We start from the raw sequence: 60948 nt of genomic DNA, 5'->3' as shown, positions 1-60948 counted from the left end.
GTCAAACCATTTTCTGTTCACAAAATAAGTCAAAAAAATTATGATATTGTTATGATATATTGCAATGAAATAACTTCTGTTATGAATCGGCGCTATATAAATAAAACTGAATTGAATTGAATTGAACTGATCTACTGTACAGTCTACCAAAAATATATGATACCATGTTAAAATTATGACTTCATCAAAGTTGTGATAGTCAAAAGTATATTCAAATATTCTGCTTAATAAGTCGTAATTTTGAGATAGTAAGTTAAAACTATGGGATAACAAGTCATAATGATGACTTGGTAGATAATTCTGTTGACTTTTATCTCATATTTTTTACTTTTGTGCCTTTTATACCCTAAAAATCGAGGTCTCACTCCTGACACACATTGAGCAGACAGACAAACCAAAAGTCAGACTGACAGATAAATGAAGAGAGAGAGAAATTATAGATGTTTCCAGTATCTTTGGCTGTCTCTCGGCCGGTTTCTCCGCACAGAGTTTCAGTGTTTCAAGCGAACAATGAAACCGTCTGTAGTCGTCCGCGTGAGGAGTGTATTTACCATCAAACAAAGACGCAGTTTATCATGTAATAAACGGCTCTGTTCTCCAACTGAAAATACAAAGAGTGGAGGGAGGTCAGAGGTCACAGAAGGCGCTGGACGAAGTCATCTGGGGAATTCAGCACATTGTGGAGGTTATTGATATCATATTCACAAGATATACCTGCTCTGTCATAATGTTAAGGTCTGAAGTCTAAAAACGACACATTAAGATGCATTCAACAAATGATTTATGCAACTGTTACTGTAAGGTTAAGCAACTATACTCTCCACTCTTTGTTATATCTCACATTACAATTTTTGTTTTTGATAAATCTTCAGAGCCACAAAGTGCACAAGACTAGTATTAAAAATGTCCAATTTATTTTGAAAATCAGTTCCTGCCTTGCTTGCAGTCTTACATACATACAGGGGAGTGTTTTCAGGGAACTCTATCCAGAATGCTTTCATGCTACAATGCAGTAAATTCTGTAATGTAAGTGTTTGACCCACTTTCACTGTACCAAAAACAGACCAAACACTAGACAAGTTTACATTTAAATTTAGTACAAATCTTAACAAAATATTTAGAAATTCAGCAAAAGAAAATGCGAATCTCCATCCACTGCTGACATCTGAAAATCAGGAGTTCGTTCATGTGAGATAAACAGTTGGTGCCATTAAATTATAGCAGAAGAAGAGGAGTGCAACAAGGTGATGTAATCAAACAAGCGAGAGTCAAATCTCAAACGTTTTTTGTGATGGTTCGAATTTCCAGCGTTCCATTCAGGTTTTTTTATGTGCAAACTGAAAATGCGCACAAAACAGGTGGATGAAAGCTAGTATTTATGCTAAAATGTTTCTTTTTAAATCAAAGCTTTTACGTGCTTATGAGTTTTTGTTCCCTTCATTTTATAGCCGCTAGTAAAAAAAGGTTATATAATGTCATGTTCAAAAATGTTCTTTAGTTTTCTTTATGTTTATCAAATGTAACAGAGAGCTGTGTTCAGGTTTTGTATTTAAATGGTCAATGTACATTGCAAATGAAGGTCACTTGTTGCACACGTTTTAATGTTTAAAAGTTTTAAATCCAAAATCATGCTTTGAGTTTGCTGCCAAAATGAATATTTCTACCATTTTAATAACACCTCGTCTTGAAAAATGATCAAAAAGTCAAATTTTTCTTTCTTTATTTCTTTCTGTGCTATTCTTTCTGTCTTTAAGAACATTTTTTAGAAACCTTGTACCGAATACTTTATTTCCTGCTGCTACGTTTTTACTAAGAAATAGCCAGTAAAAGTGTTTGGAAGGATATAGTAGAAGGATCCTGCATATTCTGGGAATACTAAATGATAATCCTGACTGAACTTTACGTCAGTTTTTCCCCAAAAAAGTTTGTTTACAGCATTTTGGACTAAAAACCTGGCAGCGGGACATCTCAAATCCTGCCTGTTTGGCCGTAGCAGATGTAGTGTTTGTGAGCTCTCTTTAGGCTGCGGAGGGCACACGTCTGGCCAACTTCAACAGTGAAAAGGACGTCTTCATTAACATGCACGGCCATCCGCTTCCTCTGAAACGGGCCTTTGTCGCCCAGCAGATGCCCCAACACAACGAAGAGAAGCAGATCCGGATCAAAGGGAGAACACAGATAGATGGTATACGATCCACACAGATACAGAAGAAGGCGTTTGGCACTTTGTTTGTTCATCTAGCTTCATCTTAATTAGTTCACAAGTGCTTGGCAAGGTTTTGTAAATATCTCTGAGCCTGTAATTTATCCAACATGTCAAGTTACATTAATAAGCAGTTTGCTTATTGTGTGTCATTTTACACGTTCTGATGCATTATGTCACTGTTGTCCTTTGTGTTATGTTTGAAGGACAACTCATGTTGATTGACAGACAGATCTTCCAACACAATCAATGAATGAATCCACTGATGTGTGCTCAGTTTGGCATTTTGGTCGTCGGCATCTTCCTTTTTTGGAGCCAGAAGTTTTTTTGTACGAGAGGATGGAGCTGTACACAGTGCCATGGATTCACATCGCAATGCTTCCATCCTGACTGACAGGTCGCTGTCACCTAAAGCACACTCTGCTTTATTTATCTATTTGACTCTAAATGGGACCATAATTTACAAAATGAACATGATGCTGTATTGAAGAAGAGTTGAAACTAGCGACTGAGACCATAAAGTCATTATGAAAATGTTTACTGAGGTAATAAATCAAGTGAGAATTTGGTTCATTTTCTCATCGACTTCTATACAATCGGACTTCTTTCTGCAACCAGTGGAGTCGCCCCTGCTGGCCATCAGAGAGAATGCAGGTTTAAGGCGCTTCGCATTGGCTTCACTTTTCAGGCCTGGAGGCTACATCCACTTCTTTTATGCAGTCTATGGGTTTGACGTTATTTCAGTGTGTCCTCTTCTTCTGCAATGGCACAACAGCACCCGACAGGAGCATTAGCACCACCTTCTGCTTATTTCGGTAAACCAACTGCGCTACATGGAACCTTGGCTTATGTTCCTACGAGAAAGAAGATGATGTGAAACTAAGAAATAAACTTCAAAACAAGAGACACAGACATGTTGATCCTTCTTGGTTCCAAGGGTCATTGTTGGAGGCCACAGAACTTGTGTGCAGCTCTATAAAGGTCTATGAGCGTTGCAGTCAATCAGGAAATATCCTGGAACAATGAGAACTTTCTTAGAGAGGGCTGGAAGCATCTCTTGGTGTGACAATTAAGCTCATCCAACCAAGTCTACCTCCTACCAAAAAATGGGCAGACAAAAGGTGGACTCTTAGCTACTGGTGTTGGTGGCGTCTTCAGGTCGAAGAAGAGGAGTCACAGGTGACGCTTGAGCAAGTACTCGTGTTCTGTTCTGGTCTTGTTCAAATCCTACAAAAGCTGCAGGATTTGGTTTTACGATGGATACAATCACAAAAAAAGCGTACTTTCTCACTTACCTGTAGCTGCATCCAGATTGTTATATTTGTCCAGTTTTTTGGGTGTCCTTCCAGTGGAGTTTGGTATAGTTAGTTATAGTAGTTCGGTTACAAAATTTCAATAATGTCTAAAAGTTACCACAACTTTAATCAAAGTAATGGGAAATATGCTGTTACAAACAGTTATTACATTATTACACTGACATTAAATACAATGTGCAATTCCTGGCCACATGCTCCGAACAAATAGGGGGCAGCACTGTGCAAGAATTGCATGATTTACTAACTGCAGCGGTTCAAGATTGTGTACAGTTAGACACACGTAATAAACTTTGCCATGTGTATAGCAAACTTTCCAAACTTTCCAATCTTGCCTCACCTCATAACAGTAATGCCAAGTGGTAACAATTTGGTGAATTTGGTCGGTCTACTACTGGGTCCATACAATCTCAATTTACAGTCAACAGTTATTTTTTAAAAAGCCAACTACTAACTAACAGCAGGGCAAGAATACGCAAAATTCTTATAATCTTCACATGTGGCGTCGGCTTATCGTTTACGTTATTGCTGCTTAGCTCAGTTTTAGCAAGAGACCACAGTAGCAAGAAAACAGCCACATCAACACCATATATCGACGCCATTTGGAATGTTTTTCATTACGATTCGTGTTGTCATTAGTTGCACTAAAGATACGTTTCGCTAAATAGCCAGCGTTAGATGTTACCAGTCTAAAAGAAACGTTGTGAGTTCAGCATCAGACCACATCTCTTTACTCGCCAAGAGCTGTCTCCAGGGGTGGAAAGCCACGCCAATATTTACTCCTGTTTTGCTTCTTTATATATCTTTTCTTTTCTTTGGCATCTTTGTGTTTCTGTGACACTAACCGGGGGCTGTACCCTCAACTCGACAAGCCCTCGGGGCAGCTTCACTTTTTCGTCCTCTCATGTTGGACTGAGGGCAGACTGGACGCTACAGTGACTCACTATCGCCTCTCGAGGCACAAGTGGTATTACAACACAGGACGGGCCGGGGCTAGCAGGTTAGCATGCTCATTTCGGTTGATATCTCTGCAACACAGTACATAGACATCTTACTTCTTCACATTCTGTTGATAATGTTAGTTCATTTCTTGAATGTTATTAAACAAAACTTCTGTCCAAATCTTACACATTGTACCTTTAAGAGTCAGGCATGCCCATCAGTGCTGGTTAGCGCAGGGTTGCAGTGGAGTGAGGGGAGGTGGACAGACGGGATTGGTCGGCAGTTTGAATGACAGGATGGATGACCTCAGCACTGCACCCACCACACTGCTGCAGTATAAAATCTGCTCTCCATCCTCAGCCTCCACTCTCTGGACTCGCAGTAGAAAACTCCTGCCTGAACTGACACCGAGGTAAGGTCATCAGTCATTCCTTCATCCTGACTTTTTGTGCCGATAGATGAAACTAAATGCAGAAAAGACTAAAATATGAAAAGAATAGTTTAAAAACTTTGAAATTCCAGCATCCAACAATGTAAATAATAAATAATGTCAACTACAGTTTGTGTTCTGTACCTCAAGTTTAATACTGCATATCAAGTATTTTTAATCATATAATGTATCTTAAAAGGTATTTTAGTTAGAGTTTTAGGTTAATGCAGCACTTTTTTTTTGCACTGTCATGCTGGTAAAATGTACATGTAGGGAGTGGTATAGATGGAAAAATAAAGATATTACATAAATTATTTTCATTTCATAAACATAACTTGTATTCAGTGCTGTGTGATGTACAGTAGATCACTTTTAATCACTTAGGGTTTGTAGATTTTTTATAGCAAACAATCAATCAATTGAAATACTAATAACTATGTAATTGTAAGTATCTATGCAAATATTAAAAACCACTAATATTTTGAATTGGATGCCATCTCTGAATCAATGCTTTGTCAAATCATCTTTAAAGAAAGTACATTTCATCATGTGAAATAATAATAATAAAAATATCTAACAAAAAATATATATTTTTCTGATTATGATACAATCAGACAATAGTGAGCTGATTAAACGAATAAATAAATAAATACAGAGCGAAAATGTGAAAACTTGACTAAACTCTTTCTGCATCCTTAAAATAATCTTTAGATCAATACTGATGAATTTTTTTTACCACAAGGTCATTTAACTGTGAGTAAATCCTGAACGCTACTGTGTCTGATTTCCATTTATTCATTTATTCTTTTCACTGAAAAGGTGAAAAGACAGATGACAATGACCGACCTGGAGACCTCGATGGCGACCATCATTGCAGTGTTTCAGAAGTATTCAGAAAGAGAAGGAGACAAACACAAACTGAAAAAGAGCGAGCTGAAGGATCTGCTTAACGACGAGCTGCCAGATCTGATGGCGGTGAGACACAAAACACGAAGCACAGAGAGATTTGAAACTCTGGAGAGACGCTGGAGGAAGCAGAGTTCAACCGAACAGAGAGAGAAATGGCCACCGGTGGAAGAAGTATTCAAATCCTTTAGATTAGTTAAAACACGGTGGAAATAATACTTCACTACAAGTAAAAGTACATTCATTGTGGAGTAGAGTTTAGTTAAACAGTTTGCTGTTCTAGGGATGTCGATGTTACAAGATCAGTTGATAAAGGAAGGAGAGAACTCTAGTACTGCACTTAAATACAGTTTTGAGGTTCTTTACTTAACTATTTCCTTTCCACTCCACTACAGTTCATGAGCAAATATTGCACTGCACTACATTTATTTGACTCCTGCTTTGAAGATGAGGATTTTTCTTTCAAAACAAATGACCAGCTTATAAAACATGATGCATTGTTCTAAATCAAACTAGCCAACAGAATATAAAGTAGGTGAAATTAGATCCACCACAACCAGATAAAACATTAAAATGCAGCTTACACCTTAATGGATTAGTAGTAATAATCAAATAATATAATACAACACTTAACATTTTCTTTTAATGCTTTTTCGGACTTATATTGAACATATGAATTAAGGACTTTTACTTGTAACGGAGTATTTCTATACTGGTATTGCTAATTGCTAAGTAAAAGATCTCAATACTTCTTCCACCGCTGCACCAAAGTGTCAAAGAAAGGAAATACTTTACTCGCTATAAGTACACCAGTGAATGTTTTAAGTTACTTCAGACCTCTGGAACTAACAGCCTAAATATTGTGATTCAGTAGTTTGATTTAAATCCAGGTCTATCTTCATCCAAACATACTCACTTTATTGTCTTGGGTTGTGTATGACCTGATGTGACCTTTCTGTCCTCCCCTGCAGCATGTGAAAGACCAGGCAACACTTGACAGCTTGATGGAGAGCCTGGACACCGATGGCGACGCCGAGTGTGACTTCCAGGAGTTCATGACATTCATCTCCTTGGTTACCGTCTGTTGCCACGAGTTCTTCGAGCACGAGGACGAGTAAGGAGGAGGCGAGCACGGAGACGAAGGGGGAGCTACAGTAAATTATAAAGAAGAAGAAGATGCCTAGCAACGCACAACCTGTTGGTGCCTTCAGAGCAGAGCAGGGTGGGAAAACACAACTCCAGCCAGCAGCCAAAACATTACTGGTGAGGTTTGGCTGCTGGCTGGCAAACAGTCCAGTGTAGTAGTTACTTTAGCTAAAATCAGCTAAAATGTTTCAAAAGATCCTCTTTTTCTATTTGACTCTAAATATCTAGATGGCTTGTAATGTCTTCAAAATGGCTTTGGGATCTTGATGTGGCTACAAAGTTTGTTACAAAACTATTAAGTTAATCTACACATGATAATAAGTTGGAGGTACTTTTTATTAGATTGTGGCTGATGAGGCACCTGTGTTTGACAAATCTTGTTGACTAGCAAATATTAAAAGTGCCTTTTAAGTTGGTCGTCATTTAAAAAACATTTGATTGGCTAGTAAAGGTTTCAAAATGGCTGAGATTTTGGTGTGACAACAAAGTTTGTTACAAAACTAGCCACTGATTTCTTAAAGTCGACCAGTAAACTAATGTAGTCAGAAATATTTTTAGAGGCCCTAGTTGGCTGCAGAAATTCGCCATATTTATGTCTTTTTAATAGCCACTTTAGCATAATTTCCAATCCCATTCTATAAATCAAGCTGTTTAAAAAAAAATTTGCTAGATTTTGGGTATGGCTACCAACTTTGGCTACCAAGTTCAGCAAATAAGTAATCAATAATTTAAGGTTCTTCTCTTGAATGTCTAAAGGGCCAGTAAAGTTGTAAAAATGACTGGTAAGTTCATCTACACATAATAATCATTTGGAGGTACCTTGCCTCAAATATTGAAAGTGACTTGTAAGTTGGTCGTCATTTAAAAAACTATTTAATTGGCTAGTAAAAGTTTTCAAATGGCTTGTGAGTTTTACATAATCTAGAAGCCACTTTGGAAGCCACAGTTTAGGAGAAATATAGTTAAAATTGAAAGTGACTAGTAACTTAGTCTTGAAGTTAAACATGTTTAATTGGCTAGCAAATTTTAAAAATGGCTTTTGAAGGGGTTATTTTTTTAGAGAAAAACCAACCATAATTTTGAATTATATTGTAAAATAAAAATCTGGCTGATAGATTGTGGATGTCGCTAGTAAGTTTGCATTCATTTGATGTTTTACAAAAAACACTGGGCTTGTCAAAGCGGCTGATACGTTGTTTAGCTCTTGTTTGTTTCTTGTTTAGAAGCTGTTACTTATATATGTTTACTTCATATTTAGGTAGTTGGTAAACAAGTAATCTACACTTATTTGAGTCATAATACATTCCAAATGTCCAGCTGGCTGCTAAAATAATCACGAAATGTTAGGATTTAGTAGCCGCTATTGCCTGTAGCCGAGTTTAGTTAAACCAACAATCTGATAGAATGAAAATCTAGTTTCACAATGTGTAAATGTCTTCATGCAAAGAAAACAAATGATAGGTTTAAATCAGTTGGAACAGAAGAGTTTGTCTGATGATGTGTGTTTTGAAATGTTGAGCACTGGTTTGTTTGGATGTCGATGAAATTAATTAAATTATCAATGTGTGACTCTGAGTTCGAGAACGCGTTTGTGGGATTGAGCTAATGATTGATTGAAAAGGAGGAAAAACTACACACATGTTCTTAAAATGTATTCATCAAACAAAATGACACATGAAAACATGACTGCTGATTATCTTCAGTGGACTTTTTAAAAGAAAGCAGGTTACATATAAGAGGAGAACAAATTTTTTTACAGCATGAATCCTCTTGATTTTACTGAGGCTACATGATGAACTTGTTTCTTGTTTGTTTTTCACCAAACATGCCATTTCTGAAATGAACTCGGCCAATTTATTCTTGGCAAAATATTCATTGAAACATATAAACTGACATTTTAATAGTGGTTCTACAGAGCTCCTCAACCACAAAGCACCTGTTGTTTATTGTTTTTCTCAGTGTGACGCTGCCTTGAGTGGTTTTTGGTGGGGTTAGTGACTTGAAAGATACTAGATTTTAATTTTCTGCAGACTTTGGATCAGTGTTTTCACTCCTAACACAAAAACTCAAATATAAATCACAAACTAAACATTTAAACAGAAAGCTTTGATAACAAAACGACTTCAGTGATTTTTTTTTTGCACATTTTCTCTCTTTTTCTTTAATTTGTGTTTTTGTGTTGTGGGAAGCAGTCGTTCGTAGGGCGAGTCTGAGGCATTTTGCCACAGTATTAAGGCCAGTTATGGTGAGAACAATGCCAAATGAACTCAGTGTTAGTCACTGAAATTAACTTTGTGATTTTCCCTGTGATTTTCATTGCAGTGCTGTCCGTCCATACAGCTCTCTGTCCACACATGTAACTGCGTATTTACAGCAATATTACAGTCAATGTGAATCATCATTTTCTAATCTTTTATTTAGTCCTGTGTGCAGCAACCATCAGGTGTGAGGTAAGTGAAGGTAATTCTTCTCCCCACTGACCTCATTAACCTCAACATAAATAACTAGATGATTAGAGTCACCTGTTTGAATATTCCACCTGAAGGAAAAGGTTTGCTGTATGTTTCTGCTTCCTGCAGATTACATTAAACAAGACAACATGAAATCATGTCCTGAATATATCCAGGAGTTTTGGTATCAGTCTGTTGTAATCAAGGACGTGTTTCAAGGACTTTTCATTTCGGCTTTCAGTCCTTCATAGCGTACCTCCTTCCATCGCAAAACAGCCACATATTAAAACAATTAATATTCCCTGGTTGTGTGGTGGCATTCTGGGAAACGTAGGGAACCACCAGCACAGGCAGAAAGTCCTGCAGCATGCTAAACATGCCAGAGTGAAGGTCTACATTAAAGTGGCTTGAGGTGAGATTATTAAACACAGCATGTGTACACACACATATACACACACACACACACACAATCATTACTGTGTGTTGCAATTAGGTTAAGGTTAGGGTAAGGGGCTAGGGAAAGCATTATGTCAATGACTGTCCCCCACGGGGATAGTGAAACAAACTGGTGTGTGTTAAGAGATGATGTAAGAGGCGTTGTCAGCTGCACAGTTTCAGACATCTGCAGGCTGTTTAGCATCAGAGAGGTGGAGTCAGCCTCGCGATTGGCCGGAGGGGGAACAGATCCCGACCCTGGGGACTGACACCACACCCATCTGTGAGTGTGTGTGTGTGTGTGTGTGTGAGAGAGTTGTGTGTGTTGTCCAGCACATTGTGTTTCTTCTTCTTCTTGTTCTTAGTAACTGAAGAGCTGCTTGCAGATTCTCAGAACTGGTGAGTTTCTCTGGGGGGGCGTTAAGTCTTGTTTAGTTTGATTTTTTAAATGTTTTGTGATATTTTACTTTATGTATTGTGCCTGTGTTTTGAAGACCAAACTTCTGTCCAAACTGTTACAGCTGCTGCACCTTTGTTTATACTCTGTAATTTAGTAATCAATCAATAATCTCTAAAACGGTTCTGGTAAAGTGCATGCATCCTCACCAAACATATATGTTATGCTGCTACAGTCTTAAATAAATAAAAACTTGATGAGACCAGAAAGGGAGCAGTGTTGAAGTTTTGGGTGGAAGAGAATAAAATCAGATTAAAATGGCCGTGATGCTCTGCAGCTCAGAGATACTTTTGTGAAGCGTGACTCTTGTTATACAGACATGACACTGTGGATCCATTTTGGAGTCATTCCCTCGAGTTCATAATTCATGAATGTGACAAACTGTCACATACTTCCTTTAAAAGACTCCATTACTTCTTAACTTTAATGATTCACAGAGAAGTTGAATGAACAGAATCCTGGATTTGAATGTTTAAGACGATGATGCCAATGGTGATGTATGTTTTTGCTCCATTTACTTCAAATCCGACAAACTTTACATCCCTTAAAGCCACTTTTTAGGTTCATACCTTCAAAGCAAGTGCTAGTTAATTTCTATGAAAAACATCTTGCAGACACTTGCTACAGAAGTTAATCCAGTTAACAGAGGATGCTGCAAAAGGTGAGCTTTTTGAGGAGGGAAATTAAACTTGTTGTAGAAGAAAAACTTGCAAATAGATTTTTATATTAGAAGGAGAAAATTCAGATTCGCATTGTTCTTAATTTTTGTGAGTATTTGATAAACAGGCTACCATTAACTGTTTGATTTGTTCATTTTTTTTGCTTCAGGTTGACGTCATCATGGATGTTATGGCGACTCCACCCCCTGCAGTTCTGCCGTCGTCTGAAACCCCGCCTCCTTTAACTGAGGTTGTGACCTCAGTGACGAAGGGTACGTACATGTACACGAATCAACAAAAAATGAGCAGTTCAAAGACATCAGAAAAACTAGAAAATGAGATTTACTGAGAAAACTAAACCTATTTTTCTTCTGGATAAACTTCAAGTCCGTCCACCAGTGGAGTGTTTTGGATTTGAATTTGGATTCTGGATGTCATAAATACCACCACCTGCTTAAAACAGTGAACTGTACCAAAACTCTACCTAATGCAAACTACTCTACTGACTAAAACTGAGCAGATTATAATGAAAACCACAGTTTTATGCCTAAAGCTTAAAAATGACACTTTCAAAGGATTCAGTTCAGATTTTTTATTATAAAGTGATACAAGTATGGGCTGATATCTTTAGATTTGACTCCTCCCTTGTTGCAATTTTGAGGTACTTGTACTTTACTTGAGTATTTTCATCTTCTACTACTTTATGCTTCACTACATTTCAGAGGGAAATATTGCAGGTTTCAATGCACTACATTTATCTGACATCTTTAGCTACTGATTACTCTTCAGATTAAGATTAATTAAAGATTTAAGTAGCGCTTCCCAGAGTTTTTGGCTTGAGACTTATAAACAGCAGTTTGGGCTCCTTATCATGTTTCCAGCAAAAGAGAGATTTACCCTTTAAACTTCTTAGATGGTTTCATTAAATAACTGTTCGAGGCTCAGAGAGGTTCACGTATCCAACACATTCTCATACCTGAACAACAGAATGGGTCAGCTGCCAGTGGCTCCCAAAACCACATATACGACCGATTCCCAAAACGATATATGACCGCTGGAAAGTACCAGCGACAGGCGTTCTGTAAAAATATTAGAAGTAAAAGTCTTACATTCAAGATCATACTTAAGTAAAAGTATTAACAACAAAATGTACTTAAAGTATTAAAGTTATTGGAATATTATTACTGATGCTTTAACATATAGTAGTTTCAGTCGCAGGGGACATTTTACTGCACAAGTACTTTTAATTTTTAATACTTTAAATACATTTTGCTGATAATACGTATGTACTTAAGCAGGATTTTGAATGACTTTGACATTGTTGCGTGTGTACGATTACTTAGGTGAAGGATCTTCTTCCACCACTGACCACAATCACAATTTGTGTGAAATACGATCCAATTGGAATCGGATCGGATTCAGTGCAGTTTTGATCAGTGATTCTGTAATTGATATGAGTCTCGGAGTGTGTTAACTTGATGTCCACACACACACACACCCTGCGAGTGTTTTGTACCAGCCGAGGTGTGTGTGTGTTTAGCAGGGAGTGTCTTATCAGCCTGATGCCAGAGAAGAGCATGGGAAGGAGCGAGAGTGACGCCTCCAGGGTCTGTCGCCGTGGAGATAACAGCTGGCCCTCGTTTCCACGTCAGGGCCAAAGAGGCTTCAAAATTTCAGTTGCTATTTGTGCCCAAAACCTATTCTTATTTGGTGGTGGTTAGTAAAAACATTATAATTATGGTTGTTAAACTGTAAAATCAGTTGTTTTCACTGCATCACTAATAAAACATTTATAAAAAGTAGAAAAGTTTACATGTAGAGTCCATTGTAGTGTTATTTCTGAATTAAAACACCTAAATGCAACATCTGTACTCGTATTTATGACTTTCAGTGTGGGAACTTCTGAGAGTGACTTGAAGGCAGCTTGTTTTTATCATTTTCTTGGCAAATCTCTTGAAAGTGAGGAGTTAAAGCTGCGTTAGCTTATTATTTTTTGGGGGTCTTATCATCTCCAGATGTCAACTCCAATATCACTGTATGCCAAGATAGCAAAATTGTGCTCTTATTTCATTTTTTTTTAAGTCCCTTTAACCCCAGGATAACACTTTTTTAGGGTCAACTAAACGTCTTGTTATCTCTGCACCGGTTTCATCAGACTGAACAGGTTTGGTGGCGGTTTTCTTGCTAATAGATAAACATAAAGATGTTTATTGCTTTTTGTAGGATGTGATATGAAAATTTGTGAGAATATGATGTGTAAATAAATAGAGTACAGAGCTCATGTGAACAGAGTGGAGCCCTGTTTGGCCCTGAAGTGTAAAACCAGCCTCTGTCACCTCGTCTCTGCAAACACTGAGGTTTTAAAATAGACTGAGGGTCTTTGAATACCATGCATGGTTGGATTCTGAGCCTAGAAAAAAAACATCAGCTGCCATGTGTCCTCCTATAATGTGGGCTGCCTGTAGCGCTGCATGGGCGTGGTGGCTCAATACTGAAAAAATCTGCAGGCCCGAGACAATCGGACATGAATATCTGAGATTTTTATGCAAAAAAAGTCAAAACTCGAGTTCTTCTGCTTAGAAAATCAGGCTGTTATGTGTTGAAAGGAGCTTTGCAGCATTTGTTCCTCGAGTGCATCATCTCCAAATACACAATCTTCATTTTTTTAACCTTAAACACTTGAATTTCACCCTTCCATCCTCATCCTCGAGGGTCTTCCTCTCCTATCTGGGGAAAAAAAAGCCACTGACACTGAATTTGCATCAGCAAAGGAAACTAAACTTAGAAAGAAAACCAAACCCTGTGGTGGAAAGTAACATTTGCATTTACTCAAGTACAATTTTACGGTATTGTACTTTACTTGAATGTCTCCATTTTCTACTACTTTATACTTCTACTCCCCTTCAATTCAGTCAAATATTATACTTTTTACTCCATTACATTTATCTGATAACTTTAGTTACTTTGCAGATTCAGGTTATTATATTTTGTATTAATAACAAATACATTCTGAATGCAGGACTTTAATTTCTGCACTGTGGTACTTTTACTTAAGTAAAAGATCTGAGTACTTCTTTCACCACTGCCACACTTTGAATTTCACCCTACCTGCTTGTTCCAACACCTTCGTGAAGCTACCTGATACAGATGTCATTACAACTGGACATCTGCAAGGATTGCATTTTAGAAAGCTGGATAGTACATAAATACATGGTTCTAAATGAATGAATGAATGGTAGTTTTATTGAAGTTTAATGTCTTTACAGGCATCACCGTGGACGATGGACTTTTTGCAGCCTTAATTGGAGGTGAGGACTGAACTGATTATGTTTAATGATGCTAACAGCTAAAATGGGTTGTTTTATGTTGTTTAAGTCCTCTGCAGTGCATTTTGTCCTCTCTTGAGCCAGAAGCCAGATTATGATCCTGATTTGGCCACAACTGGTTTTCAAGATCTTGGACATTTTGCTCCAGTACCTTTTAGCCCACATGAATGCAGCATAAATATCTTTTTAAAAAATTTGACTTTACAGTAATCGTAAACTTTTTCAGTGTTTTATTATAATCAGCGTAATGGAAAAGAGACACATTAGTAAATGGGATTTAACGAAATCCTTTAATTAAGTATCTGAATTCAATTACTATCCAAGACAGAGTAAGGAAATAAAAGAAAACAAGTTTAATATACCTTTTTTATTTAAGTTTGTAACGCATCCTTTAAATGCACATGTAATCCGTTATTTACATCGATCAATTCATTATTTGATTCTGATTAAATACTGAAAAAGTGGCACACTCCAAATCTGAATTTGATCCTGTAGTTTGAGCTGTTTAATGTGCAAAATTCAGTGAATATATGTTTGATAAGTTGGGATTTTCTAATCTTTTAGTGATCTCCTGTCTTGACATTTATACTCAGGGGCCGTTGGTGCAGTGCTGCTGCTGCTAATCTGCACAACAGCGGTGTTGCTGTGGTGTCTGTCCAGACATAAAGGCTCGTACGTCACCAACGAGATGGACGGCGACGATATCGATGACACCGACGACAAGTCTGACGATTCTGATGCGGCGCTCCAGAGCAGGGAACCTCTGAAGATCAAAGAGGAGGAATAAAGGGGAACAAAGCAAGAAAACTTGTAAAAGACGGACTTGAGTTGTGCTGTCGAAGGACTTTGCAGCTTTGCAGCTTTGTTACACTGAGGAGACAGATTTTTCATTTTCATTCAAAATCAAAATATCATTTTTCCAAAGTAACCAATTTCCCAAAGCTGCACGAAGCAACTTTGCACATTGCTGCCACCAAACAGCAGCAAGATATAACTGTTTGACACGTGAGGCTTCACTTCCCAGAATAATGTCACTTTCCCTGTAAAGCAGCACCGGCCATTTCATTTCAGTGACATTGTTGGATAAAACATAACCCTCATGAAAGATTTCTTGCTGAACCAATTTCTAATGTCGATATTCACATAACAGCTCTTGCTAATGTGACTATTTGTCAGGGGAAACATCTAAAAAGACTCAAAACATACACGAGGGACCACGAGAGAACTTGAATTATGCTGCAGCTGCCAAACACCTCACTGAAATTTGGTATGACATTATACATTACCTGATTTTTATTGCTCAGCAGTGATCAAAAAGTCTGCCCACCTGTAACACAACTAAACATACCACAAACACACACTGCTATTGATCTTTAAACCAGCTGATTTTTGTTTCACGTCTTACTCCGTTCAAAAACATCCACCACTTTATTCAAATCCCAGGCTGAATCATATCTGCCACAGTGGCAAAATCCTCCAGGGGGCATAAGCATGCCACTTTCTCAGTTTGGTTCCTGATGAGTAAACAATGTAGATACCTGACGCTGATAAAAGCTTATAACTGGCAGAAAAAAGTCGAGTTGTAGCACTGAGTCTGTCGTTCCCACCAGTGACGTCCTGAGAGCAGAACTTAACTTCCAGAAATTGAGAATCTGCAGCACTTTTCACCCTTTCTGACTGATTCTCCCAAGATGGTTTGTTTAAATACACCCAGTGCAGCTTTCAATAACTTTAAACACTTAAAAGAACATATCAGCTTGTGCAGAATAACCAGTGGCATTTCCCGTTAAATATGAAGTCATTTGTAATTTGTAGAGAAATCTTTTGCCTCTAATTTTCACCATTTCACAATCTTCTGCAGGCTTATTACATACATGTCTCATGTACTGAATCACATGTTAAACACTCCACCTGCCGACTCAGATGCTGCTGGTTTCTAAAGCTTCACAGCTCCTGTGACTCTTCCACCAGACGAATCTGATTTCTGCAGCCGAACAAACTTCCTGCCAAAGAGGCAGCGAGGCCAAACTAACTAACTTACCAGACGCTGGTAAACATTTACTGGCTGCTGGTGATTTTCCACCCTGGTTGTTTGCAATATTTTAAGCTCATAACAGTGAGTGACTCTGACTAACATACCACATTGTTATGAATCAGCTGTGAGGAATAATCTGTGTGGAAACACTTGGCCAGGAGAGTTTATCTGGTAATTTTCCTGCCTGAATTCAACTGTTCAACAGTTTGTTCAGCTTTTTTTTTTTTTTACTATCAGAGCATCTTTTTTTGTTTTTTTTTTTTTTAAATAGAAAGAAAAGATGATAAAATACGAGATGAAAAGGCTTTTAGAGGTCCAAAACACCAAAGAGAAAGTCAATACTTAGTTGCAATAATTAATTGTTTTCTACAGCTAGAAATAGAGTGGAAGAAGAATACTATCCTGTCATATCTGTTTTACATATTTGTTTACACATTTTCTCATTAAAATCTCTTCCTGAGTAGTTTTAACTAACAATTTATAAGAATAAAGTTTACAGTTACCTTTATTTTTGTGTGATTTTAGTGCCTCAGCACTGTATGATGAATTTAAACTGCTCCATCTCGTGGTCAGAAAGATGTACTGCAGTTGTTTCTTTAGTGCATTTGAGGGTCTAATTGGGGAAAACAGACACCTGTGTTTCAAAGTGTCTCACACTTCTAATGTACAGAATATACAAAAAACATAGAGTACATACTTTAAAGAAACAGATGTGTGACATATAGATTATTAAAAGGCCATACATCCAAATAACTCCATTCATATTTTTATTTATATTTGATATAAAAATGTATTTTATATCTCAGCAGCAGTGAAGAAGTGTGTACAGAAAGTAAAATGTGGCTTTTTTTTCTGAAATAAAAGCAAAGAGATCAAAATAATAGCAGTGACATACTACTATTGATTCCAGCAACAAGACACATGACCTAATGACAGCGAAACGCTACCTGGACAACAGTGAGCCCTGGCAGACACTGGCAACGCAGCAACAAGGTGAGCAACAGGATGCAGGAGCTGATGGCAATACGACACAGAGAGCAGCAAGATACCGATGGACGGGATGAGATGCTGACAGCAACATCATAGAGAAGGTGACTGCAACAAAACACAGGAGATGAATATAACAAGACACTGATGGCTGCAAGTGACAGAAGCTGAATAAGACAATCGAAGTAACAAGAGGCTGAAGGCAACCAGATACTTCGATCAGCGAGTCACAGAACTTGATAGCAGTGAGACACTGATGGCAACAAGAACCAGAATGTAAAAGCAATGAGATGTTGATGGAGGAAGTGTTCAGATCCTGTACGTAAGTAAAAGTACTAACACCACACTGTAAAAACACTCTGTTACAAGTAGTAAAAGCCCTGCTTTTAAAATGTTACTTAAGTAAAAGTGTGAGTGTGATCAGGAAAAGCAGTCCTTAAATCCTTAAAGCAGTGCAGCGTCCCTGTGGCTGCTGTGCTGTTATATATACCAAACTACACGCCATCTTGGACAGTGTCTCCCACCCGCTCCATGACGTGCTGGTCAAGCAAAGGAGCACCTTCAGCGGAAGACTCATCCCCCCACAATGCACCACAGAGCGCCACAGGAAGTCATCCCTGCCTGTGGCCATCAAACTCTTTAACTCCTCCCTCTAAGTGTCAGTCTGTATGACCCGAAGTCATTAAACTGGACATTGAGCATTACATCTCCGCCATAATTAATAAATTGTGCAATATTCTGTGTACTACTCCCGTGCAATATTAGTTTTCCCCTTGTTAGTTTTTTCTTATTTATTGCTACTGAAACTATATACCTCAATTACTCTTCGACAGTACATGCACCTCCGCTTATTAATATTATTTATTACATAAGGAGTTACATTGTATTTTAGACTGTACTTTCATCACCAACCAGTAAACCCACTTGGTACTTGACACTTAGTTTATCTTATACTTATACCGACAGGATACTTAATTTATTTCTGACCTGTTTTATAGTGTTTATTTTTTCTAGTACTTTCTCCTGTGTGCACTGACGTAAAGGTGAGCTACTGTAACAAAGAGTTTCCCTTCGGGGATCAATAAAGTATTTCTGATTCTGATTCTGATTCTGATCTGATATATTCTATCATCAGATTATTATTCCTCGTGCATTAATGTAAAGCAGGATGTTGCTGCTGCAGCTGGTGGAGCTGGTGAACCGGTTCGTATCGGACTGCAGCTGATGATGCTTTTCATTCTGGATCCATCTGCTGATGCTTTTCTCCATCGATCGATCGTTCGGTTTGGAAAAAGTCAGAAAATAGTGAGAAATGTTGTCACAGTGACCCAAAGTGACGCCTTCACAATGTTGTTGTGTCCAAACCTCAACATTATTAACGATACATTAAAATTATCAAAAGGAAAAAGCAGCAAATCTTCACATTTGAGAAGCAAAACATTTGTTTTTTAAAATAACTTAAACGATTATCAAAATAGTTGCCAATTAATTTTCCTTAATTTATTTTCTAAGCTCTTTGTGTACTTTGTGTGTCAAAATCTTAATTAGTAAAGTAACTAAAGCTGTCAGATAAATGTAGTGAAGTAAAGAATACAATATTTCCCTCTGAGATGTGGCAGAGTAGAAGAAGAAGAAGGTGGCATGAAAAGAAAAGTAAAGTACAAGTACTTTGAATTTGCACTTAAGTGCAGTAGTAAATGTTACATTCCACCACTGCAACACATCAACAGATGATGGCAAGAAGAACAAGTTGATGGAAATTAGGCAGTAAGAGGCCGACAGCATCGACATACCTGAAGCGCCCTGATGTGGCGAAGCTCCTGTTGTCCTGCGTCACCAGTGACAGGATGCATCAGAGTGGAAAAAGTACAAGACGTTTGTTTTTCTTCTATCTGTCTTCTTGATCCAGTCATCGGGGGTTTGAAGAGTCACAGTCGTGATGAGTAATACTTTCCCGGTAAACCGTCACCTAACAGAGGTCAACTCCGTCCAAAGCTTAATTTCGGTGCTGTTGGTGCTGCCAGACTTTCACTAAAAGACGGATGATCTCGGCGTGTGTGTGTGGTCCTGCTGGTTTTAGTTTCAACTGCAAAGCTACCTCTCGGCCTTCGACCCCAGACGCCAGATTGTTCCTCTGGGCCTCCTTCTCCGAGCCGGTGACGGTTTGGATACCGACGTCTTGCCAAGGTGTCTGGGATTCGTTTAAGGCTTGAGTCACTCAGGACTTCTGGTACTTGCGGCGACGTTATGATTAAATGGAGTGAACCACGACGGCAAACTGAAGCAGAGCAACAACAGAAGGAAGGAAAATAAAAAAAACAAAACAGGAGTAGAGATGCAAAAGCTGTGAACTTAAACCTGTAAAACCCTTAAACACTCGTGATTTCAGTTTAACAAACTGGCAGAAGAGCATTTTAAACTAAAACTGAATTCTTGCTCCACAATGTTTTAATGTTTTATGCTTTGTTTTAGGTATTTTGTTTGTATTTTTTGTTGTTTTGGTGAGCTAAAGACAATTTTCCACTCAATAAAGTGACAATAAAGTTGCGTTCTGTTCTATTAAAAGGAGCAATAAGGTTTATCTTTAGGCTATTTGTTTGCTTTTACATTGGCTACCAGTTAATAAGTCAGAGTGAAACACCATTATATAAATTAACCATTAATATAAGTATTATTGTTGCATTGTTGCATGATTAATTAGTTTTAGTATAATATCATATATAGATTTATTGTAGATGTTCAAATTTCTTTGAACAGAGCACTTTAAGGACTTATTCTCCAAGTTTGAAAGGCTATTTTACAGGTTTTTCCTTTCTAATATGAGTGATTTAATGGATTTGATAATATAAATCATTTAAATAGCGAGTGTGATGATTGTGACATGGAAGCAAAGGTGTTTCTATGATTTAAAAAGGTGTATTCCTCATATTTCAACTCTTTTTCCCTCGTATTTTTGTTTTTTTTCCCCCAGCTTCTCTGGCTCCTGCGTTAATGGATTAAATAACTGTGAAAGAGGAAACTCTGAGACACAAATTCAAACTTTAATTAGTTTGATTTTCAGCTTCAGCAAGAAAACTACATGAAAACGTGTCTGCTTTTAATACCACTAGTGGCCTGCAGGTGGTGCTGTTGGACGGAGCTTCACAGCAAAGAATTGTTAGAAAACTGTTATTGTTAACAATCAATACTCAATTAAATTTATGATCAATAACAATACATAGGAGAAGAAACTGAAGAGGAGGAAAGAGAGAGGAGAAAATAAAGAGGAAGAGAAGGAAAGACAAGAAGAGTAAATATATAGGCGAAAGGAAAAGTAATTGGATTTTAGGTACACACATTATTATATAATCCTGTTTGTTACAGGAACAGGAGTGTGCTCATGTTACTTCATTAAATATTTAAACACAAAGCCCGAGTGGCGGGGTGAATATTATGTGTCTGGGAGTTTATCGGCTAATAAAAACTGCAAATAAAAACCGCGTGACGCTCGTTAATGAACTGCCTTTAAACTGAACACACACACACACACACACACACACCAGAGCAGCCTCATAACATAACATCCGCTTTAGGTCGTTTTGGAGACAAAAGAGTAAAGAAATAACAGGCGAAGGTCAGCTAAGTCTGCTACTTCCTTGCTAGCTAGGGGTTAGCATCTTTGCAAGCTAGCTAGCTCCTTGACAACACAAGATTTAACAATGAATTAAGTGTTTTTTTCCTGACAAATCAACCAATACAAGTCAGTTTCTTTAAAATTAAATCACAAAATAAAAAAAAAAACTCCAACTTTAGTTTCCTTAAGGGAGCTTTTTCAGCCAACCAGACCGGCCTCACCCGAACCGCCAAACCTCTGATCGTTGGTTTTCTTCCCATTAGTTGAGCCAAGCCAAACACCGAGCCGTCTGCGGTCTATCAGGTGTCAGTCTGATTAATATGACGTGACGTTTGGGGGTTTAGTAGAGTGTCAGTCTGCTGGTAATAAGTGTAAATAACCCGAAACACCTGAACCACATACAGGAAAGGAGATCAACGTCACTTCTTGCAAAGACAACAACTACAGCTTAGTATTGTACACTGGATTATAAATAATAACAGCGACATTTTGTGAAGCAAAACTAGTAAAATCACAACTAATCTGTCTTTTTGTAAACATAAAGATAATATATATAATATACTTGGAGCTCTTCTTGTACACTCAAAAGTGTAGCAAATAAAAGTATGCCAAATTCACATGACAACTTTAAAACGACGGTTTTACAATGACAAAAATAAAATGAGGAACTTTTAATGTCTTTGTCCTTGTTTTTATGCAGAATGATTTTTGGCTATTTATACTGAAAGATAATTCAAATATTCATGGAACTGCAAAACATCAGTTCCAAATGTGTTTGAAATACCTGTTTTGAATCACACTTTGAAACTAAAACTGAATATTTAATGCAAATCTAAACTTTAACCACAAAGCCTAAACATTAAAGCTACCCAAATGTCCCTGAAATTTGCACAGAAACTTACATAGTTTACATAAAACCTTGAAACTATATGGAAATAAAAACACCAAATAAAAGTACCTTGGTGATTTTACAATCAGTAAAAAGTTAACATCAGGTAAAAGTCTCTAATGTTTGCACAGAGATGCAAACGGCTGGAGATGGATGAGCGCTGAGAGACGGGACTTTAGACACAGCTGTCACGTTACTGCTCTTGGCAATGTAGCTGTTACATTTACTCTACCTAAATAATGGATTATTGTCTTGGATCTGTGGAAATTTCTCTGTATTTTTGTAACTATTTCTGAAGACGAGCCTGGGGCGAGCTCGCTGTAGGTTTGTGTAATTGCTCTCGCTGCCAGAAGGGGGAGATAAAAGTCCCGCAGCTTTGACGTCACACGCGCAGACATCGCTAAAAATGAAGCCCATTAATTTTTATTTTGAGCGAAAAAGAGACGAGGAGAAAGAGGCCAACATACAAAAGCAGCTGGACATCCTTTGCGTGTAGCAGACGTGGGCCAATGTGGGATTTTGGTGGTGTGTGCACAGATGTGTGCAAAAACTTAAGTATTGCAGAACCAATACTTCTGTTAAAATGCAGCGTCAATATTTTAAAAACAGTTTCAATGTTTAGAAAAAGTTGTTCCACAACTTTCATATGTTTTAAAAAGCTCTGAAAAGCTGTGTGTTTCAACTATGTTTCAGTGTTTTAAAAAGCTGTCCAGATACTAGGGTCTTCCACTTCCATAGTACACATATTTAAATAGTTTGATAAGAAACTCTGTACTCTGCTCCTAAATTTCTCTGTGTACTCCGTAGAGCCCTGCCTGAAGTACACGTACCTCAGTACAGTACTTTAGTAATAAACGTACTTAGTTACATGCTTTTTAGACTTGACACCAACCAGCTGCTGAAGTGCTGATGTTTGTTTTGCATAAAACTCACAGAGCTGACTCATATTGACTGAGACAGAGAGAGTTTACAGTGCACCTTTGAACTAAGTAATGTGATGGTTGATTAACTTTCAGTTTTATGAGGCTGCGTGTGTGACAACATCCCCGTTATTGGGAGTCGGCTGGGAACTGAGCAGGTGAGGACATTAAAAATAAAGTTCAAAGGGAAGATTTGGACTTTGTCAGGTTTTTTCCCCTCTTCATCACAGCCATAACTGCGTCCATTAAAGCCCGAACCGTCGAGGAACGAAGGGGCTCGGAGCGCCGCCAAGGTGGGAAATTTCATCGGTGACTCACATGCTTGCTGTTTGTCAAATCAATTTGAGCGCTGAGCTGAGTTAACTGCGTTCTCAATAACAACAGCGCTGCGGCGGCCAAGGAAAGAATGAGCCGAAATTGTTTTGAGGAAAGAAATCAAAGAGATAAAATATGCTGTGAATTTCCCCGGAGAGCTGGGTAATTTCTCGTCTTTTCCAGAGAAGGGAAGGTTTGGCAGAGTCCAGTTTCCCACCCGGCAGTCCCACAAGATCATTACTGGAATGTGAAAATATATCAATTTTAACAAGTGATTTATTTAACCTGTTATTGAGTCTAAAAAGACGACTCCAGTGAGACTGTAGGGTCTGCAGCCTCTTCCTGTTTTCCATCACTTTTTCAGCCTTTATCATGCTTGTAGAAATGTTCTGTTTGCCTCATTCTCTAAATAAGTCCTTCAAGGAAAGTTGTAACAGTGGAAAACATAGCTTTAATCTATGTTTCTTCATATAGACTTAAACTGGTGGGAGTCTTGCTTTGGTTTGTCTGTCAGCTGCAGTCACACTGACTTTCGCTTCCCGTAAATTCCTGGTTCGCTTTACGTAGAGTTGAATCTGGTTAAAATCTGACACACGAAAACATGCATCCTTGTACGGCGAACTAATACAAGCAGCAGAGAGAGCAAGGACAATAATGGAGGTTAATGAAGCTGTATAATTTACAGCTTGTGGACTGCTGTTGTTAGCCTGCTAACCATGCTAGCTGTATATACAGTCAATGGCCTTAACACGCAAGTGAAACAGGCCTGACCGCACGAAGAAGAACGTTTGCTTTTAAGTTAAAAACTGCTGTGTACCTAAACTCAATAAATACAAAAACCACATTCATCATTGGCTGTATAACAATGAACATATTTTAACACCTGTATGAGTACAGCTCTGTATTTTCCACACACTTTTCTTATTTACTGTTTTACAGGTTGAAAACCTCATATTACCCCTTTAACTGCATTTACTGGTTAGCTTAGGTAGCCTAGCTAGCTGTTACCTGCTTATTTCAGATAGCAGATCATTACAATAAACCTAGTTTTCCAGCTTTCCTGAATAATTCTCCAAATTAACCCAGGTAACTAGCTGCCAGTCTACTAGCAATAGCAACTATTACACAGTTTCAAATGCACAAAACACTGCTAATAGGTCACAGCAAGAGCTATAAAATAACACCACATGATCTGCCGGGCTTGGTCCACATTAACTAAACATTTTATCGGACTTGGACTGATTCTAAATTACTTAATTGATAGCCGTTACCCCTTAAATTAGCCTGTGAATTGCTAATGCTAATCGCTAGCTAACACTTTCCAGCACATATCCCAGCCTTGCATGTAAACTCAAATTTCACAGTATTATTTGTGACCCAAACAACTATTCATCGTGTTTATAAGAGTTTCTGTGATATTTTGTGACCATAACAGTTACACTGGCTCTCTATTTATATTATTCTGATTCAAAATCTCTTTTTTTTTAAACTGTGTTGAAAGCCCCCACACAGGTGTTTCCATTTAACTAGCCTGATTAAACCTCATTTTAAGATTCTTCTTCACTAGTTTTGTTGCACCTGGTAGGACAACTTACACCTGTATGACTCTTTTTAGTGTGTGGACCTCATGTACAGTAATTACCAAAACAACTCCACCCAATTCTCACCTGAGCAGAGGTCAGGTAACAAGCCACAATAACAGAAAGCATCTGGGTTTGCAGGGGAGTTTATCCTATGGAGAAGTTTGTGCCTTTATTTGTTGACTTTTTTTCCTTATTTATCCAAAAATACAACTCAGAAATGTCTTTAGAAATGTGTCATGTGAAGCCAAACTAACATCCGGGTTGGCACATATAAGACAATGAGAGAAAGCCATTAGTCAGTAATAGATGAAGGTTTTGCTCTTAATCCCAAAAGACTTCAAACTAACCATGCACATTAGGGACTAAATATTCTTAAATCAGGGGCGACAGTGTAAACAGAATATACATGGGCACCCTTGACTTTTGAGGCGGGTCCTGGAGAATCCTGGAAACGTGGAAAACAAGGAAATTATTTAAGAGTAGAGAAAGAAGAGAGGAGTCCCAAACCTCTGATTTTATTTTGAAGGGGTGACTGAGTTCATGGGAAGCCGCCGTCACATCACATATAAGTGTGTGTGTGTGTGTGTGTGTGTGTGTGTGTGTGTGTGTGTGTGTGTGTGTGTGTGTTTTGGACGGGGGGGTCTCTAGGACTACACAATTTACACAGTCATACACCACAGCTCATGTCAATGTGTGTGTGTGTGTGTGTGTAGGGAAGTGGTGATGTTAATCAACCCCAGATGAGCGAAGAGGCCAGACGAGTCGAGTCATTGTGTGTTTGTGTGTGCGTATATGTGTGTGTGTGTGTGTGTATAACAGCAGTAATAACAGTCTGGGCTGGCGGAGTTCGACCCAAGGGCCGGCCCCCCAAAACCTCGGGCCCTGTGTGTGCCTGAAGTCACCACCTGAGAATGTGGGGGCCGAAGCGGCACCTTTGTGTGCAAATGGAGCAAAGTATCTAAGTACATTTACTCAAGCACTTAAGTATAATTTGAGGTACTTGTACTTTACTTGAGTATTTCTATTTTATGCTACTTTATACTTCTGCTCCACTATATTTATTTGCCAACATTAGTTACTTTGCAGATTCATAACATTAATTAAAAATATAAATCTAATAATAAATGAAGATGTATTGTCATGGATTAAGCTACACAGCAGTACATAAAGTAGTTATTAGTTATCTTTACCAGCTGCAATATTAAAGTGATGAACATATTAATGCATCAATAATTATAATCCAGTAATATAATATATATTATTTTGAAATTGGCCATTCTGCATAATGAGTACCTTTACTTTAGGTACTTTAAGTATAGTTTATGCTAATTCTTATGTACTTTTACTTCAGTGAGATTTTGAATGCAGTAAAAAGCAGCAGCTTGGTACTGTTAAAACTACATGTTTGTAGTTTTTTGTCATGGTGAGTAAATGCAACGTAAACACTGAACAAGAACAACTGATGAGTTTCAGCTTGTGGTCTTTATCAGTATCTGTTGACATGCCAAAATGCATCATTTTAATGAAGTTATTCTTAATACTACAAGTATTTTTGACCTTTTAAGACTGCTTTCCGTTCTCTATGCACCTTGCACTTGACTCCTACAAGAATAGTTCAGCTTTTTTACAACTTAGGTCTGATTTTTGTTGTTTTGGCCATCGTTGCTATCAGTTATGAAGACTTTTTACCCATCAAAGTGCCTTGTCAGGCAGCAACACAAGCAGTCAGATGGACAGACAGGTTGTAAAAAAAAAAAAAAGGCTACAAACCAAATCACTTCGCTGAAATGGTTTTTGGTCAGGTGACGGTAGCTCAGTCGGTAGAGCGAGTTGGCCATTAATCACAGGGTTGGTGATGGGAGCACTGGCTCCTCCTGTCCAAATTGCTTATGATACATATGGGGAAAAATGTAATGCTGGGTTCAAACTATACAATATCAGCCAGATAAAAGCCCGACCCAACAGTTGTAGGGCGTCGGGTTCGACAATTGATCGTTTAATCCTGTGTAGTGATTCATAATGGACGACAACCGATGCCGCATCTAGGACTGATTGATTGGGGACCAACATGTAGTCCGTCATGTCCCCCCAGCCAAGTCACGGCAAGAATTATGACTCTATAATCGCCTTATCTGACACAGTGACCATCTTAACAGACAAAAAGATTGTGCAGTCTGAACCTGGCATAAGTCGTTTTGGACAAAGGCGTCTGCCAAGTGAACGAATAAAGTACCCAGAAAGCATTGATTTGGTGATTTGGAGGTCAAAAGATGTCTTGGTTGATAGTGAGCTAAATTTGATTGGAAAGCTTGTATTTCTGACATTTAAATTATATATAACTAAAATATAGCCAGTAGGCGATTTGTAACAGGGAGGACGGAGGGTTTCCCAGTTTGGTTCACCCACAACTAGCGAACCGACCCCACCCCTCACCACCACCACCACCATCCCACACCATAAGGTAGAGAATATTATAGATCCAAGACAAAACTGACAGAAGGGCGGGGCTCAGAGAAAAAGGCGCAATTACAAATCCGCCTGCTTCTTCAGCACCACGGACAGCGCCGTGGATTGATCAATACAGTCAGGCTACGGATATTTCAGAGCCACGGTCGGAGCCATAGAGTCTAACTTGCACAAACCTCAGTCAGATAAAGGATCAATGAGTCAGGCAGACCAGACTAACATTCAACTAAACAACCCCTCTGCACGCTCTCTGCTGCTAGGGGGCGGAGAGGGGGGATGGCAGGTTAACAAGGGGGATGCATTTTGCTAACAAGGGGGGAATCCCCTACTAGTTATAACTGCTGTTGAAATGATTGATTATTTGTAACGTAGACATCTAGATAGATATTCAGAAATCCCCATTGGAAATCAGGGGGAATATAGGCTTGTGTTAACCACAATGCTTTTTGACAAATCACCATGTCGGTGCTTACTGGATATAGTGAAACAGGTTTGTTTAAAACCCGTGTAATCATCTGACCATCTGTGTTGCCAGATCTCTCTAAATAAGGTCGGTGAGTCATACATTCTCAAAACCAACAGGAATGATGACCCAAAACTACCAAAATAATGGAGTTTTCCATATCGGATGAGTCACAGTTTCCCACCAACACATGAACAACCAAAAACCAAAACAAATAATAAGTTACTATAGACTTCATACCTGTTAGTCACCACACCAACATCTCTGACAGAGCTGATGTCAGTTTGTTGTGTCTCGTTCAATTAATTCTAACTCTGACAGAGACAAAAGAGCAGAGGTTAGTTGAAATTTAATTTTTGTATTTATGGTTGCTTTTGGATGGGATTAAAATGTTTTTTTCTGCCCTGAAGGCTGAGCAGCACCTCCTGTGTTTTTTTTTTCTTTTCTTTCCTCTGGAGTCATGAAACACTTTCATTTCATTGCTTACCAAAAACGCCAATTTCATTTTCCAGGCGGTTTTATGTTGGCCCGGGGAATGAGTCATCAAAACTTCAGGGTCTGGAAAGGATCGCCGCTGACGAAAACATTTCCCAGCATGCTTGGTTAGTCACATAGCAGGATGATTGATTGAAAGCTCTTCCAAATAAATACATGAAAACAAATCTCCACTTCCCAGGTCGGCAATGAGGTTTTTATTCAACCCCTGTTTATCCAGGGGAGGTTGGCAGGGCACATTCACTCTTTCTCAACAATGCCGTGATTCAGTTTCATAAAGCTGCGCACATTATCATTTGGGAGCTGCCCAGTGTGACCACAGCCGTCTGCTGTCAGCTACTGGGAGCTGCCCAGTATACAACCACAGCCTGCTGCTGCCACAACGCTAATTGGAAGTTAAGTGTCTTGTTCAAGGGCACAGCTGAGGTTGGAGAGCATTGCTGCTTCACTTAAAGGGTCAGTTCACCCAACAAAACGTATTTTCTCTCTTACTGTCAGTGGTAGATTGTTTCAGTTTTATGTGACGAGGTTTTAAGATACCTTCACGTAGTATCAGTTTCTCTCATATAATATCTAATCATCTGTTTCTTTTTTTAAAGAACCCAGAGAGTCATGTAACAACACTTACTGCTGTTTTGAAGTTATTTCTAGATTTTTTTCTATATGTGATTTAAAAAAAGAGATTTTAAATTTCCTAAAATGGCAGCTATAAGTAATATATGTCTCTGCCAAATTTTGTAGGATGCACAAACAAAATTGAGAGTTTTGTTATCTGGTACATTTTCCTATATTGATGTTATTTTTTTATCTGTCATCTCACTTTTACTTATTTCTATTGCGGCATATTTATTTTCAGAAAAAAATGCATACTGCCAGTTGCTGTTTAGAGTCAACTTGCTTTCAGTAACTAGCCTGGTTCTATTAATAACGCCATTTTCTTTCAATTAAACAAATTAACAGACATATGATACATGCAAAACAGCTTCATCCAGCAACCCGGCCTCCTGGAAAAACAGCTTGTTCACTGCCTCTCTAGATTTTCCTTATTCTTCTCAATGAAATTCTTTCTATGTTGTGCTTTCTCTGACAATCATTGCTTCCTTTCTGGATAATCTACGTAGTATGGAATTTCTGTCATGATATAGAAAATAGAGAGAAACGCCGTCACAATGACCCAGCGCCCAAAGTGACACCCTCACACACCTTGTTTTGTCCAACCAACAGTCCAAACCTCAACATTATAAATTAAAATTATTAAAAGGAAAAGCAGGAAATCCTCACATTTGAGAAGCTGGATTCATGTTTTACATGAAAACATGACTTTTGACGATTATCAAAATACTTAATTTTCTGTCAGTCAACAAAGAATAAACTAAACTAATAACTAATCGTTATCGTTATAACAAAATATCACGTTTTATAAGCTCTTGTGTTTTATATCCAAAAAATCTTAATTTGTAAAATAATTAAAGCTGTCAGATAATTGTAGTGGAGCAGAAGTAGAAAGTGGCATGAAAAGAAAAAGACTCAAAGTACAAGTACCTCAGCTTTGTACTTAAGTACAGTACTTGAGTAAATGTACTTACTTACATTCCACCACTGCAGGAGACAAACCTTTAAAGTTACTCCCAGCTCTGATATTGATGGGCAGTGAAGTGCATGGGATGTTTGATATCCAAAGAATGAAGTGGGAGAAGAAAATATGCAGCTCTTCATCATATTCCTCATAAATTTACTTTTTTGTATGTTTTCATTTTTCCAGAGCTGGCTGAAGAACAGAAGCTCACAGGCAAAGTTAATCTCTCAGTGTGTCAGTGCTCGTCTTTAAGTAAACAGAGCTGAGATAACCTCTGGATGTTTGATGTTCAGCGCATTAGGAGCACTTCTTTACATAAAGAGTTGAAGTGTTGTTGCTTGGTCTCCAAGCTGTGAATTTTGTTTTCTGTGAGGTATCTCCAGTATCTCAAACCTGGCATCATAAATTCCAGAAGTGCATCAAGTTCCACAATCACCAAACAAGTCAAAGTTTCCAGCGATTTCCTCACACTTCTTATGAAAAGCAGTCAGTATCTGCTGTTGTTTGTTTATGGTTTACTTTGAAACCTAAACCTGTGAAAACGCCATCTTTTCCTTCACGACAGAACTGTGCTTTAATTTTATACTTTTTTATTTAATCGCCTTCTGAGTTTTATTTGTTTTTCTTCAATCCAGCACCCAAATAATACCAGGGAGGGTGTTTTATAGTGGAAGCAGGCCACGTCACCATAAAAAATAATACAGCTTCCTGAAATAAAACAGCCCAAGATCAGAGGTGCTATTTCACACAGCAAAAGCCATATGCTTAATGAGTGTTCCTCTTGTTTAGACTGTTATCTACTAACTAAATTGATCACAAGATGAGATGTGTCAAGATTTGGGTGATTTTCCACTATCAATCGCAAATACTGATAGTGATACCTAACTCCATGTAATTTGGAGTAGCCTAAATACACCTAGAATCACACGACACCAACATGTAGGAGTCTGCTAATTAAATCATAGGCTGCTTATGTGTGAGAGGTAGAAAATAATAAAGTATGAATAAACTGGTGATGGTTAATAATTATTGGTCATCACTTATTTGTTTCTGCTACTCCTCACTTCGACTGTGTAGCCGACTGGATAAGCCTCTGCCTTTTGGACGACTTTCCATTTAGTGAAAATAAACAAATGATTCTTTTCTACTGATACTTTCGCAAGTTCAGTTTGTTCTGGGTCTGCACTGGTTCGTACTGCCTCCAGGAAATGGCCACATGCTTGCACTCTAAAGTTTTATATGTTATCAAACTAACTGTCGGCCATATAAATTGAAGCATTACAACTTTAAACAGTGTTACAAACTCCCTCGAGCACTGTGTAGCAGAGTTTAGGGGCAGGGTTAGGGTTAAGCAGTGCAGGTGGTGACTGACTGATACCTGTTTCACCCTCGGGGCTTACCGTAGCACTCGCAGTACTATAAACCCGTATACTCGACCCGACTGCTGCTGATCCCAGCTCTCGTACAGACTTGTTGCCCTCCACACTTTCTGTACCAGAGTCAGACAGTCGACTCAGTGCTTGTTAGCCTGTAGATATTATTCCTGCTGCCTGTGGAGTTTGTCGTGACTCACTGCTGCAGTTTGGTTGATAGTTAGACAACCTTTAGTGCCTGTTAGTGTTAATAACTGTTTTGATTTGATTATGATACAAGTTACTAGACTTTTGTTTATTTACTGTGAAAATAATAGACACGCAGCATGAACACACTTATCACAGTAATAAAGTAAAACACTTACAGTATTGATTTCATTTGTTTATCAGATTTATGTAGCCTACTATTTTGAGAGATTAATGAAGCATGTTGCTTTTTTCCACTCGATACCCGCATATCACATCAGTGTGCCCTGAAAGGTGTGCGACATCAAATACTCGAAAACTCATATAAATACTAGGTCTACCGAGACAACATAACACTCGAACACCCCGGCACTATTTCCGATCAGTAACAGTTATTTGGGTCTCACTGATTCTTCCTCCTTTCTCTGTTGTTCTTTCTCCTCATGAACTCTGATAATTTTGAACAAATTTGTGGCGTTAACACTATTAGTAATGGAGGAAGAGCAAGCTACAGTTCAGATGTGCCGGGGGAGTACCAACACTGCATTTGATTTGTTTGCATTAATCACTTGCAGTAAAATTTCTCTCATTATTTGACAAAGTATAATAATGAAGTACTCAAATGCTCGCATGTTTTGAAAGTGGGAACAGTCCCGGCCTTGTTTCCGTGGCATTCCTTATCCTTCCAGTCCAAACTGAAGCGATGACAGGCATCAAGCACAAGGCAGCATATGAACCACAATCTTTTTTTTTAATAACCATGCAGTGAATTCTGCTTAAATGCATCTTTAACAAACAATAGAAACAGATGGGTAACATGAGTCGAGTGGATAATTTCCAGCAGTCTGTGTTCAATTCTCCCCTCTAACATCAATGCTTTCTTTAGTTGTGTTGCTGTTGTCATTGAAATATCTAGTGTTTTTACTTCATAGGGTTTTGTGGACAAGCTCACTGAGCGTTCATGTGGGTCGTAATGAGCCGAGGCCTTTTGTTTTTCTTCCTGCTGATGTTGTGAACAAAAATGGAAGTAAAGTCAACAACGAAGCTTTTTTTTCTCCATTAGTTGCAGATTTGGGTGTTGATTCTCAGTGGGTTTAGCACTAAAAGCAGTAGGGAGAACACAGTAGGGATTACAAGTGGACCCTCTCAAAATAACAAAATTGTGTGAACATGGTCAACATTATACCTGCTTAACATCAGTATGTTAGCATTGTCATCATGAGCATGTTAGCATGCTGATGTTAGCATTTAGCTGTGCCTAAGTACAGTCTCACAGAGCTGAAGATTGTGGCATCTGTGTGTCCTTTATTTGTCATCTTTGTTTCTCTTACTTTTTACTCACTTTTTTCTTTGTTGAGCCGTTTTAGCCAGCAAAGGGTTTGTTCACACATGCACATCCACCCACCCACCCATACATACACACACTTTAACACAAGCAAAAAAAGCATACATTTGTGAAAATATCAGATCATTGACAAGTTCTTACACACAGACACTCATCTTCAGACTCCTCCACTGTAACAAATGAACTTTAATCATCTCTGGAGCAGCTGAAGATGTAGGAGGAGGAAGCTTTATTTACTTTTCCTCCTGATTTGTGATCTCTCTGCACATTGCTGCTTACAGGAAAACGCTCCCACTTCAAACAGCTCAGAGGCTGAAGAGCGGACGGCTGCATGGGCCACTGAGCTGCCAGCAAATAATTTCTCTTCTGAAGTGATTGACCTCAACTTGTAAAATCATGATGTTGAGGCTCAAGATGAGACAACGGACAAATAAGGAGTTTCATTCCAACCTGAGACATCCACCACCAAAATGCAACACCTGCTTTTACCAAGGACAGTGAAAAGAAGATATTTATTTTAAATGGAAAGCAGAAACCATTCTCTTCTTTTGACCGGTTGCTTCTGACTTGTCTCGCTACAGGGTTAACTCGCATATTAACATACTGGTGCAGCTCTCAACACTTACAAAATCAACCCACAAAACAACCAAAGCATATATTTTTTCAAGATAGCGATTAGTTGGTGTGTTAATCGAGAGATCGAAAGCAGAATCATCTGTGTTGAAGCTTTACTAATACAATTGTGATGTTGTGAGATAACATTTCCTTGTTTGGTTGGACACATGTGCCTTCAATTTCAATAACCTGGGTTCAATTCCCAACTCATGAAAGCAAGTCTTCTACTGAGAGGATGGCAATGTTTTGCTCTTATATAAAAAACATGATTTAAGTTTTAACCATATTGCTAGAACTGCCAAACTTTAATCAAACGATTAACTGATAGGTCCTAAAAACTTGCCTGACCTGAAGTCCTTTTCAAAAAGTCGCTGAAGTTGTTTTCACATATTGAACATTGAAAAAAAAGTCTCAGATTGCTGCTTTTAATTGAGTTGGAATACTGTCAGTAAAAACAACAATTTGCGTTTTACAGGTGGTTTTTCTGTTTCTTGGCTGGGAGCAGTAAGTTTCTGAAGTCTCCTCTGATTGCCTGGCAAGAAATAGCCAGACGAATTATTTGCTGTTTTTACTTCAGTTTTTGTATAGATTAAACAAACAAGATAAAAAGTGTGAATTTGTGAGCTTTGGAGGTGCTAGTAGGTGGGTTTTGTTACCTTCAGACAGAGCCACGCTAGCTGTTTCCTCTGTTTCCAGTCTTTATGCTAAGCTAAGCTAATTGGCTGCCAGCTGAAGCCTTATATTTGATGAACAGCAATGAGAGTGATATCAATCTTCTCATCTGTGTATTTCCCAAAATGTTGAACCCTTACAACTGGAATTTACAAGCTTTTCAATCTGGGAATAATCCTGGATGCTTTAAAAGCAGCAAAAAAGCAACAGCCTCTCTGGGCACAGGAAGCGTCATGGTGTGAACACAATCAGTAAATATCAAGGCAATCTGCCTGTTAGACTGTGATATTTCTTGAGTGCAAGTGGAATTATTTTTCCTGATTATGGCATTAGAAGAAAGGTAAAGAGATCATCACAAAACCTTAAGTTCCAACTTCTGGGAAACATAAACATCCACAGCAAATTTACTGGAAATCAGGCCAGTATTCCTGAGGATATCATGCTCTGAACCAAACTGTTAGACAGACAAAATTGTGCCTTCAACACTGGACTCTCTATATTGCAAAGATAGTACATAAAGATTTGAATATGATTTGCATGCAAAAAAGATCAAAGGTACATCCAAATTCATGTGCAGCTTACTGCCTGATAACTCTTCCCCCAAACAAATTGCTAACAAGCTCGCTGTGTGCCACAAGAGCTGGTTTTAACGAGCGGTAATGTTCAGCTGGATGAGTGTGTGGTATAAATAGGAGCAGAGGTTTTCAGAGGCTGTTGGGTTAAAGTACAGGGTAGCAGGATGTTAGGTCAGAGGTCCAGACGGTTTCATGAGAGGGAAACAACTGGCAGGACTACAGTCGATCTGTCATCTTCGTGGGAGGGCAAACACAAAACTTATCTTTATCTTTATTTCTGAAACAAGCAAACAAATATGTCAGTAAGGTGATACAATTTCACTTGTTCCTGTACAGTAGATCATAATGGGTACACTCTTGAAAAATGGGTTCAATTAATTTTAATGACATTAATCTTCTATTTGCCTGAAAAGGAGTTCTAACCAGAGCTTTCTACAATCACGAAATATTTTGTCATGACCTGCTCCCTAGTCTGTTTTTCTGTTTTATTTTGTATTTCTCATGTCTTCGCGTGCCTGTAACTTCACTTCCTGTCATTGTGTGTTTCCCTCCAGTTTTGCTTGTTTGCCTCGCCTTAAGTAGTTCCACCTGTGTCTTGTTATCTCCCCTCACCTGAGTATTTAGTCTGTGTGGTTTCACTCCCTCCTTGTCAGTTTGGTTTGTGTGCGTATGTTCCAGCCAGTTTCCTTGTGTTTTGGATTCTTTGGACCTTGCCTGTTTTATGGATTTTGGATTTTCTGCCTTCTCCCTTACAGATTTATTTGCCTTTGTTTGGACTGACTTGCCTGGTTTTGATCTCTGCCTGACCATCCATGTAAGCCTTAATTCATTAAATCATTGAACTTCACTAGCTCTGTCTGCCGTTGGGTCCAATCCCATGTTTTCCCTGTTGCTCTGCTTGGCACTGAACGTGACACATTTTTATTGTTTGGAAGTCAAGAAAGCTGTAAGATAATGTGATGTTTAACCTCGTTTGAACTCCAGTGAGAGTTTGTGGAAGAAATATTTTAATCTGAAGATGCTAGAACAGTCCAGTTGTAGTTGGAACCATTTTCAGTCCCTGGATCCCACAAGGTAACAGAGGTACATCTGAGACAAAACAATCATGCATTGGTCTATTTTATTTGTGAACCTACACAGCAGCTACAGCGTGGAAGCAGCACTAAACTACATTGAGATTCCAGCTCGATTATCCAGATGTCGTTAAGTGAGGGAGGTGTCAGCTGTTCCTGACGGCCTTGTTGTGTTAGCTGTGTTCTTCACCCTACAGCATATTTTTATTATTTATTATATACTTTTTGAATAAAAGGACATAGAGAAACATTCACTCTTGTTTTATTCAAAATAAATTACTTCTAGTACTCACTATGGTCCTATGCAAATCTGTTAACTTCAGGAAGTGAAGATGGTCCCAAGATGTTTTTAGCTAAACATTTGCAATCAGTTGAGTACATTTTACTTCAATTACAAGAAATATTGTTGAACTTAGTTTGGTGAGCTTGCAGTACATTCAACACAGCATATTAACTGTTTTGTATAGTCACATTACAAATATATGCATAGAAGATAAAGTATCCACACTAATGTAAGAAGACTACAGCCATGCTGGTGGTTTTGTGAGGCTGTACTTGGGTCTAGTAGCTATAGTGCATTGAGCTGACATAAGATGAGATAAACCACTTGATTCCCAGACAGGAATCAAGTGCAGCAAAAATAATTAAGTATATAAAATAAGAATGAAAATAGAAGCTAAACAAGAGCAATTAAACTCACTTTCACTAGCATGTAAGCATACGAATGATAGCTAATTAGTTTAAGTACAGCTGAGGCTAATGGAAATATCATTAGTTTTGCAGGTATTTGGTCATAAACCAAAGTATTTTGGTTTAAATTTTGACCTGATAATGATGCTAGAAAATAGAAAAGCTAGGAAGTCTGTCCAATCTGTGGAGGATTGACCAACAGAAATTGCCATCCCTAAAGCTCTCCACGCTGCTAGCATGGCTAAAAACAAGGTATTCCTGAGTTGAATAACCTCAGGGAGCGAACTTCCTTTGAACAACTTAGATTTGAAACATCCAGAGGGCATTTCCTCAGACAATAGTCAGAGCCTTTTTAATAAAACCAAACTTTATCCAAACAAAGATATAAGCAGGAGTGACTAATAAGTTTGGATGCAGTCCTAACTTTTTCTTTTCAGCAGTGTCAGGCTACTGTAATATAAAACACTCATTTTTAATACCTAATCTTTGAGATGTTATTAACATACCTGGTTATTTAATACCACCCGTGTTATAACGATTATGGTACCTTTTTTCCATATAGCTATCAACTTCTGCAGCCTAATCCTGTAAACAATGACTAATCTAAAGGTCATGAAAACAAGATCCCTCAGCTCAGTGACTCATCGGCCTCAGAGATATGACACAGGGCTGCAAATAGACAAAGCAGAAGCCATCGTTTAGTGCTGAATTGTTGATTTCCAGTTGAGTTTATTCTCCTTTTCACAGCACTTTTTCAACATTAGACACTTTATGGGTCAAAGAAGGTGGAATAAGGTCATTTACTGCACTGACAGCGAGAACATGACATAGAAAAGATGCTGAATTATGTGGTTTTACTCCAGAGAAGTGGGATTATCTCACTTCATCAGACTTACTGTAAGAAAAATAAGATTTTAAGGCCGTATTCGGGCCGACCCTCAGATTCATTTGAATGGAGCCAATGAACCAGGTTCAACTTTTGCTGCAGCACAACATGTCATCTGGCAAGGCGCTGCATTGGCCAGTCAAATACAATACATGCAAGTGCGCATTGCAGGCAGGTTATTTTGTAATGTGATGAAAGATGAAGTTGTTTCCGCTGTGATAACTTTGAGTTGTAAAATCGTGAGTATTAACAACCTTTGCGTAGCGTTTTGGCCTTTTAAAAGCATTTGTTACTCCAGCTGCACTTCCTTGATCATGTTTCATGTCTCACTGGTACCGTAAACAAGACGCCCCCACCAACGCAGCATCAATTTCAGTCTGAGTCCCCGCTAAAGCTTGACTTTGGACTTTAAACCCGCAATAACTGATTTGTGTTTGTTGTTTATTTTGTTTTTTTTTAATTTGGCAACTTGGGGGCAGCTGGAACAAGCTCTGAGCATAACACTGACATGTCATCACCTTTAAGTTAATATGTTGAGCTTTGTTAGCAAACTGTTGCTTATTTACACATCCAGCAGTTACAGAGCAACATTAGCTTCTATTTGGAGTCATGTTTGTGTCACCTGAAGTCCAATTTTCTCTCTTTTCACATTAAATCTGCTCTGCTCCCTGTTATTTGCACAAAAACTAAATTAACCACCAGGCCAAATGTCAGATTTTTACACAATGAGCACTCCTTCACATGAGGTGAAAACCCATGCTGTAATCTATTAGAAACTCAGTAACGTTTGATTCCTCTCAGGTCAAAACTGTTTCCCATCAGTGAAACTCAGTTTGCAGGCAGTAGTTTCCAGTGGTAAACACATGGTAAAAGCATCTTATTAAAAACAATAAAACCACAGTATATAAACTATAAAGACACAGTAAAACAAGCCACACGCTGCCGGAAGATACAGACACAACTTACAAACATCAGCTGATCAGAACAGAACAGGAAAAAAATCACTTTCTAGCACAAAAGCCTCAAAGGTGTGAGACTTTGCATCATTGAATGTGTTAATTAATCTGACTAATTGCAGTAAATACAGCAAATGAAGTTTCCTTCATTTCTTAGTCTTGAAGGTCAAACTGGGACAGGAAAGAGCTGGTTTCCTCATTCCGGTCAGTGATTAACGCTGTAAAAATATACAAAACAGGAACATCTCCATGTCTAAGTTGCATTGTTCAGACTGATTTTCAGAGCTGTTTTCATTAAAGAAAAATTACTCTAATTTTTAATTTCTCAGTTTCAAATTAATATAAAGGTTATAGATGACATGCTCCTGTTTGGGTTTGGGTTTAGAAAGTTTTACCAAAGTTTTTAGTTCATGCTGGAGAAACAAACATGCTTGTCAAGCCAAACGTAACATGGGTTTTCTTAATTTTGAAGAAGCAAGAAATCATTAATTAACAGTCAGCCCTCTTTTCTTCAAAAACCTTCTCTTCCAGATTCAACCACATCACGTGCTTGGCTATTTAATAGAGTAACATAACATACTATGGACAAAACGTGGTGCTAAAATGAGGGCTAATGGGCTCATAAACTCACCACAAACAAACCATCCGTTGTTGTCGCAGCATTTAAAATGAAGTTTGAAAAAACGAACTAAAACTAACTGGAAGTTAGGTGACTTGTTCAAAGGCGCAACGGCAGTATCCGTTGAGCTTGGAGGCTGTTACCATGAACGTACAGCACTTTTAGGTTTTAGGTGTTAAAACAAATAAGAAATTAAAGGAAAAACCTGATTTGGTTGAGTACGAAACTAATGAGGACACCAAATGAGGAAATATCTTCCTTAAGCGTTTGGAGACTGAAGCTGTTCTGGTGGCTTGTGGTGGAACAACACCTTGCTAACCCACTTTACGTTGTTTTCTGCTTTAATTTGTCTCCCAGTCTGTTTCTCTGAAATATGATCTGAAATGCATGATGAAGCATTAAAAATGACATTTACTCAGACGTCAATATCTCAAAATCTAGACGCATAAGTTCAGCAAGGAGAGAGATCAGAAGTGAAGAACGATGTTTATTGAGGTTAGCAGCAGACTGACTTGGCATGAAGCATCTTGATTAAACGAAGATATTAGAGATAAGGGAGTGTAGATGCTGGCTGTCTGGCTATGAATGTTTCTGTTAATCTCAACGAGACTACTTGATTAAATAAAGTTTAAATTAAAATGATGGAGCTTTAGCTTCAAGCTTCATTTAAGAAAAGTATATTTGTGGTTGATAAAACAGTCAAGGTCCATTTAGTGCGTAGCTGTTCTGGAACTTTTGATCATAATCTTCATCAGGTGGAGTTTCCCCAGTTGTCTCTTCCATGTCAGTGTAAACGGTGTGTGTATTTGTTGTGATTTGAGTGAAGTTATCCTTTAATAAAGATATTACAGTCAGAGGAGCTACTGCCCAGACCAGGACTTACAGCAAAGCTAGGACACGATGAATTCAAACATCAACCACACAATTTTATAAATCTGAAAATGTTCCTATATTTATTTTAAAGAGACTTCAAATCGTGTCTCTGCTGCACCTGTAAAACTGTTTACTGCTGCCTCAGTGTTTACAATCTGCCACTTTTTAAGTACAGAAGTTGGAATGAACGCACTTTAAATCTCTACCCAGTCAAAAGAAATATCATTAACAACAAACAGACAGGTACAAACAGAAAAGCTGCTGGATTCCAGAAGTGAAAAGCACTTTCAGTTCCTTACTTCCACAGTTTGATACAAGCCAACCGCTCTCCTTTCTGAAAGCCCCAATTCGCATCCAAACTCACCAACATCTGCCACTAATTTACCAGAACACGCCTGGCCCGGATACGACTATTAACCAGCGCTGCAGCCTGCCGTGTCTCCTCCGGCTGCTCGGCTTTCACCACTAACCAGGGCTGAAGGATGAGCCGCAGGTCCGAGCCCTTCCAGACCGGCCTGACATGGAAAATAACATGACTGCAGCAGGCCTGTAATTTTAAGTGGCTGTGACCTTTAATCAAAATTTGATCTACATCCTCTATCCCTGCGTCTGTCGGTGGCCCGATGCTAATTTGAGACCTCACATGTCTGAACGTTTGGACCTGATTGCTGTCCCGTGTTTGGTGCCGTTTCATATGTTGGAGACGTGTCAAAGCGCCGAGGACGCTGTCGTCAACAGTCTGTGAAACCAGAGTTAAATATTGTCATTTTCATATATCACCAGCTTGGAAACGTGAGGTTTAATCTTGATGGATGGCAGATCTGAGATAAATTCTGCATCAAATGTTTGAGGTAGCAGCCGACAAACTCATACGCTATGTGGCCAAAAATATGTGGACACAGGAAAAAAACAGCCCCAGACCAGTAGGTGGACTTCTGGAAGAATTCATGGCTATGCTTTATTTTATGGGTCTGAAAAATGTCTAATAACTTTCCTACTTTGTAATTTGGTGCTAATTACATGGAGAAGAGAGACAGTGTACACTTCCACTTAATTAATTAGTTACAGAGTCTTGCAGTCAGTGCACAGCAGGTCAGCTGAACACACAGAAATGTCCATTCTGACTGCAGGGAAGCAAACAATTCAACACATGATGAAGTTTCCAATAATAAATGAATAATGAATGAATCATTATTTGGGTTTAAATTGAGGTTTTCTTTCTGGGACATTTCTAACTTCCCCATAATTAGTACCAAATTACGACGTTATTTCCAGGAAACGTCTTTGAAATTATTAGGAAATTATTCAGACCCATAAAATAAAGCATTACCAAATTTACAAAAGCGTTCCAGATAAAGTCAAGGCTGTTTCAATTTGCTCTCCTCACACATGGACATTGACCTCCTTTCTCTTGGTTGCTCATAAAGTTGGGTTAACAGAAGCAGGAACTGAATGTCGTGTTACTTTTTTACAACTTTAAAACAGAAAGGAGAAAGATAACAGAGCAAAAAGGTCAAATAAAACTGAGTAAAATTGAAATCAAAGTTTAAAAAAAGAGATTCTGAAGATACAGTTTATCTGCAAGTTGATTGCTTTCACATAATGTCTTCTTGCACACCAAAAAGCCCTCCTCGTATCAACGAATGATGAGGTGCTGTTGAGCAAGGCACTGCCTCCATGCAGCACAGCTCTCTCCCGCTTTAAATCACGCTTAAAAAAACATGACGGAACAGAAATTTCACAAGTTGTAGTCAGAGTTTTGGAGCGCGTTTACTGCTGTGTAAATGCCACCTCTGCAGCATGTTGCAATAAAACCCTGTAGCAGCCTGCGGTGGCACAGTGGAAAGTTAGCGCAGCTCTTCAGACTGTTTTGGTGCTGCCAAATAAATAAACTGGTGAAGTGTAGTCATGGAGTATGCAAATGATAAGGAACTGGCTGCTGGGTTCCTAACCACCTCTGTTTTCTGTACAGTTAATACCAAGCAACAAAAAACAGGCCTTTTTTATATTTTTTTTATTCAACTGCTGCAGCTGAAAAACAGATCAAACTGATCAAAGAAAAAACACAAAAAACAACTACTGATTCATAATCATGCTCTCAGACAAAGACTTCAATCACCTAATCTTTAAAAAGCACTATCATTTGTTTTAATTACCGGCTATAAATCATTTTGTGGATGTCTCAATTAAGAGCAACAACTGCGCGGCTCCATTAGCGTCGCAAGCTTCGCAGGTACAAATCAACCTGTCATCCTCCGCAGATAAGCATACAACTTAAAGACAGAAACGCAGAGCAGAGCTGCAGAAACAGAAAAAGCTGTGGCTCTTTAAAAGCGCCTCGTAAAGAAAAGTGAGTGAGCGCGGCTGCCAGACGCTGCAGGTCCGAGCCAAGCTGTATTAAAACAGGGTGTATTTTAAACAAAGGTTGCATTTTAACAGGGCCAGAGGGTGGCATATCGCAGATAGCTTTTGACTTGTAACTGCCTTGTTTAGCGTGAAACACAGCGCCCTGCCATGGCAACATGGCTGCCAAGAGTTCCCCCTCAGCGCTGCCAGCCGACCTGGATCTGTTTTATATGCATGGCAGTTGCAAATGAGAAGTCAATTTCAATTATGGGGAAGAACAAAATATTAAAATGGTTTATATAACTGCGTCAGATCAGCCTATGCAGGTATCATCAACATATGTAAATTGATGCCCCTTTATTTTATAATGCAGTCACCAGCGGCTGGCTGGCTATGCATTTATTTTCTTTCACATGATCTATTATGAAAAATACACATTACTGATTTAAACGAATAGTACCTAATGTAAAATATCAGAAGCACATTGTGCATATGGGGGCCAGTGGGGGGGACCAACAATTGTATCAGCCCCCCCGGCTGCACACCTGTCCCGCAGCCACCAGTAAACTGCCCTCGAGCAAGGCACTGACCCTCGCTAAGTGACCAACAGTAGAATATTTTGTGGCAAAGACTTTCTGTGAAGACAACAGTCTTCCTCAGCAAAGCCTTCCTGAACAGATGAGCTAAATAGAAGTAATGATAAACTAAAAGTCCCCCAGTAAATGAGAATCACACATCTGATTTCTTTTTTTTTTTTTCAGTGATTAATGAAGTGAAGTCTGATTATCAGGTTACAAACCTCCCGCAGCTCTAAATGTCTACAGCTGTCAGGACTGCAGCCTTACGTTTTTGTTTGTTTATTGTTTGTCTTTCAGGTTCAGTTTACTCAAAAAAAAACATGCAGCAAAACTATTTTTCTCGCTGATTTTGTTGCTCTTTCTTTTAAGTCCATCAAACTGGTCCATTTTCAGGCAGTAGCCTTGACATTGTTGATATTTCATAAAAGCTGCTGCTGTTTCCTTTAAATGTTGGATAATATTTGCTTCCTAAAACTATCAGCAAACACTTAAAAATCCCAGATGATTCTGCAGGGGACCCAGAAGCTCCAGGCTTATCGTGTGTCAACTGGTTTGTGCTGATTAAATTTAAAATTAGTTTAAATATTAAATAATATGCACCATAAAATCACATTATTAATTTGACATGTTGATGGCCTTAAGGTGGGTCCTGCTTATCTGCTCATCTTGACAGCCTGTCTTGAAGAGGGTGCTCATGTCAAAATCTACTGTCATTATTTAAGTTTTGTGCTTTTCATGATGCATATTCCGAAATTAATTTGTTTTTAATCCAATGACCACATAGCATGCCTCGTGACAGGTATGGAAAAACTGTAGTCATTGCAGAACTGGAGGTTAGCGGGTAATTTTTTCCCCGAGGCAGTTTGTAAGATGAGATGCAACATTGTTTTCAAATTATGACACACATCTTTTTTTTTGATCACATGCTCAAAGGTCTACCAGTCTTTACAAAACATCTCTTAAATCACTTGTTATTTTAACTGAGTATGGATGAAGTGCATGCAGATTGTGTGACAGAGCAGTTAAAGCCCGCTAAGAGCTCGTTGCAGGATCAATCTGGGGCCGTCTGTCGGTCATGCACATAATCTCGGCCGCCACTGATGTGATTTTAATGAAACTTTGGGGAAACTGGAGAAAAGGGAAGTGCTACAGCTTCTGTTCGCATTTGGTTTATGTTTATTTGTCACTGGTTTAAAGTCTCCATCGTTATACCTGCAAAAGTTGTGGCTGTATAATTCCATTTCTGCTCCTTTTTGTTTCACTTTTTTATGTAAAATAATAGAAATGAAATGGATTTTCTTTTTATTCTGCCACTGCAGCACAAAGCAGCTCTACACGTCTTGGTCTGAAGGTTCACCTCAGTCTGACAGAGCGTAGGAGGACACGGTGACTGACTGCCAAATGCCTGAAACGTTGGATAAATATGTACATGCACCGTGGCTGTGTCATGGCGTAATATACAAACGTTTGCCAGTACAGGCAGAGTTAAGCAACAGGGGAAAGAAGGTGAACCTTCACCTGTAGACACCACCCAGCTAGAGTGACAAATTTACAATTTGTGCAGCCAAATCATGTGTTTTTACAATGTCAACCAACAGTGTTTTCACCAGATGTGACAGTGTAGTCCCGGGAAAAGCTCACAAATGTTTCAGTAAGAGCTTTTGTTTTGACCACCAGCATTTTAAGGCTATATTAGTAGAGTTGAAGTTTCATAAGATGTGTCCCAATTCGGGGTCTGGATCTCCTGAAGGACACAGCCCACCAGAGAGTGTCCTTCGGAGGACATGAAGGCCAAAATGAGCCTGTGTGTTCTCCGAAATAATTAAATTAGGAAAGACACCACAAGTGTGATGCTAAAGGCTTTATTTGAGAGATGACTTCGGTGTTGAACCCGTGAGTTTGATTGAGGAGAGAGCACAATAAACAGCAGCCAGTTGGAGAGCCGAAGACGGGGCCTTGACACCAGTGGTGGCGTGGCAAAGTGGCGAGAGACGAAACACTCAAGGTTGTTAAAATATCCCTCTGCTAAGACGCTCACTGGACGATAGAAAGCCTGCAGAGGGATGGCAAACTCTCCATAAGTGGTTCAGACCTCATCAGCTGCACGTTTAGCCTCCTGAAGCTGCCCTGCAACAGGTGACAAAGTGGTAAACAGGTAAAGTTCCCTCACACCTGAGAATATCAGAATCAGAATCAGAAATACTTTATTGATCCCCGAAGGGAAACTCTTTATTACAGCAGCTCGCCTTTACGTCAGTGCACACAGGAGAAAGTAAGCAAACAATATGATACACTATAAAACTATAAAAACTGTAAACACTATAAAAACAGGTCAGAAAATAAATTTAGTACCAGGTGGGTATAAGTATAAGATAAACTAAGTGTCAAGTACCAAGTGGGTTTACCGGGTGATGATGATAGTAAAGTATAGTAATACAATGTAACAAATGAGTAATAAGTAATGAGCAGAGGTGCATGTACTGTCGAGAGTAATGGAGGTATATAATATCGATAACAATAAATAAGAAAAACTAACATGGCAAAACTAATATTGCACGGGAGTAATACACAGAATATTGCACAATTTTCAATGATGGAAGATGGAGATGTAATGATCAATGTCCAGTTTAGTGACTTAGGGTCATACAGACTGACACTTAGAGGGAGGAGTTAAATAGTTTGATGGCCACAGGCAGGAATGACTTCCTGTGGCGCTCTGTGGTGCTTTTTGGTGGGATGTGTCCACACTCGGCCAGCTAAAATGAAAAAGCATGTTTTTGTCTCCGTTTTGGCCGTCAGTCCACACTGTGCTGCCATTTTTCACGCCAGAAAACTGAGCTTTGCCGTTGCGCCCTCTTTGCTTTGTGTAGATACCCTGTTGCCCCCAAGTTCACGTTGAGTACAGTGCAAACGGCCGATAAAGGGCAGCTTTATTACAAGGCCAGAAACCAAGAGACCAACCAGTAGTCCGATACTAGAATACTACCCCTAAAACACAACTTTATTGAGGAATAGAAACTGAAATAACAAAGCGCTAACAACTACATTTGTTCAGGAGGGCCCTTCTTCACAACAGGGCCTAAAGATAAAGTACCCACCTTTAGTTGATATTGTACTTTTAGTGTCGCAAGTTCCCAAACAAATTTGCAATTAATCAAGCCACCAAAACAAGGTGCAACCAGCTGTCATGCCGGACAACTGGCTAATAATATACCACATCCATAAAACTTCTATCATCTGTAATTAACTGTGATTAACAACACGTCTTGGCTGTTAAAGTAAAGAAACTGAAGCTTTCACACCTGACACCTTATTGGACACGTGAGAAGGTTTACTGGTTCCCAGTAAAGGGATTGGGGGACACTGGGTTCTCTAAGAATAAACCAGTGGTGTCGTCCTAATTCAGGCTAAAAGGACGCTGCACTTCTTGAAGACTGTGGGACATGTCATGAAATATCACAAGAGACTTTATTTGAATTTATTGCAGTGTTTATAAATGTACATGGAATGATTAATAGTATGGTAAATGTATTTATTTATTTAAATTTATTGGAAACGTAAATAGATTAATCCATATTATAGTAAATGTGTTATATTTGTAAATGCAAATAGACTTATTAATACCGTAGTAAATGTATTTATTTAAGTATCTGAATTTATTGTTTTTAATGTAAATAGATTAATCAATATTATTGTCAATGTATTTATTGATTTATTCATTTGAATTTATTGTAAATGTGTAAATGTAAATAGATTAAACAATATTATAGTCAGTGTATTTATTGATTTATTTGTAAACAGATGTATTAATGCTACAGTAAATCTATTATTATTATTATTATTTATTATTATTGATAAGCTATTTTATATGCAAATATAATCTAAAATCATTTAATACTGTAATCTAATAGGATGACAATTTAAAAAATCCTCCTTAAGGTCTGCCCGGATGGAATGCAGTTTTCCAGTCATTCCTCGCCTGCGGTGTCAGTCTCAGTTGGCCCACATTCGGACCACCTTAAATATTTCTGCTCTCGCGTTACAGCGACACACACACACACACACACGCTCAAACCGCAACGGGAGCGCGCGGCGGCAGCAGCAGCAGCAGCAGCAGAAGCCCTGTCAAATCACAACGGGGGAGGCGCACAGGCAGAGCACTTACATAAAGATCCTCCGAGGACTTTTTAGGCTCCTTTTAACGTCTAAAAGTCACGGTATTCGCCGTGATCCGGTGTGGAAATACGTAAACGTCGGGATTATGGAAAGTTGCGATAGTTTGCTAACGTCTGCCGGGCGTTTGGAGTAGCTAAAGACAACAAAAAGTCGTTATTTTTCGCCCCAGCTCAGATGCGCACGAGTAACGTTACGCTAAAGCAGCAGAGGACGGACGTTACGGGGATTTTACCGTCATTTTTCCGCTTTATATAGTCGTTTTCTTTCAAGGGATGTGATTCTTGAGAACACGTTTGGACCTGTTAACGTGTAACGTTACATAAAGCCCGGGATAAAGCCACTTATTTTTACATTTTGTTTTTTTTTTTAAACTTTGTTTGCTCTGAAGTCAGCATGCTGGCGAACACGGCGCTTTATGCGGCGAAGAAACGGAAGAAGCCGGTCCAGAAAATGTAAGTCAACAACCATAAACACGCTCAAATCCCTGTAATGTTCCGGTAATATCCCTACAGTATCTGTGTGTCTAAGAAGCGGGTATACAATGCTTTTATTGTACTTTATGATCCCCATGGTATGTCTGTAAAATTCACGTGATATTCCTGAATGCACCTTGAGTGTGTTTGTTGTACTTATACTGCAATACTTTTGTAATACTGCCTTTACAGAAACTTTGCTGTGGTGCAGCAGTGGCTTTATAATGACCATGACACATTTAACTTATGCATGATGCTTTTTTTAATGGAAATATAACGACTTTTTGATGCTTTTATTGCACTAAAACCAGTTTTAATGCATTCACACAGGTAATACTTGCAAGCTTTGCACCTTTATATACACTAAGGTGGTTACAGCTGTGCAAACATCTCCAGAACAGTCAGTCAGTATGAATTACAGCCTGTGTTACATGGTAATAAGAGTGTAGTAGGTTATAAGTTGCACTCTGTGTTTGCAATAGTAGCTACATTGTCCTTAGTTGAAGCCATAAGGCCATAAAGTCTATTTTCCCTGCTGTGGTTATGCAATGTTGGCCAGCCAGACCAAGGTAATGTGAAGTGCCGAAGTCCAACAACACTGCAAGCCTATCCAGCATGGAAAATAAAGAAAACTGTTGCTTCAGTATTATTTAAATCTAATTATACCATCTGAGACAGCTGGGCTTCCCAGACTGAGTCGTGGAAATGCTCTAAAACTTTAGAAACTCATTTTACTTATTACCTCTGAAGAAGCCCCTTCTGAGTTGAATTGGGATTTATTATTTATACTGAGTTTGTGTTTGAGTGTGCTCTGGAGGCGGGGAGGTTAACAGTGGAGCGAGTGAATCCCCACATCATTCAGATCATCATAACACCTTCGTATGTTTCTATTTTTGACTGAAGCAAATTATTATTTTAAGTGCATCTTGTTTGCTCCTGGATTCCCCTTTGAGGGCCTCAGACCACAGCTTGAGAACCACTGATGCATACGGTAGCACCAGAAAATCATTCTTCACGGTTGTATATACACTAGAAACATGCTCTTTGTACTAGGAGGTAGCCTTTTTGGACTACGTTTTATTTATTCTTTTTTATCACGGTGCTGAAATTGCTCAGTACGGACCTTTAATGGTTCTGTAAGGAACCCTTTATTAACGTTTTCTCTTGCACCGTGACACACTGATTTCTCACAGGACTTTTAGGGTCTTCGCACTTCTGTGCTGTGTCAGAAGTAATGCATATCATGATTTGTCCGTTTCAGGACCTGTTAGAACCCCTTCAAGGACCTCTGGAGGTCCTTGGACCCCAATTTGGAGCAAATAAAGACAGTGGTTCTTTAGGGTTGCACCAAAACAGAACCATTTTGGCTCCATAATGACACCACGAATCACTTTGAAGTGCCTATATCCTTGTACATTGGACCTTTAAGGTACTTTAAAGAACGTTTAAGGAAGGTTACAATCTACAGACCCTATTGACCCCTAACTGTTCTGTAAAGAACCCTTTGGAACGGCACAGCGTGCTCGGCACAAGACTCAGCGTGGCTCAAATTGATCCTTAATGGTTCAAAATTGACCTTTCTATGCATGGAACCATTAATAAAGATCAAATAGTTCTTCGTATGCCCTTAATAGAGTTATTGTTCTCAAAAGTTTCTTTATAAACACTTAACTGTGCAGGAAGGGACCTACTAGAGAGGCTCTCTAAAGCATGGTGTTCCACTGGTTCTTTATATGTTCTCAATGGTGCCGTAAAGAGGCCTTTATAGAGGTTTTCTAATGCATATTTAGAGCGGATCTTTTATGAACAATGTCCAAATTGTTCTTTAGAGACTTTTTAGAGATGTTCTGTCAAGCAGCATGCTCAAATGGTTCCTCTTAGACCCTTAATGGTGCTCTGAAGAACCCCTTAGACTGGTTACTTGATGCACCATGCACAAATGTTCTTCCAGAAACCTTTGACACTGCTGTAAAGAGCTATTCCTAAAAGTTCTCCAAGTAGCGTGGGAAGTACTTCATAGCACCACAAACGAAGGGTTCTTCCTAGAACCCTCACAGTGGTATAGCATCATGTTAAAATGGTTCTTCATAGACCTTTCATAACTTTTAAAGACCCTTAATGGTTCTGCAAAGAGCCTTTTAGAGAAGCCCCCTAAAGCACCATGCTCAAATAGTTTATTGTAGACCCTGTGGTGCAATAAAGAACCTATGCTCTCTAGGGCAACATGCTTGAATAGTTCATTTTAGACCCACCACAGTGCTGTAAGGAACCTTATAGAGAGGTTCTCTGAAGCTCCATGCTGAGATGTTTTTCCCTAGACCCTTCATGGTGCTGTGAGGAACCCTTTCAGAACATAAGAGCTGCTCTAAGCCACTGTGATTTTACCAGTTTGTGATTTTTAACTTTAACAAGCCAGACCGAGTGTTAACTGCTCCATACAGAACCACAGGCCCCACGAGCAGAGAACCACGGCAGAACCCTGCCAGAACCGCGGTTTTCGGTGCGTGTGTGTGTGTGTGTGTGTGTGTGTGGTACTACCTGCATTAATCATAATCAGGACGTGGAGCGAGAGCGCTCTCACGCAATGTTTCCACGAGGGAGGAGGGAGGGAGGGAGAATGGCGTAATCTGAGACTCGCTCTGTTTTCTCCTCCTCCTTCGACTGCCACAACATACTTTTTTCCTGTCTTTCCTTCTGTCTCTCTGTGTGTTTTTTTGGGGGGGTTGTTTCTTTCCTCCCTCCCTCAACACAAATTAACATAGTTCTGTGTCACGCAAACAGTTACATAAGTCTGCCATGTTCTCTCGGCTTTGGTTTTTTAGGAAAAGTTGCTCTCAGGGAGTTTATCTTTTCTTTTTGGGGGAAATGGTGTTGGTGGAGTGAGTTATGAGTGTGAGAGAGAGTCTGTTTAACCCACAGACGAGTCTCGAGGCGGCGAGACGGCAGTCTACCCTGAGGCAGTTTACCGTCATGTTTACACTGCATTGTAAAACTAGAACATTTAAATTTATGGTAATGTCTGTGTGTGTGTGTGTGTCAGAAGGAAAGACAGACGTTAGTCAGCTTCACAAAGTCACAAAACAAACACTTGATAGATACACTACATGGCCAAAAGTATGTGGACATTTGTACATCCATATGTGTTAGTTGAACATGTCTTTCCAAAACCATGAGCATTAATGTGCTCGAACAGCCTCCGCTCTTCTGGTTTCAGGCTTTCCACCAGTTGTTGGAGCCTGGCTGCAGGGATTGGCTCCCATTCAGCCACAAGAGCATTAGCGAGGTCCAACACTGATGTTGGTGCGATAACGTCTGGCTCTTAGTTGGCGTTCCAGTTAATCTCAAAGGCGTTGGATAGGGTTGAGGAGGTTAGGGATTGGTTTAGACTTTGGATCAAGTTAGTAAAATAGCTCAGTGGCCAACGAATCCCTCATCGAATCTGTCATTCCCTCTTAGAAAGAGGTAAAAGAGACGATCTGACGCTACAGGCATCTGCAAAGAAAAGAAAAAACTTGGTGACGTATACAAACGTGTGCAAACTCAGCAGCACAGACTGACCGGCCGAACATGGCGGATAACTTAAACGCTCCAAACTGTGGCTATACACTTAAACAAAGTCAACAAAACTATTGCCAAATGCAATATTTGCAGGAGAGTACTCACGTCAAAGGGGGGTGGACAACGCTTGCTTAAATATTTATCTACAATATTAACTTTAACATGAACTTTAGGTTTAAAGAGTGCACCGCTTTGTACCGCTGGTGCTACACCGTATTCTGTGACCCGTCAGGCAGAAAAATATGCGATTTATTTAGTTGATACTTGCTGAATGATAAAGTAGAATTTGTATTATTTCCACTGTGTTGTTTTTACTCCTGCAGCTGTAGCCGTGTTACGTTGCCCGCTCGCCCCGCTCTGGTTCTGGAGCTCATTCCCGGCCCCGCTCCCTGGCAGCATCCCCCCTCTGGGTCCCCCGCCCCGGGCCTGAAAACCTCCTCCGGAGAAGCAGAAGTTTGGCATTTTTGCCTGAAAAATGTCAAAATAGATGTTGATTAATTATCAGTCGATCCACTAATTGATTTATCAACAAAGCGCTTCAGCTGTAGTGTGTATACAGATTTTAAGAGTATTGGCAGTCACTTTATATTTAGGTGTTGAAATCAGTATTGGGAGACAAATAATTTGATCGGTGCTTCCCCCAGAAAATCATGAAAACAGCCAAGAGACCAAAAGTACATGAAAGTGTGTGGACAGGGGTGTCCACATACTTTTGGCTATATAGTGAGTTTTAAAGCAACACAACACTGATCAGCTTTATTTTAAGTTAAAAATCAAAAAGTTTAGGATTTTTTAACACCTCTATTGTAATAAACGGTGCATTTTAGACGTGCAAGGTTGTGTGTGTGTGTTTTTTTTGTTTAACTTTATCATGAAACAAATCACATTAGTGGACGGGCTCAGGCAGTGGAGCAGATTGTCCAGCATTTGTTATTTGTGTGGACAAATAACAAGCTGCTTTGGACAAAAACGTCTGCCAAATGAATGTAATGTACATTAGGTAAACACGTCTGTTGTCCCTTGTTATGAAGTGCTGCAGAGTTGTCGAACTTCATGAAAAGAAACATAAAAGAACTCGAAAAGTCAGCGTTTTTCCACAGTGGTATTCTGTTATGACGTTAAAATGTGGTACGTGCATGCGCTTGTGATTGTTTCAGCGTTTGCCTGCAGATGTATTCAAGTGCCATTTGATTTCTGTTTGACAGCAAAAACTGGAGCGACTGAACCAAACCCATCAGGAATGAAATGGTCAGATGTTGCTGCCGGTTCGATTCGATTGTTTTGTTTTGGTCGGATGTGATTTGGGCAGGGGTCGTGCTGATGCGTATGTGATGTGTTGCTGACTGGCCTGCTACAGTAGATGTACGCTCTCATGACTGACATGTGATGGACATCAGTTTCCCAACTTTCACTTCCTGGACGTTATGACACTGGTAAACTTTAAAATATCAAAACAGTGGCAGAGTAGTTTTCTGTTGATCGACTGCTCAATTAATCGAGTTATACTGTTACAGATTTTTATCCACACTGCCTATTACTGTAGAAAATAAATCACGTTAATAAAAGAGAGAAATAAAACTACAGTAAGTGCAGTTAAACATACTTTCCCTGAGTTTGTTACAGCACAAATTGCGCCCCCAAAATGCCCTACAAACTCAACCGTGTCAGTCTCAAAACCATAGGATCCTTATAATTTACGTAATATCACGTGTTAAGTAATTCTCAAAACTGTCAAGATGTTTATTATAATTTTTAAGGGGCCATGTTATTAATGCGTTGCTATCGTTTGTGAAGCCACATGTGGAGTGAAAATCGAAATTTAACAACAAAGCAATTCAAAGTGCTTTACATAAAATATAAAAACGACACATAAATAGCATTTAAAAACGAATGCAATGAAACAGAAGGTAAACGTACATTGCTGATGTCAACCCTGAACACTTTATTTTGGCAGTGATAAAATATGTCAAGTATTGGCACAGACACACTCGGCTACTGGTAGCTTCAATCCTGAAATATCGGCTCTGGTATCGACTTTCTGATCGACTTTCTGAAACTCCTCTCGTGCTCCCCCCCCCCCTCGTATCATAGCTCCAGCAGCGAACAGACGCCAACATCATATTTAGTTTCTTTTGTTCTGCAAAGGTGTCGTTGCCCCGTCGGAGACAAAGTGCCTTTGTGTGAACGCAGGGGAGTGTTTCTTCATGTCTAACAAAACCCCACACTCTTTCTCACACACACACACACACACACACACACATCTACACGCCCCTTCCAGGACAGATTTGGTAGATAAAGTGAGAAGCAACAACACTGGCCGCTCATTGTTCTTGCAGGGAGTTGTGCCGTCAGGAATGCGGCGATAGCCATCTCGCCTCGATTTCAGATATGTCGTGTTCTGGAGCATTATTGGAAGCAGATGTCTTATTTACAGGAGGGAGAGGGGGGGGGCTTCGTCAGGCCCAATGTCCACATTTTACACATTTAATGTTACTTACAGTCAGCTCATAGCCTTTCCCTCAGAGACGTTGTGCTTTTAACAGCTGGAAAAGGTCATCAGCATTACAAGAAAGTGATTTAAAGTGTGAAATCATACATTTGTAAGTAAAACTCCTGATTAGTTTGAACCAGTCCCGCCAGTCCATCCTCATATTTCCTTTGGGTATTTTTGTAAAACACTGGTTGTTATATTTAGTCTAAAAGCGATCTATTTCACACTACAGTTCAGGCATGAGGTTGTGCTGGGATTTTAGCAGCATTTTTAAAGAGCAGTTAACCTGTGAAATTGTACATTTACTGATTAAGAACTTCACCCTTTGTCCTGCCACTTATACCAGACTGCTTCTTATATTTCAAATATTTAACATATTTCACAGTAGGGTACGCTGCAGTCGAGGCATGAGTTGTTCTTCCTCTTAATGTTATTTTTAGTGGCATTTTGTTCCTTTTTTAGAGCAGTTAACCAGTGAAATTATACATTTGTAGATAATAACTTCACTCTGTGTCCAGCCAGTCTTTCTTGGGATTCCTATTTTTTTTTACCACATTAATCTAAATTTAACATATTTCACAGTAGACTACTCTTGCAGTTCAGGCATGAGTTGTTCTGCCTCTTAATATTATTTTTAGGGTAATTTTGGTCATTTTTAAAAGCAGTTATCCTGTTAAATCATACATTTGCAGATAAGAACTTGAGTCTTTTTCCAGCCATTACATCCTGACATTCCTTTTGAGTATTTGTTACGGGACTGGTTGTTTTATTTCATCTAAATTTAACATATTTTATAGTAGTTCTGCCTGATAATGTTATTTTTAGGTGCATTTCAGTCCTTTTCCTGAGCAGATCACCTGTCAAATTATACATTTGCTGGTTAAAAACTTCATCCTCTGTCCTGCCAGTTGTTCTTTACATTCCTTTAGAGTATTTTTCACACACTGGTTGTTATATTTAATATAAAATTAACACATTTTACAATAGGCTACCTTACAGTCGAGACGTGAGAAGGTTTTGGTCCTTTTTGAGAGCATTTAACCAGTGAAATCACACATAAAAACTTAACTCTGCCAGGTCAGACCGTCGTCACATTCCTTTTTTCGTATATTTTACCACACTGGTTGTTATATTGAATCTATATATGTACATCATAAGTTTTAGATGTCCTGTTGTTGTTTCCTGCAGAAGGCAGAAGCTGGGGTTCATTCTGGTGATAAGATTTAGGACTTTGGTGCATTTTGCCAGTGAGCCCAAATGTTCCAGCAAATAAACCTAAGAGCTGACATTATGGGTAATTTGGATAGTTGGTATTGATTAAGGTGGTGATATTTTTAGTGCAGTGTAGTCACACAAGATACAGTAGGTGTCATTTCCCTTTCCATGATGTAATTTAAAGGTTGTAAGCCTACATATGTCTATACATATGCTTTTTCCCCCGTTTGCTTGCTTTCTGTTTTTGCTTTAGATGAATGATGATATCCTATCAGAAGAGCCAGGGTGTGATGGTGGAGTCCCGGAATAGCTGTTCCTGTAATGTAGAGTCTGAACACAACAAGGGATGCCTGTTTACCCATTTGGGAATTGATCACTGATTCCAAATGCCGTCCCTTTCGACCCCTGTGCCTTGCTCTTTATTAGTTCTTTATGCCGGTAATGTTCAAGTTGTTCAGTTATAGGTAAACGTAAGGTGTACGCGCTAGAAGGTTATATTGTTTATGGTTTCTGTCGGAAGTTTCAGAGCAGAGTGCGTGAAGTGTTTGACCATGGTTTCGGGACTGTCTGTTGTTGTCGTGCATACTCCTGGTTTGGATATCAAGTCTCTTTCAGTGTTTTTGTTGTCTTTTTTGATTGCATTCATCCGGGCAGTGAGTATTTCAGCTCTCATTCTCTTTGGAGATCTCCTGTTTGGTGGTAAGTGAACTCCAGACTCGTCTTCAAGTCTTTGACCTCGTTATGAAGCAAGAAAAAACATCTAGTTTTTTATTTATTGACTCCAGAACACTGACATATCAATATATCAGTGTTCATCAGGTCGTCGGTGTCGGTGGATGAATCTGTTTGTTTCCCCTTTTGGCCGGTTTGTTGTTATCCTCTTCTATTACGCACTCGTAGTAGTATTGGTCAGTGAAATCCGCCACTGATATACTGTGTTGTTCTGAGCTAACTATCACCGATATTAAAAGCCACCAATGGCAAGAAATTGTGTTTGTTTGCTTCCTGTTTCTGTTCACATGTGAGACATTTTGGTCCTAGTTTGGGCTGTTTTGTTGAACTATAAAATAAAGCATTTGCTTGCTAGATGTTAGCTAGGATAGATGCTCCAAAAACTTTGTAGCACAAAGATTAGTTTCTTTTTCACTGCTGGAAAGAGAAGCTTCTCTGTCCTCAAGCAACCTATTTCCCCACTCTTGTCGAGGTTCCTCTTTGGTATAGTTCTTGTTGCTGAAGTGTGTTTGTGTGTTATGTTTTCTGCAACTTCAGCTGCACATTTTGACACTTGAAGTAAACAGGAGGTTAAAAGGTCAAAGCCAAAGTGCCTAGAAAGTATGCAGGTGCACACAAACACTCAGAGTTAGCATCACGATTGGCCTCACCTGACCTAAAATCCCCAGCGGAGTCATCAGCAGGAACATCTGAACCTGATTTAACTTGAAAACCAGCAGGCATGCAGCTGCTCTGTGTGAGGCCGACCTGTAACTGGAAGGTCACAGGTTCCATTCCCACAACAACCAGATGCTCTGCTAAAGTGTCCCTGAGCAAGACGCTGAAGTTCAAATGTTGTTTATTAGCGCTGCAGCTAATGATTCATTTTGCTATCTGTTAAACTGCAGAAGACTTTGTCATTTAAATGATTCATTTTTTGGCCTAAAAATGTCAGAAAATAGTAAAATATACCCGTCACAAGTTCCCAGAGCCAAAGGTGACATCTTTAAATAGCTTTTTTTGTCTTAGTTCAAAATCCCAAAATATTCAGTTTACTATCATGTAAGACAAAGGATCGAACCAGCACTTTTTGCTAAAAAAACAACTTAATTTATTAACAGTTGTAGCCTATTTATTTTATTTTCTGTTCAACTAATCGGCTAATCATTTCAGCTTCGTTGTTCGTATGAATGTGTTACAGGTTTCCAGCTCAAATTGAAATGACTGCCAGTGTGATATGTTTCTTCATCTCAGTTGTCTTTCAGAGTGAATTTTCTATAACAAACGCTGTCTAAATATTATAAATGTAAGCCTAAAAGTTTATTTTTGACTGTGGAAATAGTAGCCTGACAAAACAGTATCAAATCAAGGTCTACTTACTAGCTTTTTGTGGAGCTCTCAGCCGCCTTCATCAGCTGAGTTTGGTCAGTCATGGGGACGGATCTGTTGACATTTCATCCATAACACTTCTTGTCCATGTTGGCTTAAAGTTCATCTCTATCCACTGATGAAGACTATGTGATACAGTTGAAATGTCCAGGAAAAAGCTAGTAAGTGAACCTCGAGTTGGGACTGCTTTGTTAGACTACTATTAACTCCTACGCCTGTATTTATAACATTTAGACAGTGTTTGTTTAACAATATTTACCCTGAAAGACAAATATATGCTAAATTGAAGAAAGCTGGAACCTTGCTCAGGAGCAGAGGGAAGTAATTCCTCCACTCTAAAGATTTGAACCAGCATCCTTTCTGCCCTTTGTTGGCGTCATTTTGCAGACGATAGCTGGTTGTTTGGCTTCATTTTGGGCTGTGACTGACAAGATAGAGTGGTGGAAGAGTGTTGGTTCAAGGATTTATTGACGCAAAAATCAGTCACAGCAAGTGGAAAGAAGAAGTAGACGTACAGTACGCGTTTCGCAGTTGTGTGACACATTGATAAGAATTACTGAGCAGAACTTGTTTCTATTCTGATCAGTTTCCTCATGACGTTAACGGACAGAAGAAGAAGTCTCTTGTTGTTCTCTGTGCTGATTGAATGAGCCGTAGAGATTTGGAAAACTGATTCAAAATCTAAAAAATATTTAAAAAATGCGCAACAAACTGACGAATGTGCAAATCACCACAGCGCTCCTTAAACCTGTTCTGGATGAATACAAGTGAGCCAAAATCAAACGAGAGGCATCTCCAGGGCCGGTTTGGGGTGCTCCACAGCTCGACACCTTATCTGAGAAAAATAAAAAGCCCCTCTGTACAGCGAGGGTCTGGTTTGAGTTACAGACGAGAAGCCGCCGGGTTTACCGGCGGTCACCGGAGTTCATTTACAGATACAGAGCTGCTTTCTGCTGCGGCGCTTCATCTGGCCCGACGGCGCTGACCTGCAGCCAAGCAGCCTGAGCGATCAGGGTTTATTTACCTCTTTACACAAGTTCAAACAAAACGATCTGTCTTATCAAGCCAGTGTGAGGAGCAGTAGTATTAGGGCAGTTATGGATATACAAATATTATTAGACTGAAGCTGGCAGTAGCAATTTTGCAACATGTTGCTCGGTATTGCAGGAAACACTTTTTTTGCATACGTTTTACTGTTTCAGAAATGAAGAATATGTGAAATGAGTTGCTTTTACTGGCGACAACTTGTGAACTTGTGAATGTGTCAGCTTGGGCTGCAACTAGCAATTATTTTCTAGTTAATAGTTGCCATTTATTTTGTCTATAAAATGTTAGAAAGCAAATGCCCGTCTACAAATTGCTTGTTTTATTTGACCAACTGTCCAAACCCAAAATATATTCACTTCACCATATACAGTATTACCAAGAAAATCACATTTTAGAGGGTGGAACCAGCGAATGTATTTGTGCAGCCCAATTAAGTTTCTTAAGTAGACCATCATATAAGAATAAAACAACTTATTTAGTTTTTCCTTCTTTCAGGATGGAAAAAAGCATTTAGACCATCATGAGACACTTAAAACTCTTCAGACTGATGAAGCACTGGAATAACTGAAGAATTAACTTATGGCTAAATTAATAAATAAGATGCACAAAGAAAATTAAACATCCTGTCAGGTTTTCCAGCCTGTTTTTCTGTCCTTGTGGTCATGCAGGAAGAGTCAGTGGTACGATGGAGGTATATTTTATCCCCAGTCCAACCCTACTAAAGTTCATTCAGACTCTAAAGTCAGTGGGATATTGCAGGTACAAGAATCTGATCTTTTACCTTTCAATTTCATGTTTTGTGTAAATAAATGGGACATTTTCGAATCTCATTTAGGAAGGGAAACTCTTCATTTCCTCTCACTCAGTGTATTTGTAAACTGAAGTGCACAAAGCACTTCAACGTTCACCCTAGTCTGGATCATTTTTTGCTGTTTTTTAGTCTTGTTGACAGAACAAGAGTTGAAAACACACAGGTGATAAACAAGTCCTGGAACAGGTGACATCAGGCTGCTGACCTGGTTCCCATGTCAACAGCGGATCAGGCAGGTAGCTTGTTGCTGTGCCTCTGGAGAGCCGAGGTGGTCCGGGCGCCGTTATTTTCCACTCTGTAAACCTTTTAATCCCCAGCATTCAGCAGCTGTGAGGGAAAACAACTCGGTCTGTGTGGACGTGAATTTGAATTGATTAGTGTGATTACATGAAAAAATAACAGTGAAGGAAGACAGTGAAGATTAAGAGGATACCAACCTAATTAACTTAGTTTGAAGAAGTTTTAAAAGAATCAGCTTTCTTTTAGAAATGCAGCCGCATTAATGCTGCTTCCAGTACTTAAACACCAAACCCTGATCACCTGGCAGCTCTGTATACTGTCAGTAGCCAAGTTTCCATGCAAATGTAGACATGACTGTTTTTCGAATTTCTACTCCAAAGGAGCAAAGTGTAATAACTATTCATTAATGAAGTATTCTTAAATTTGGACTGTTTTAAGAGACGTTTTTAAGTAGAGCTCATAAACATCAACATTAAATGAATCGGCAACTATTCTGCTAATAATTCGCTGGTTCTCAAATGTGAACATTTGCTGTTTTTCTTTGTCTTGTTACATTATAAATGGAATATCTGTAGGATTTGTACTGATTGTCCAAAAAAACAAGCACTTTTGAAGATGTCACCTTGAATTTCTGACATTTTATAGACTTAACGATTGATCGCTAATCGTTAGTTGCAGCCCTTTGTAAAAGTGGCACCAGTGTCTTAACATTTTTGGTTGCAGGAGCATAAACAACACCAAATGATATTTTCCCTTTTGCCAGCGCCATGTGTCTCTCCTGCTGCGTGTTGTGGTCTTCAGTGTCACATCTCTGGTGCGTTATCTGTGTGTCATCTCAATTTATCCCAGCTGCTGTTGCACTGATGCGCACACACACGTCAGTACACAGAACACATTTAGCCTCAAGCTTGTTTGTAAAACTCTTCATGACCTTTCTGAATCACAAACTCAAGCTTTGACTCTCGAGAGAAACCGACCTTTCCAAAAAGGGAAGGAGTTGGGATTTGGAAAAAGTTTTCGGAGCTGCTTCTTCAATTTTCTATCCTAGAGTGTCTATGATCCTCTGTCAAGCTTCTTTTTAAAATCACGTTGCTAATTTCCGATACTTCCTAAAATAACCTTCTTAGTCTTGTGTTTTACTGATGTCTTCTTTCTGTATCCGCAGCCCCAAACCGCCACCTCCCGATGGCGTCAAGTCAAACCCATCCAAACGCCACCGCGACCGGCTCAACGGCGAGCTGGACAAGCTCACCAGCCTGCTGCCCTTCACCGAGGACATCAGGGCTCGGCTGGACAAGCTGTCTGTGCTCCGCCTCAGCGTCGGGTACCTGAAGGTCAAGAGCTACTTCAATGGTCAGTGTCCAGATTTGTCTTTCAGGGTTTCCAGCAGTATTTTATAGCAGATGCGGGCCACCTCGCGAAAGGCTGCTAATGTCAGAAAAGTTTATACATTTCTAATATAAACCTTTAACCTTCCAGGAAAAAGAGTCATTCAGATGCAGGCGACTTTTACATTAATGTTCCTTAGGGCTTTATTCAGACATGACATTTACAGTAAGTGTGTGAGTAGGTGTGTGAGAGGATGCAGTATCACTGCTGGGAAAAGGCTGCATCACAACTTATTTTGCTGTCAAAGCCTTCATTTATGACCCTTCTCCTCTCTTCTCCTCCTTTAAAATTTTCTCACCACTTTCATGAAATTTCCTAATTGTTTGGATAGAGAATTCTGCCTACTTTATAAAGGTTGACACTATGCAAGTACAGAATGACGTCAGGTTAAGTTGGAGTTTCAGTTGGGCTGTATATAAAGCGTTTTCCTGGATATTCATGTATGTATACAGACCCTGGCGGTCCGATCTGGTAAGATGGCTGTCGTGACTTATGTAAAAGTGATTTGGCCGACACGTTAAATTGCCATCACAGAGGTGTCTGGAAATGGCTACATATTTAAACTTAACGCTGACACATCATCATCTTTTAAGTTGATGTGGCGAACCGAGCAACATTATGATTCATTTGGAGTCGTGTTTGTGGCCACCTCATGAATGTCAGTCCAATATCCTGTCTGTTAGCTCTGTTTTTGGTCTCCACCAGCTCCTGAGGGAAATATCTGGCTCTTTAGCTGCTAAATGTGTTCACCAGCTAGTCTCTAACTGTGTCTGTCTGCTGTTTGCTGCTGAGCAGGTAGCGTACAGTGGGTTTTTACAGCTTTTTCTCTGAAAGCGATGCTATGAGGCTGAACCAAAACAGTAAAGTTGCAGCCGGACAGCTAAACAATGAGAAGTATAGATTAATCTGGTAATTCTCTCTAAGTTCATCACTACGAGCGACACCTTTCAGGTCGTCGCATTGTCATTTAATACATTGTTATTGTAAAAATATAGCTGCTTTAATGAGTGTGGCATATCACAATGCGGGGAAAACTGTGTTTATCTGTCAAA

The 60948-nt window shown here is 39.1% G+C and overlaps 3 protein-coding genes and 1 long non-coding RNA gene across 4 annotated transcripts in view; 3 read left to right on the top strand and 1 right to left on the bottom strand.

The window, feature by feature from the left end:
* Positions 1–4718: 4718 nt before the first annotated feature.
* On the top strand, positions 4719–8509 carry s100b (S100 calcium binding protein, beta (neural)). Its single transcript, XM_044187932.1, has 3 exons — positions 4719–4870; positions 5708–5863; positions 6766–8509. The coding sequence occupies exons 2-3, from the start codon at positions 5720–5722 to the stop codon at positions 6910–6912; spliced, it is 291 nt and encodes a 96-aa protein (XP_044043867.1). The 5' UTR covers positions 4719–4870; positions 5708–5719; the 3' UTR covers positions 6913–8509.
* A 1529-nt stretch (positions 8510–10038) lies between these two features.
* On the top strand, positions 10039–16810 carry LOC122872135 (glycophorin-C-like). The gene is made up of 4 exons (XM_044187931.1): positions 10039–10224; positions 11111–11213; positions 14208–14249; positions 14861–16810. The coding sequence occupies exons 2-4, from the start codon at positions 11123–11125 to the stop codon at positions 15052–15054; spliced, it is 327 nt and encodes a 108-aa protein (XP_044043866.1). The 5' UTR covers positions 10039–10224; positions 11111–11122; the 3' UTR covers positions 15055–16810.
* On the bottom strand, positions 15157–20818 carry LOC122872137. Its single transcript, XR_006377031.1, has 2 exons — positions 19083–20818; positions 15157–17397 (listed from the first exon to the last, which is right to left on the bottom strand). It is a non-coding gene; the product is annotated as an uncharacterized LOC122872137 (long non-coding RNA).
* Positions 20819–46483: 25665 nt separating this feature from the next.
* The window catches only part of LOC122871793 (aryl hydrocarbon receptor-like), a 91918-nt gene continuing 77453 nt past the window's right edge, over positions 46484–60948 (top strand). The window contains exons 1-2 of the mRNA XM_044187179.1: positions 46484–47024; positions 59673–59860. Of these exons, the coding sequence (XP_044043114.1) occupies positions 46966–47024; positions 59673–59860 (247 nt within the window). The 5' untranslated portion in view covers positions 46484–46965. The remainder of the gene's footprint in view (positions 47025–59672; positions 59861–60948) is intronic.

The sequence above is a fragment of the Siniperca chuatsi genome, linkage group LG24 (genome assembly GCF_020085105.1).
Source record: "Siniperca chuatsi isolate FFG_IHB_CAS linkage group LG24, ASM2008510v1, whole genome shotgun sequence".
NCBI classification, from domain to species: domain Eukaryota; kingdom Metazoa; phylum Chordata; class Actinopteri; order Centrarchiformes; family Sinipercidae; genus Siniperca; species Siniperca chuatsi.
This window is presented reverse-complemented; position numbering and strand designations above follow the sequence as displayed.

What these genes read in the sequence shown, in the direction of transcription:
- s100b (XM_044187932.1), top strand. Translation starts at nt 5,720, where the DNA reads ATGACAATGACCGACCTGGAGACCTCGATGGCGACCATCATTGCAGTG. An exon ending in AGCTGCCAGATCTGATGGCG is followed by an intron (nt 5,864 to 6,765) that starts GTGAGACACAAA and finishes CCTCCCCTGCAG; the next exon opens with CATGTGAAAGACCAGGCAAC.
- LOC122872135 (XM_044187931.1), top strand. Translation starts at nt 11,123, where the DNA reads ATGGATGTTATGGCGACTCCACCCCCTGCAGTTCTGCCGTCGTCTGAA. An exon ending in TGTGACCTCAGTGACGAAGG is followed by an intron (nt 11,214 to 14,207) that starts GTACGTACATGT and finishes ATGTCTTTACAG; the next exon opens with GCATCACCGTGGACGATGGA. An exon ending in TTTTGCAGCCTTAATTGGAG is followed by an intron (nt 14,250 to 14,860) that starts GTGAGGACTGAA and finishes ATTTATACTCAG; the next exon opens with GGGCCGTTGGTGCAGTGCTG.